Source organism: Juglans regia, chromosome 6 (assembly GCF_001411555.2).
Source record: "Juglans regia cultivar Chandler chromosome 6, Walnut 2.0, whole genome shotgun sequence".
NCBI classification, from domain to species: Eukaryota; Viridiplantae; Streptophyta; class Magnoliopsida; order Fagales; family Juglandaceae; genus Juglans; species Juglans regia.
The window spans coordinates 32,380,042-32,441,619 of record NC_049906.1 but is presented as its reverse complement, the minus strand read 5'-3'; the positions used below and the strand labels follow the sequence as shown (position 1 = coordinate 32,441,619).

General features: G+C 35.4%; 4 protein-coding genes and 1 non-coding gene across 6 annotated transcripts; 2 read left to right on the top strand and 3 right to left on the bottom strand.

Annotated features, from left to right (window-relative positions):
* Positions 1-9,988: 9,988 nt before the first annotated feature.
* Positions 9,989-13,367, top strand: LOC108980349 (galactose mutarotase). The gene is made up of 5 exons (XM_018951241.2): positions 9,989-10,257; positions 10,387-10,436; positions 11,222-11,348; positions 12,434-12,538; positions 12,605-13,367. Exons 1-5 carry the CDS (start codon positions 10,143-10,145, stop codon positions 13,225-13,227), a joined length of 1,020 nt encoding a protein of 339 aa, XP_018806786.2. The 5' UTR covers positions 9,989-10,142; the 3' UTR covers positions 13,228-13,367.
* Positions 13,368-13,551: 184 nt separating this feature from the next.
* Positions 13,552-21,381, bottom strand: LOC108980348 (vacuolar protein sorting-associated protein 26C). 2 transcript variants are annotated; one of them, XM_018951238.2, is made up of 11 exons: positions 21,274-21,381; positions 21,093-21,185; positions 20,811-20,875; positions 18,077-18,131; positions 17,496-17,585; positions 17,284-17,368; positions 17,105-17,200; positions 16,682-16,866; positions 16,486-16,574; positions 13,885-13,984; positions 13,552-13,787 (listed from the first exon to the last, which is right to left on the bottom strand). In XM_018951238.2, exons 1-11 carry the CDS (start codon positions 21,322-21,324, stop codon positions 13,698-13,700), a joined length of 999 nt encoding a protein of 332 aa, XP_018806783.2. In that variant the 5' UTR covers positions 21,325-21,381; the 3' UTR covers positions 13,552-13,697. The 2 variants fall into 2 exon arrangements, with proteins under 2 accessions (XP_018806783.2, XP_018806784.2); XM_018951239.2 differs by having other exon boundaries at positions 13,554-13,791; positions 21,274-21,380.
* Positions 21,382-33,060: 11,679 nt separating this feature from the next.
* On the top strand, positions 33,061-42,820 carry LOC108980347 (ERAD-associated E3 ubiquitin-protein ligase component HRD3A). The gene is made up of 6 exons (XM_018951236.2): positions 33,061-33,702; positions 34,255-34,746; positions 37,388-37,603; positions 40,478-40,801; positions 40,925-41,167; positions 42,388-42,820. The coding sequence occupies exons 1-6, from the start codon at positions 33,139-33,141 to the stop codon at positions 42,607-42,609; spliced, it is 2,061 nt and encodes a 686-aa protein (XP_018806781.2). The 5' UTR covers positions 33,061-33,138; the 3' UTR covers positions 42,610-42,820.
* A 2,585-nt stretch (positions 42,821-45,405) lies between these two features.
* LOC108980345 (protection of telomeres protein 1b-like) lies at positions 45,406-54,048 on the bottom strand. The gene is made up of 10 exons (XM_035691302.1): positions 53,873-54,048; positions 52,843-52,979; positions 52,167-52,356; positions 50,554-50,618; positions 50,334-50,419; positions 49,033-49,314; positions 48,821-48,894; positions 48,670-48,728; positions 46,858-47,010; positions 45,406-45,855 (listed from the first exon to the last, which is right to left on the bottom strand). Exons 1-10 carry the CDS (start codon positions 53,994-53,996, stop codon positions 45,643-45,645), a joined length of 1,383 nt encoding a protein of 460 aa, XP_035547195.1. The 5' UTR covers positions 53,997-54,048; the 3' UTR covers positions 45,406-45,642.
* Positions 53,533-53,632, bottom strand: LOC118348802. The gene has a single exon (XR_004801809.1). It is a non-coding gene; the product is annotated as a small nucleolar RNA snoR113 (small nucleolar RNA).
* Positions 54,049-61,578: the final 7,530 nt, after the last annotated feature.

The following is a 61,578-nucleotide window of genomic DNA, read 5'->3' as shown; positions in this document are numbered from 1 at the left end:
ATGTGACTCATTATAATTTAAAAAAAAATTAAAACACCAATCATTTTTTAATATAGCTGATGTGGAAGGCTCCCACTTCTGTGCATATATATTATATATATCTAAGTTTTACTACACATATATCGAGTGTTAACACACCATTTATAATGAGACTTATTATAACTCAAAAAAAAAAAAAAATCAAAACATCAATCATTTTTTAACATAGCTGGTGTGGAAGCTTCTACTCTTGCGGTGTAATAGGTGCATAAAAAAATGTTTATAAATAGATTATATATATATAAAAGATTAAATTACTGCATAACTAATAATAAAAATATATAAAACCTTTACTTTTCCCAAAACTATTGTGTATTTCTCAAAACAAATAGTTTGCGAGTATTCAACTCAATTAATATTGAAATTCTTTAAAAAGGGAGGAACTGGTCCATTACGTGCATGTGGGTGATGGGACTCTTGTTGGAATTATGAACACACCACTTGGTTGCATGTGCTTGAGTTCTAAGCAATATTTATTCTTTCATGTAGAAAAAAAATCCTTTTTGTTCTTCATAATCGTTCCTATCAAAGTATCTTTATGATTGACGTTAATCAGTCAGACAGTTATTTGAAGGATTGTCATTTACCTCTTAATGAATAAGGATCAGATAATGCCATGACTCATGCCATATGAAACAACTATGTTAGTAGACATATTTCTTTGGTCCGACTTCAATATCTACAAAGTCTAATAAATATCTTTTTATTGTCATCGAGTGTTCGAGAATAAAATTTCAATTAATGTCGGAGGTGTAAAGACCTTCAGCAAGGAGTTTTCTGCACTTTTTAGGTAAATCAAGAGGAAATTTTTCATGTCCGATGGACCCTATAAATTATTTGCATCCAAAATGATTCGAACCTTAAATTTAGAGGGAGTATATCATCAACGCCAAGGTCTTTATCACTTGAGTTAATCAACAAGGATTTATCTTATAAATATTAATACAAGCATTAATAATCATATATCTTTTTGTGGAAAAAGAAAATCTCATATACGGCATTATCATTTTACTTTCATCGTACAATATTTATGATTTTTGAAATGTAATCATTATGAATAATTTCATATCTATAAAGTAAAATGAAAGTAAGATAGGAATATGATATAATCTTAGGTAATGTCGACCTCAAAATGTACTATTTACATTTCTGTTACGAGAAAATCCTATCTAAACACCACCAAACTTTGGCCTTGAATTAGTTTGTCTAAAATAAAATAAAATAAAATTCAAGAGTTTTTTTTTCTAAAGGATAAGATAAAAAGTTAAGACTACAAGGACACTCACAAATAAAATATTTAAGCTGCATTTGAACCGGAGTTGAGTTTTTTTTTTTACTTTAAGTACCCTTTGAGTAATGTTTGAACTTGGCTTAACCCATCTTAATTATTTAGATAAGTTAAATAATATAAAGCCTAATCCTTTTTTAAATATAAGCTCAGACAAAATTAAATCATTTTAAAACTTGTGGTTAAACCATTAAGCAATATGAATACAAGTAAACTTAGTAGATAAAATATAGTATACAAAGAACAGAAAATAATTTGCACAATATTAAAGTGTGTAAGACCCTCTTTGGAACTTGGACTGAATTGTCGCAGTTCAGTAACAACTGAGTTGATATTGGAATTTGTACAATATCAATTCAATTCAGTCTAATTTTAAACTGAGTCTATCATCTAAATTCATCCCAACCCAAAATTTTTTTATACATGAGATCTACAACATTTTTCAACTCAACACCTCTTTACATGCTGGATCCACAACTTTTTCAACTTTTCATAAATACATATAAACTCATCTTAACATCCAAATACAATTAAACTCATTTTAGGTGGACCTCACAAAATTTACTCCACCATTTCAATTCACTACTATTTATAAAAAACTCAACTCATCCCAATTCAACTCAATATCCAAATGTGCCTAAATCTCACTCACTCTTTTAAAAATGTTGAAGGTTTTGAGTTACCCAATTCCTCAAAAAATAAGTATACAAATGAAATCCCTCGAATTCCTAGTAAATCCACGCTAAACTGTCAATTACCCAATTTTTTATTTTTATTTTTTTATATTCTCATACCATAATTTTAGATAGGGTTGGATCTTTCAGTTTTGGGAACAAGATATTTTTAAAAACGTATCTGATTTTTTTTTAAAGAAATCACCTCTGATCCAAACTTCATTTAAATTCCAAGAAAATCTCAAAAATCATTTTTATTTAACCAATTACATCCGTTTTCTTGTGAAAAAATACATAAAACCCAAAAAAAAAAAAAAAAAATCTCTTACAAAAATCTTATTCCTACATATGTTATCAAATAACTTTATTTTTATTTTTTTAAATCCAATAAAAACTAATCAAATAACATTGTGTAGTGCTATAGTCTCGGCCCTTGGATTTTCCTTGTGCTGTAAATACCACTTGAATAAGAGATTAGCTATCGTGTAACCCTAACCGCAATCTAGTAAAATAGGAGATTAGCTGCCTAGCATAGATTGATGATGATGTGAGGCTCAATAGAACCTAGGATCCAAGATATGATCTTGGCATCCTTACTCTCCCATTTAGTCAATTTGTTTGCACTATTAGGGACTGGAATAGTCCCATCAACATGACCCCAGAGTTCTTTACCCTTGACAAGAAGCTGAAAGTAAAATGCCCAAGCAGAATAATTTTTTCCATTGAACCGAATGCACAAGGAATCAGATTTTTTAGATGCCATGAAACTAGATCAAGAGCAAGAAAAGAGAGCTGTTGCCGTGAAATGGAGGACCCCAGGAAAATCAAGAAACTAGAAGCAGCCTCTAGAAAAAACAGAAAACAGAAACCCTAAAGATTTTAGGGTTGGCCGAGGAAGTGCAAAAAAATAGGAAATCAGAGTAGCTCTCATACCATGTCAGATTTTGGTCGAATGCCTCTTTGAGGTGCTTCCTTCTCATCAATAAACTACATCTTTATCTTATCTTATCAACAAATATTTTAACAATATTTTATTCAATTTAACAATTTGAATATGAGACTTAACACCTATGAATCTATGATTATCCTTTGTAATGTATCGCTATATTTTTAATATAAAAATCCGCTTTATATAAATATATATAAGTTTTACTACACATAAATCGGGTGTTAACACACCATTTATAATGTGACTCATTATAATTTAGAAAAAAAAACACCAATATTTTTTAACATAGCTGGTGTAGAAGGCTTCTGTGTTAGGTGTGTAAAAAAAAAAAGCTTATAAATAGATTTTATATATATATATATATATAAGATTAAATTACTACATAACTAATAATAAAAATATATAAAACCTTTACTTTTCCCAAAACTATTGTGTATTTCTCAAAACAAATAGTTTACGAGTATTCAGCTCAATGCATATTGAAATTCTTGAAAAAGGGAGGAACTGGTCGATTAATTGCTTGTGGGTGAAGGGACTCTTGTTGGAATTATGAAGACACCACTTGGTTGCATGTGCTTGAGTTCTAAGCAATATTTATTCTTTTATGTACAAAAAAAATCCTTTTTGTTCTTCATAATCGTTCCTATCAAAGTATCTTTATGATTGACATTAATCAGTCAGGACAGTTATTTAAAGGATTGTCATTTACCTCTTAATAAATAAGGATCAGATAATGCCATGACTCATGCCATATGAAACATCTATGCTAGTCGACATATTTCTTTGGACCGATTTCAATATCTACAAAGTCTAATAAATATATTTTTATTGGCATCGAGTGTTCGAGAATAAAATTTCGATTAATGTCGGAGGTGTAAAGACCTTCAGTAAGGAATTTTCTGCAAGTGCACTTTAGATAAATCAAGAGAAAATTTGTCATGTCCGATGAACCCTAAAAATTGTTTGCATCCAAAATGATTCGAATCTTAAATTTGGAGGGAGTATATCACCAACGCCAAGGTCTTTATCACTTGAGTCAATCCATAAGCATTTATCTAATAAATATAAATACAAGCATTAATAATCATACATCTTTTTGTGGAAAAAAAAAAATCTCATATACGGCATTATCATTTTACTTTCATCGTATAGTATTTATGATTTTTGAAATGTAATCATTATGAATAATTTCATATCTACATAGTAAAATAAAAGTAAGATAGGAGTATGATATAATCGTAGGTAATGTCGACCTCAAAATATACTATTTACATTTCTGATACGAGAAAATCCTATCTAAACACCACCAAACTTTGGCCTTGAATTAGTTTGTCTAAAATAAAATAAAATAAAATAAAGAGTTTTTTTTCTAAAGGATAAGATAAAGAGTTAAGACTACAAGGACACTCACAAATAAAATATTTAAGCTGAATTTGAACCGGAGTTGAGTTTTTTTTTTTTTTACTTTAAGTACCCTTTGAGTAATGTTTGAACTTGACTTAACCCATCTTAATTATTTAGATAAGTTTAATAATATAAAGCCTAATCCTTTTTTTAATATAAGCTCAGATAAAATTAAATCATTTAAAAACTTGTGGTTAAAAGCAATATGAATACAAGTAAACTTAGTAGATAAAATATCGAATACGACGAACAGAAAATAATTTGTACAATATTAAAGTGTTAGTATTTTTAATAATAATGTTTATTCCCGTTTGTTTTTGTTGTCGTTGGTAAACGGGCTTGATTTTATTAAGCCGTTTGGTCTAAGCTTTATTGGTTTTCTTTATTGTTTTTAATCTCATTAATTTATAGACGTTGGGTCATTTATTTTTTGTTTCTTCCCGTTGTCGTCTAGAGTCTCTTCTTAGTCCGATTTTCTATATATATTTGTTGTGTTAGATTTTTTAAGAAAGAAGGAAAAAGTGAGATAAGAAAAATAAGCTTAGAGAGTATATATTTTTAGAGTATTTCCAGATAAGAGAAATGTGTTCTTTTGGTGGAGTTTTGAGCTCAACTACTTGTGCAGAGTTGGTTCGGGCTATACGACGATCAGTTGAGCTGTTGTATTCTGGAGGAGTCAAGTCAAAAAGAGTTCTGCTGCACCGATTAATTTAAGATTCTGTACACCGCAGAGGGCTTGAATCTCCTTAAAGAGAGCGATATTTCCGTGCCTCAGTCCAAACTGGTTTTGTTTGAATGTTAATTTCATTGTAATTTTTATTACATTATTGTATATTTCACTAACAATTTTAAGGAGAAATTCAGATGGAGCCTATAATTGAAAAGTGCACGGAAAGCGATGGACGTCTCAATAAGCCCTTTCAATTTGTTGAATGGTGGTGGGCAGATTCTGGTGCCAATAGGCATATTTGCTATGATAAAGGTATGTTTAAAAGTTATACTCCTTTTAAAGTAGAGAAAAATATTACACTTGGTGATTCTAGTAAAACCAAGGTTGTTGGGAGTGGTGAGGTTGAACTGAAATTTACCTCTGGGTGTATATTGACGCTTAAAGATGTGCTTTATACGCCATATATGAGGACAAATTTGATGTCAAGTTTCTTACTCAACAAAGCTGGTTTTAAACAAACTATTGAATCCGATAATTTTGTTATAACAAAAATGGAGTCTTTGTGGGCAATGGCTACGTTTGTAATGATATGTTTAAATTGAATGTTGAGCATAAAGTATCGAAGGTTTCTATTTACATGCTTTCTTCTTTAGATTTTTGGCATGCACGTTTATGTCATATCAATAGTAGATATGTTGCTATCATGAGTAGTTTAGGATTAATTTCCAAACTGACAAAAGATTTTCAAAAATGTGAAATTTGTAGTCAAGCAAAAATTACAAAACGACCTCATAGAAATGTTGAAAAAAATACCAAATTGTTAGATTTAATTCACACCGATCTTTGTGAATTTGAAGGAATTTTAACTCGTGGAGGAAATAGATATTTTATCACTTTTATTGATGATTTTTCAAAATATACGTATGTTTATTTATTAAAAAATAAAAGTGATGCTTTTGAAAAATTCAAAGAATTTCTCCATGAAGTTGAAAATCAATTTGGTAGAAAAATTAAAAGATTTAGAAGTGATAGAGGCCGAGAGTATGATTCAAATGAGTTTAATACTTTTGTTCAGTCCTTGGGAATTATTCATGAAACTACTGCACCATACTCACCTGCATCTAACGGTGTAGCTGAGAGAAAAAATAGAACATTGATTGAATTGACGAATGATATACTTATTGATTCAGGCGCTCCTTTAAGTTTTTGGGGTGAAACAGTTTTGACTGTTTGTCATGTTTTAAATAGGGTGCCTTACAAAAATTCAAAAACTACACCTTTTGAATTATGGAGAGGGTATAAGCCAAATTTAGGGTATTTTAAAGTTTGGGGTTGTTTGGGTTTTGTAAGGCTAAATGATCCAAAAAGGCCCAAATCGGGTGTTAGAACTACCACTTGTGTCTTTCTTGGATATGCAAAAAATAGCACAGCCTATAGATTTTTTGATGTTGGTAATAAAGTTATTTTTGAATCTGGTGATGCAATTTTTCATGAAGAAAAATTTCCTTTTAAATCAAAAAATAGTGGGGGACAAGAATTTAGAAAAAATATTTTTTCTGAAGTTAGTTCTTCTACTCCTTTAGAAAGTGAAGAAATTTTTGAATTAAGAAGGAGTAAGAGAGCTAGAATTGAAAAAGATTTTGGTCCCGACTATTATATTTACAATATTGAGAAAAATCCAAAGAATTTACAAGAAGCCTTAGCATCACCTGATTTTATGTTTTGGAAAGAGGCTGTGATTGATGAGATGGATTCACTAATTTCTAATAAAACTTGAAAATTAGTTGAATTACCACCGGGTTGCAAATCCATAGGGTGTAAATGGGTCCTTAGAAAAAAATTTAGACCAGATGGAACAGTTGAAAAATTCAACGCCAGGTTAGTTGCAAAATGTTTTAAACAAAGAGCTGACCTTGATTTTTTCGACACTTTTTCTCCAGTTACAAGAATAATATCCATTAGATTATTGATTGCCATTGCAGCAATTTTTAATTTAAGGATTCATCAAATGGATGTTAAAACAGCTTTTTTAAATGTGGACCTAGATGAAGAAATTTATATGGACCAACCCGAAGGTTTTGTAGAGCCTGACCAAGAAAGCAAAGTGTGTAAGTTGACAAAATCTCTATATGGCTTAAAACAGACCCCTAAACAATGGCATGAGAAATTTGACTCTTGCATGATTGAAAATGGCTATAAGTCAAATGGAAGTGATAAATGTATTTATCATAAATCTTGGGAAAATTCACATGTTATTATTAGCCTATATGTTGATGATTTATTGATATTTGGTTCTAATTTGCATATCATAGATGAAACAAAAAGCATGCTTAGTAACCATTTTGATATGAAAGATCTTGGTGAGACTAATTTTATTTTGGGTATGAAAATTACCAAAACATGTGATGGTATTTTCCTTGATCAATCGCATTACGTAGAAAAATTATTGAAAAAATATAATTATGTTGGATGTAAGCATGTTGTTACTCCTTTTGATTCTAGTGTTCATTTATTTTCTATTGAAAATGATGATAATGTGATTAATCAAGAGAAATATGCTAGCATGATTGGGAGTTTACATTATGCGACTGATTGTATTAGACCTGACATCGGTTATGCGGTAGGAGTACTTAGTAGATTTACAACCAAGCCTGGAAGAGACCATTGGTATGCAATAGATCGGATAATGAAATATTTATCCGGTACAAAATATTATGGCTTATTTTATAAAAGGTATCCTGCTGTACTTGAAGGTTTTAGTGATGCTGATTGGAATACCTTGTCAAGTGATTCTCTTTCAACTACTGGTTTTATTTTCACCTTGGGTGGTGGGGCTGTGTGTTGGAAGTCTAAAAAACAAACGATTATTGCTAACTCAACCATGGAAGCTGAGCTTATAGCTTTAGCTTCAGCAAGTGAGGAAGCAAATTGGTTGAGGGATTTATTACATGAAATTCCCTTATGGGAAAAACCATTTCCACCTATTTTAATTCATTGTGATAGTACTGCTACTATTGGTAGAGTACAAAACCGTTACTATAACGGTAAATCCAGATCCATAAGAAGAAAACATAGTACTGTGAGATCTTATTTGACTGATGGTGTTATTAACGTGGATTATGTTAAGTCTTGTGATAATCTTGCAGATCCACTTACAAAGGCCTTGACAAGAGAAAGGGTCTGGAATACATCGAGGGGAATGAGATTAAAACCCATAAATTCATGAGCCATGTATGAGGATACCCAACCTGGGGACCAGAGATCCTGAGAACCGGGTTCAATGGGAAAAACGAATCATATGATGGTCGTAAGAAATGCACTATTTATTTTATTTCTCATTCTCATGATGTGGGTGCATTATCCTGTAATGTTGTGGAGGATGAGTTTTTATTGAAACTCTTAATGAAATTCTGTAGTTCTTATGAGTAGGGTGTAAGAATTACAGGAGCACCCTTGACAGATTTCACCTATGTGAGTGTGAGAGTGGGGCCGCTGCTCTCTATGAGATTTGGGTTTATTCTCAAATACACTTATGAAACCGGGATTAGCACAAGGCCGTAATGTGCTGGCTAAAAAAAAAAAGCTCATGTTAACATCTGGATTATTGTGTGTGAATAATAATTCTTTATTTCCCTTAAGCAGTCATAGTTCAAGTCTGAGACTACTACTGACTCTGGAGTAAAGGTTTTTATTTCACTAAATGAGGGTTCAATGCAGAGCATACCTTCATGATGCATAATAATCTTTCTTTATCTAGAAATATCTCTTATTTTTTTTATTATTAAAAATAGTGGGGGAATATTAAAGTGTGTAAGACCCTCTTTAGAACTTGGACTGAACTGTCTCAGTTCAGTATCAATTGAGTTGATATTGGAATTCAATTCAATCTAATTTTAAACTGAGTCTAATATCCAAACTCATCTCAATCCAAAATTTCTTTATACGTGAGACCCACAACCTTTTTCAACTCAACACCTATTTACACGTGGGATCTACAACTTTTTCAACTTCTCATAAATATATATAAACTCATCTTAACATCTAAATATAATTAAATTTATTTTAGGTGGATCCTATAAAATTCACTCCACTATCTTAACTCACTACTTTTTATAAAAAACTTAATTCATCTCAATTCAGCTCAATATCCAAATGTGCCTAAATCTCACTCACTCTTTTCAAAATGTAGAAGGTTTTGAGTTACCCAATTCCTCAAAAAATAAGTATACAAATGAAATCCCTCGAATTCCTAGTAAGTCCACGCTATACTGTCAATTACCCAATTTTTTATTTTTATTTTTTTATATTCTCATACCATAATTTTAGATAGGGTTGGATCTTGGGAACAAGATATTTTTAAAAACGTATCTGATTTTTTTTTTTAAATAAATCACCTCTGATCCAAACTTCATTTAAATTCCAAGAAAATCTCAAAAATCATTTTTATTTAACCAATTACATCCGTTTTCTTGTGAAAAAAATACATAAAACCCAAAAAAGAAAATCTCTTACAAAATTTTTATTCCTACATATGTTATCAAATAACTTTATTTCTATTTTTTTAAATCCAATAAAAACTAATCTAAAAGATCTTCTCATTCCAAAAATAATTTTTAGGATCCCCCCGTGGATATATTTTTTGAATAAGTAGTTTTATCCTCATTTATTATATAGGGATTTTTTCTTTATTTCTACACCAATAAATTTCTGATTTTCAAATTTCATGAAATTTGGCTAAAAAAGAGAAATAAATAAAAGAATTTATTATATATCAATCATTATTTACTCTCATACTTTATATCTATAATTTTTTTTATAAAATATGAAAATATTTTTTAAAAAATAATAAAAATATAAGACATTTTTCTTAAATAAATTCCGTTTGTCGGGGTCAACAAAGCTGATGTGGAACAGAAGATAAAACCACAACCAAGAAACATAACTGAAGTGATTAAGATGATGTCATTCTGCCACATCCCACGTTTCAACTTTCAACCCTCCTTTTTTATAGAATCCGATTCCTCTTATTATGCTACCGTAATAAAAAAGATTGACATCTCTCCCCAGAATCACACAACTCTCTCCAACTGAGTCCTTTGAAGTCTCAAAGAATTTCCAATGGCAGATCCGAACACGAAGCCAGAGCTCTTTGAACTCAACAATGGAACAATGAGTGTTCTCATTACCAACCTGGGCTGCACCATCACTTCCTTGTCTGTACCTGGCAAAGACGGTATATGTGTTCTGCCATGCATTCTCATCTGTGTTTTTTCTCAGAATCGTTTCTTTCTTCTCTTTTCTTTTTTCTGGGTTTGTGGGAATGTTACTGATTTTGGGTTCTGACTTCCGTGATACTTTGAAGGGAAATTGGCTGATGTTGTTCTTGGATTCGACTCTCTTGAACCATATCTGGTAAAATTCTGTAAACCCTTCTGATTTTCATTTTGTTGTACAGTGGTGATCTAATGATGATGAATTTGGTTGTGGGTGTAATGGTTTCTGCATGATTGGTTTTTTCTCCATTTATTTATTTATTAATTGTGGAAGCCAGCGATCTTCTTAGAGGATGTTCAATTGGATGATGATGAGAATTATTTACACCTTTTCTTCTGCAATTATATAAGCTTATTCATTTTGTTGTATAGTGGTGATCTCATGTTTAATTAAATCTTTCTGGGCATATGATTTTTGAATGGGAATAGGTTCTTTATTTGATTTTTCTGTGGGGAATTTATTTGAACAATTCTTACGAGATGATGATGTGTATTCTACCCACTTTCTCTGCAATGTCATTTGATTCAGTCTCAACTTGCTATAGTATTCATAAAATTATGATTTTTGCTATAGCTATATTCTTCAAGTCATTTGTTTTTGATGAGATGGCACTATCACATTGGTAGTTGTAACCGAGTTTTAAAAAAGTAGGGTAGGCATATCATCATAGTAATTATACTCATCATCCTAATTCTCATCATCACATGATGTGGCATTAGATGATTTGAGACTATTTATTATATTTCACTTGTGAACCTATCATCTAATGCCACATCATAGGATGATGAGAGGATGATGAGAAAAGGGATGATGAATAGATTTTTTCTATCATTATTCTTGTTTTGTTTAACTGTTTCTAATTCCTGGATTATTAAGCATTGGTTTGATCTCATGGTTTCGTGGGTTTGTATTTTTATGATCAGAAAGGTGCTGCGCCCTATTTTGGCTGCATTGTGGGTCGGGTCGCTAACAGAATCAAAGATGGAAAATTTACACTTAATGGGGTTGAATTCTCTTTGCCCATCAACAAGCCTCCAAACAGTCTCCATGGTATGAAAATTGTGAAGCTCTTTCTATTTTTTATCACTCTTTTCTGGGCAGCATGGTATGCAAATTGTGGTTCACTAGTTCTAATTGTCTGCAAGATTGGCACTTATATATAAAAAAAATGTCTGCGAAATTGTCTATTTCATTGCCTCCTAGAAGTAGCCAAAAGTGGTTCTAATTTGTTGTTTGAATGTTGAACGAGTAACAAATAACAAATATATGGTTCTCCAAGTTTAATTCCTCGGTCTGTTCTCTTTCGACATAAATATGAACATTGCCATCTAGCGTGCAGGTGCTTGTTCAAAATGATGGTTCACCTTAGGGTATGAATTTTAGAAAAAAGTGCACTTTGGCGGCCATACAAAGAAGGCCCAAAATCAAGGTGTAGAAGAAAAACATTATCTATCTAACACCACAAAATCATCCAAACCAGTACAAACATGGAATATTGTTTTTCACTTTTTTTAGAAGATCGGGAGACTTGTATTCTTTTTGTTGAATTAAAAAAATCTAGAAAATTGTCTAATTAAAGCTCCTATATTACTATTATAATTGTCCTTTTCACTGTGATGGGCGTACTCTATGATCAATTCTAAGTCTATGTTATTAGTTGTTCGGCATTCATCTTGCTTGAAGCAGCTTGAAGAGATCATCCGTATCAAATTTTCATTATTGCCTGTGGTTATTACCATGATGAGGGTGTTGATAAAAAGTGGATTGCAAACTACTTGAGATTAGATATATAGACTCTGCATTTATCCAGGACCTTTCTGCATTATTAATTTAGCAAAAACAATCAAGTTGTACTTTCCTAAAACAGATTTCCCAGCTCTTTTTTTGTTTCTGGCCAATCTTTGATAGGTTGGCTCGAAGAATAGTCAGGTTCTACACGATAGTTTTATATCACCCTCAAGATACACTAATAAATGATTGCCAGAAACAAAACAAGTCCATGTTTTTATTGTTCATGTTCCCTTGGAATTCTATCTTCAGGTCAACTGAAATTTCACGAGTTCTGTGTTTGTGTAGAATTATGGTGATTTCTGTTTTCTCTCTTCTTCATTATCTTTCTTTTCCCCCTTCTTTAGGAGGGCACAAGGGATTTGATAAAAGGGTGTGGGATCTAGTCGAACATAAAAAAGGCGAGAACCCTTCAGTGACTTTTAAATATCACGCCCATGATGGGGAGGAAGGTATAACTCTCTCTCTCTCTCTCTCTCTCACCTTCTATTTTTATATCTGTTTTTTTCTGGTACTAGGTTACCCAGGTGATGTCTCTGTGACTGCAACCTACAAACTTACTTCAAGCACAACACTGAGACTTGACATGGAAGCTGTGCCAGAGAACAAGCCAACTCCAATAAGCTTAGCTCAACACACTTACTGGAACTTAGCTGGCCACAACTCCGGGAACATACTTGACCACTCAATTCAGATTTGGGCAAACCATATTACTCCTGTGGATCAGAACACAATCCCTACTGGTGAGATCATGCCAGTGAAAGGCACCCCCTTTGATTTCACCTATGAAAAGAGGGTAGGCGAGTCAATCCATGAGGTTGGTATAGGGTATGACCACAACTATGTGCTAGACCATGGGGAAGAGAAATCAGGTTTGAAACATGCCGCCAAAGTGAAGGACCCGTCGAGCTCTAGGGTCCTTAACCTGTGGAGCAACGCTCCTGGGATGCAGTTTTATACAGGAAATTACGTGAATGGAGTCGCCGGTAAAGGAGGTGCTGTTTATGGAAAGCATGCTGGGCTATGTTTGGAGACTCAGGGATTCCCAAATGCCATAAACCAATCGAACTTCCCATCTGTTGTTGTTCAACCCGGTGAGAAGTATAAACACACAATGTTGTTTGAGTTTTCAGTTGAGTGAAGTAATCAATAGTCTTTTTGAGAAGATATCAGAATAAGGTTAACTTTGGTTTGGTTGCTACTAATATGTGCATGAACCTAAATATTATTTTCCCAGTTTATTATTTAATAATATGATGAGATACGTATTTGTTTACTTGATACCAAAAATCTATTTGCTTTGATTGAAAAGTGTTCACTCTTTGGCAGCTACCAATGGTATTTTTGCATTTTGACATTTTTTTTTCTTTTTTTAATCTCCATCTTCTACCCCTATTTTATTTTTTATTTTTATAAGTCCTTCTACCTCTATTTTATACCATGCAAAAGCCACTCTTGATGGTTGATGGAAACTGATACAAATTACGCAGCAGTTGCATAATTCACGATTATAAATATATTTTTTCACGTCAGTTTTTTACATTGGTGAAGCACTCAAAATTTGGAAGATTAAAATTAATAAAAGATATAGCGTCAGAAGTTTAAGGTACTTCATATACACATCTTCATCTTGGTCACTGTTGTCTCCGTCCGAATCAACCTATCTTGTCCGAACCAATTCAAGTGGCAAAGTTTCCATCGCTATCTGAGATGAAAATAAGATTTTAGATACAATTGATTAGAACCCGAAAATACAAAACTGCCATCTTTTTCAGTAATCAGAGAAGATGATGCTTACCCAAAGTCTAGGGCTTGTGGGATCAGATTTTGAATGCAATTTTGATAGCTCTGATTGAAAGCTTATGACTATGCAAGCTTTGAATTCAATTGAAAATGGACTGCAAGATATAATTTTAAATGGAGTTATAGTGCAAATAGTTTCTTTTACGTATTGTCAATAAAAATGACGCTAGCAGCATAAGAAGGAAGGCACATCAGTGAAATAAATCTACTAAAATTAAAAGGTAAGGCAGCTATGGGTTGCCATCAACTGAGAAAGATATTAATAAAATCAACAAACATGGTCACATTTGAAGGTTTAAGATTACAGAGCAACCAGCATCATTAAAGAGGAAATTAGTTCAAATGCTTGTTTTAGGCAAAATCAGTGTTGTGCTTCTATGAGGTGTATATCAAATTGAAGTTCAAGAAGAGCGATTGTTACCAGGCAAAGGCAGACTAAAGACTAATGTCCATATAGGTTTTGCCTCTCAACACTCCTTTTTCTTCAGCAGATAAGTCCAACAAGTCTATCCTTGTCAGATTTTAAGTTGAGACACAACATAATTTAACAACATAAGTTGTCTTTGAGTAATCTTGGATGGGCTATGTTTGAGACCACAAGGTAAAGGGGTGGATCTTGAATCAGATTCTCAAGTTGTTGTTAAATGGTTGTTTAGAAAAGGAAGAATTCCTACGATGCGATGGAGATTTGGGATGAACTTTTTGAGGTTTGTAAGCATTTTTTTTTTTTAACATGGGAGCATGCGTTCTGGGAAGTTAATCGAGTGGCACATTATTTTGTCAAATCAGGCAGGAATACTTTGATTGGCTAGACATTCCAAATAGAGGTGAGGGGTTTTTTGATGACTGAAAAAGCGGGCTTACCTTATTTGAGATGCAAATGATTTTTGACTCGTATAGTGTGGAGTGTACATGTACGTTTCTTTGAGCTATTTGCAATGGTATTGTACTGAGGTATTGCCCACACCCTAAGGTGAGCTGATATATGAGATTTTTTGTTCTTGACAAAAAGTTATCTTTAGTCTATCATGGGTCAGATAAGACTTACTCCTGACTTGTCAAATAAGCAATATCATGGCATCAAATCATGAACTCCAATTTAAGGAAGCACGGTATTGTAGTTATGGATTGTTGTTTCATGTGTAAGAAGCATGGGGAAACCGTGGATCATTTAGCTTTGCATTGTGAGGTGGCAAGGGCTTTGTGGGATGGCATCTTTTGTAGAATTGGTTTGGCTTGGGTGATGCATTTGAGAGTGGTTGATCTTCTTGCATGTTGGAACAGGCTTCATGGTTATGCTTAAGTGGATGTGGCTTGGAAGATGGTTCCTTCGTGTTTTATGTGGTGCATTTGGATGGAAGAGATCAGCAGTGTTTTAATGACAAGAAATATACTTTGGAGCAAATCCAGAACTTTTTTGTGCATTCTTTATTGCTTTGATTTTCTGCTTTAGTGACTAACGGAATCTCTGTTCATGATTTTCTGTTGTCGCTTTCTGTTTCATAGAATGTATCTAGGTGTTTTCTTTTGTATACTTCATGTGTACATGGGCTTCGCCTATACATTCGTTAGTTTCTAATAAAATTACTTCTTACTTACCAAACAAAATCATGTAACACCAAAAAACCAGTTTCAGTCCAACATATAAGCTAATAAGCAACACCGTTATATCATATCCCTTTATTCTATCATTGATTTATATGTTGTTGTAAGATCTGGACAACAGCAAATAAGGATTTCAAAAGTTAGTTTGATGGGTTGCTCGGTAGCTAAAGGAGAAAACAAGTGTGGCGTGTAGGGTTTACAAGAATGCAAGAAAAAAGATCATTTGTAACACACTGAATTGAGTTGGTAATTGCACTCAAAAGCCAATTGTGCATGGAATAACAAGTTACACCAAAGGAAGACTTCAGTTCAGAAACAAATATTATTCTATCATTGATTGATATGTTATTGGAAGATCTGGATAACGACCAATAAGGATTTCAAAAGTCAGTTTGATGGGTTGATTGGTAGCTAAAGGAGAAAAAGAGTGCAGGTTCTAGGTTTTCCAAGAATGCAAGAAAAAAGATAAAATTCCTAACACACTAAGGCCTCGTTTACTTTTACAAAACTTTTCATTTTATCGCATCTCATCTCATGTCATCATTACAACTTTCCCAAATTTACCTATATAAAAAAAAATTTCCAAATTCTCACACAAAATAAAATAAACAATTCAACTTTTTCAAATCCTAAAACAAAAATATTATTAAAAAAAAAAGTTCTAACAATATTTTATTCAACTTTCAACTTTTATCTCAATTCATCTCATCTCATCTACGAAAACAAATGAGGCCTAAGTTGTGTTGGTAATCGCACTTAAAAGCCAATTGTGCGTGGAATAATGAGCTACACCAAGGAAAAAATTTTCTTAAAAAAAATACCCAAGAAAACAAATGCCCTCATTGGGGGCAAATAAGAGATTTGAGTTCCATTGAGTTGAGTTGGTAATCACACCTAAAAGCATGAAACTTTTGGCTTTCACTATTATTTATTCTTAGAAAAAGGGAATCATAAGAGATTTAAGAAGAATAATCTGTAATAGGGAACTCACCCGGGTAAGATTGTTGGACAAGTCAAAAGACGTGGAAGTATTACATAGATAGGCAAAGTCAAATTGTGACAGACATCTCCATCAGCAATCTAATAAATGAAAAGAAATTAAAATGAAAAAAAATTAAAGAGTATGTTATATGGCATGTTAATTGAGTAATAACTTGAGATGTATTAAGAAGATATATCTTGCGTGCCTGTGTAGTCTGAATCAGAGAGGTTTCAGTAACAATTTTCTCCCCAAGAAGAACTGACTCTACTCGAAGCAAGTGAATGTCAATGGAGCAAATGGGAAGTGCGGATGCTTCTACAGTTAGTTCACCAGTGATTGGATCTGATAAAGAAAATTGAGTGGACATCTTTCCTGTCACCCGGAATCCTCCTATTCAGCAAAATTCTCATTAGAAGTGGATCAAGTGACTAAAAGATAGTCAGATACACCGCATTCTATAAAGAGTAGAAAAAAGACGCCACTTTAATAACATGTCTTTATACGAAGTGGTTATAATTTGAAATGATGCAATCTTTGTACAAATAAGAGGGGGAAAAAACCAAGATCCCAGACACAGAGTTTAAAAGAAAAACTGGGGGGGAATGGCAGCGGATGGCGATAAGGACACCTGACTTTAGTTCGGCAAGCAGCGGGTGTCTTTGTGTGTCTTGAGTGATATAAAAGATAACCATCTCAGGAGAAACTGGCCGCTCGAAAAGATCAGCTGAAAACATAAACACAGGTAAAGGAAGGAAGCTTTATGTAACTATCGAGAAGATAATATTAAGAAATATGATCAAACAATACCTGCATCGCTTTCAACTATGAACTCCACTGTTGTAGATATTGTTTTGTGAAGATAACCTCTCATTATATCTACAGAAACTAAATACTATCAAAGGATTTATTAATTATCCAGAATCAAACATGTTATTAGGAGCAAAATGAGAGCCAAATACAATAGTTCTCTCAGCATGAAGATGAACAATAAAGTATTTTCTAAGAAGAAAAATACACACCTGTATGCTGATATTGGCTCCATGGAAGGTTTCATAAAATCTTTCTAAGTTGTCTTCTCCTGGCTGTCTCAGAATCATGGAAAATGGTATCTGCCACGGTACATGAACAATTATAAATTTCAAAGGACACCATAGGAATTTTCTGTTCCCTTAAAATGTAACATAGAGCAAACTCAATTGCAGATAAAAAAGTCCATTTACTATGATTTTACCTCTTTGAAAGAAAAATTGGGGAGAGAGAGAATAAAGTATGAATCAAAGGGGGATCTGTAGACTGGAAAGGAGAAGAAGCGTAGAGATACACACCAACAAACATTTAAGTGAGAAATATTCAAATGTCAACAATGACAAGGCACTTCATGCAACATGAGAAAGACAACCTCCATGGAAGTTCCTATACCATCGAATACCACATTTCAAAATTTCCAAAGACTTAAAATTGCATGCTCATAAAGGTGGTTTTAGAACACTAGAGAAGTTCCACCAGTAGTACTGCAACATAGGTGGAGTTATTTAGGATCATAACATTGTTTCAAAGTAAAAGCATTACTAAAAGAGATTACTCGTTACAGATACACTACCTCTGCTGTACCAGGACCAATCTTTCCAGAAGGTCTAACCTCTATGCTCTTTTTCCTGTTTCCAAGTGAGAAAAACAATTTTTTTTATAAGTACCAAGTGAGAAAAACAATTAATTTACACCAATCTCCAAATCAGACAAAACTAAGGGGTCAGGAAATACGAATTGTAATTTATCTTACCCATGAGAATAAAAAGAACTTAGTGGAGAAAAAAAAAAAGCATTAAAGTTTGCACCTCATTACAGATTTATTGGGTTATTATGTAACAAACGGGTCCTAAATTAGGGCTTAGAATTATTATTTTTATAATAATAATAATAATTATTATTTTAGTAAATATTTTATCAGATCTGTTTTAAAATAGTGATTTTAGTTGATTGGGTTTCTTCCACTATCTTCACCCAGTACATCTCTCTGTTTGATTTCCTAGTTTGAATAGTTTCCTAATTGGAAACCAACTCTCACCAAAAAACCCTCCCATAAATCCTCTCTTTTTCCTAACGCTTTTTCCTCCATCAAACCAGCAGCTCCCATTGCGGCCAAAACCTTCCCATTAGCCACTGCCCATACTCACGGCCAAACCCATTCTCACAGCAAGCCCCACGTCGAAAACAGAAGCCACCATAACACCTTCTCTCCATACCAGACTGCCACCTCACCGGGAACTACCACAGAAGATGCCACTGCCACCGTTGACCACAGAGGACGTCGGAGCACCACCCACGCTGCCCAGAAACCGCCAGACAGCCAAACTCTGTCAAATCCCCACTATTCCATGGGACCCTCCAGTTGCACCACCGTGACCCTCGGCCAGCCACCCAGACCCACTGTTGCAATGGTTCTTCTCTCTCTCGGTCACGAGCTAAGACGTGAGATTGTGGAAGCAGCGCTAAGGGGTAAGTAGCATAATCATAATTATATGTGTGCTGTAATTATTCTGATTGTGCATGAAAAATGTGATGTTTAACTACACTTTTCTACGAGCCAATACAAGGTTAGCCCTTTTCATGAACCTAGATGAATTATGATGATATGTTTGCAAATGAGACTATGTATGCTATGCTGATATGGATTGTTGTTAGATGGATGAGATGAGACGTTATGAAAATCATATGTATGCCATGTAATGTTTAGATCATGTTATGCCATGCCTATGTTATGCTATGTGGTGTAAGACTTATATTAATATGCCATGTATAATGTTATGCCATGCACAAGAGTATGCCATGCACAAGAGTATTCATGAAGTCAAACATGTTCTCATGCATTATGAAAGTTAATAAGAAAAGACATGAATGACAAGTAAGCTTTAAGATTGACCTTAAACTATGGGTGGATGTACAAGCCATGGACTCAAGCGTGGTCCACCACATAAGCTAATATGTTTTGAGGTGACATGGACCCAAGCGTGTTTCACCAAAGGTTATGATATACAGTGCCACGGACTCAAGCATGGTTTACCATATGCTATGAGGTGACACAGACCTAAGCGTGTTTCACCACAGGTTCTAATATGTTATGCGGTGTCACAGACTCAAGCGTGGTTCACCATATGATATGTGATAACACGGACTCAAGTGTGTTTCGCTACATGTTATGATACGTTAGACGGTGCCACGGACTCAAGCGTGGTTTACGATATGCTATGTGATAACATGGATCCAAGCGCGTTTCACTATATATTGTGATACGTTAGACGATGCCACCACCCAAGCGTGGTTTACCCTATGTTATGATATGTTATATACAGTCAACGACAATTGGACAAATGCACGCAATGTTATGATGCCTACTAAGTAAGTGAAAGACAAGAGGAATAGGTTATGTACGAATGATAGGAAATGCATGGAGTCAGTCATTCATGCATCTACGTTACATGTATTGCCATGATTATTTTTTATTCCGCTTATGTTACTAATAAATGATCTATATGTTATGTATATATGCGACGATGTATGTAAGTTTTCAAAATTAAGTCTAATGTTAAACTAAGTTACGTTTACAATATGATGTGCTATTACTGAGTCTTCAACTCATTTGTTTGTTTCTCGATTTTGCTGTCCCAGATGATGATTTTGTGGATACAGAGCAGGAGTGCTAGGAGTAGAATAAATTTCCAGAGACTTAGTGTATGATTTAGACATTTAAGCAGTGTTGGTATCACCTAGAACTAGCTTATGTCATTTCCTTATTTTTCAGCTTTTATGTTATGAAAGACTGTCATGCTAGTCAAGTTTTATGATCCAATAGATGAGGTATTTTATGAGACTAAATCTCTTTACCGGGCATTATGTTATGAATGTACGTAACATTCCTGACCTACATGAAGGGGTGTTACATATTAGCAAACTAAAGAATCCTCTAGCAGCCCAAATGTTGGGTAAAATCACACCAGTTATTGTTGTTTCCATTGATACAGCCAGCCTAGTTATGGTAAATACCAGGCTAGCCAGTTTTCTAATGGAAGCAACAAGCCTTCAGTAAAATTACTGATTTAACATATATTTCAAACTCAAGGGGATGGCTCTGAGTACTAGTACATTACAATTCATAAAGAATCACAATTTCTATTTTCTCACAAGCCACGGCGCAAAAGAGCTGAATGGATTTTAACTGAAATTATGGTTGAATTAACATGAGCCACGGAGAGTTTATCGCAAAGTTAGTGTTCTCAAAAGCATACTGCAATTTGTTTTAGCTCTGGAAACAAGAACAGCCGAGAAAAGTAACTTACAAAATGGGGATGGGCTTGAGAACCCCATAAAAGGACTCGATAACTCCAGCCGATCCACCACGAACCTTTAAGCAAAAAGTGTTACCAAAAAGCAAACGAAAGAATTTCACTAGATAGCACCCAAACGAAGAAGGATAGCAAACAAACACAATTAGCTTACAGCTATTCTAGCCGGCTCGAAATTTTAAAAAGGAAACGAGTCTCAAAATTTTCTATGTATCTTTTCGGTCATTCATTAATAAAATCATTTTCTCCGGATCCAAAAAGAGGCTCGACTCAAACCTGCAAGTTGACGGATCCGTTGAGAGTAAGGCGAATTCCATAGTGAGAAATCGAAGAAGGAGATTTCACAATGATCTTGCCCTCCAGAGGTTCCTGAAATTCCAATAGTCATCTCTCTAGAGATTATATCTACGTATTTAGACAAACCGAGAGAGAGAGAGAGAGAGAGAGAGAGAGTTACAGAAGGGCGATAGATACGACTAGCACGGGAAAGTCTGAGCTCTATAGACATTGAGAGGAAGGGAGGTGTGGGCAATGGTGTAAAACCAGGTAGGATTTGGCTTTTAAGTTCAGGAGGAATTCTACTCTCCCACATATAATTTTTTTATTATTATTATTAATATGGTTTATTTTTCATAAAATGTAAAATATAATATAATAATAAATAAATAGTGACTGATGAATTTGTTTTATTAAATTCAATAATGCAATATATAGGAGAGGTGGGTATTTAATACTGATTTAATAATTATTATAATTCGAAAGAAATTCGACTAATAATTAATATTTAATAAATATTATTAAGATTCAATTTATGTATATTTCCTGGTTTTCCTCCTTTTATCCAAAATCTATTAAATTGGTTTTGGATATCAATCGAGTTATTCTATTATCAAGTCGGTGTGTAAAGTATAAACACATCATCCACATCATTTAAAGAAAAAGATTTGATTTGTTAAATTTAAATTTTAAAATTGATCTTTCAAACTAAATTATAGTGTATAAACATTTTATTTCTTATACTCTACAAATCGGCTTAAGAATAGATTTTTTTATACCAATATCAATATTGTTGCAAGGACTTTCAAGGACGGTTCTAATTATCACGCATAATGCAATTCTATACATATGATTTTGTAAGAAGGGTCACATTCTTTTTTAAAGATGCATTTTCATTATCTTGCCCTCATGTTTTCTCCCCTCTTCCATCGTGAATGTCTGATTCCATCTTTTGTCAAAATAGCGATGTCCGAGCAGGTATCTGAAATCTGAAAAATTTCCCTCATCTCTTCAATCTATGTTCAACGGAGTCGCAATGGTCGTGTCCTCCACCACCGTCACCCTCCTCCACCACTGCCTGCCATCGACCATTGATCCATTGTTGTGTTCATTTTGAGTTTGACTACTGATCCATCGATCTTCTCCTCAACCATTGTCGGCTGTCGAATGCGTAAGAAATCCTTACTGTCACATTCTAATTTCAACTTTCAAACTCTGCATTTTGCGCACTATTTTTTTTGCATTTTGTGCACCCAATCTGAGGATGTAGAAAGCGAAACTAAATTTCAAGAAGAAGAAGAAAACTCCAGCAAGGTTGGTTGATGGTGGTGTGGTGGGTGAAATAGTACCATTAGCTGGTAATATTGATATGGTTGAAAGATATCCATTACCAGAAAGCAAAACTGAAACACGTTCTAATTTTGCAAAGTTGTAAGGTTGTAAGGTTTGTACTAATAAAAAAATTGACAAAGTACCTTAAGAGCATGTAGGAAGAGTTAGTAACGTGGACAACTCATCCCAATGAGGTTTGATAATATTGCAGTAAGTGGCGATGGACATTTGTTCAGTAGTTAAGATGCACATATCTATCTTCCATAAAATAATTACACTAGAGAAAATTGTTGCTTTAAATCCAGCCATTCTTCGCTAGGGCTGTTGGAGTAGATGATTGTTGACAAATAGAATGGAATTAGAATCCATGTGGCATTAGGACGAGTAAGAGTATTGTCAACAAAGCTAAATTTCATGCTATGCATTACGAGGAAAAGTCCTAGAGAGAGACCCTTCCCCTTCTCTCTGAAAAAAATCTTTTCCAAGCCACAACTCGCTTGAGGGGGTGGGAGTTTGGCTCCTTCCCCCTCACTTCCTTCCTTTCTTCTTTTCCAGTTTGCTTTTGTGTGTTGTTTTTTATTTTTGTGTTTTATTAAGTCTAATAAAGGAGGTGATCACAGTCCTCTGTTTATCGTGTTTCCTCTGTTTTCTCCCTCACAAATCCACAAATCCTCTATGGCTGTGTGGTGTGCAATGGTGCTCGTGCGATGGTTGTGTGATGATGCAATGGTGGTCGTGCGATGGTCATCGATGTGTGATAGTGCGATAGCCGTGATGGTCATGCCCTGTGCGATGGGTGCCCGTGCTCGTGTATCCTGGTAGATCCGCCTGGGTGGTTGTGATGGTAATCGATGGGTGGCTGTGCGATGGTCATCGGGTGGCCGTGCGAAGCTTCTCCCTCACGATGTGTTGAGGAAACTCAAGCCAGTGATGAGCCACAGGTAAAGGATCCCGATGAGCCACGGGAGCCTCTGGTTTTTTTCGAGTATGGTGGAGGAAGCTAGAAGTAACTGGTGCTTGTGCAACGGTGGAGGGGAAGTTTGAAACCAAGGTGGAGGTGGCTAATGGTGGGGAACAGGCAAGAGGGATGGTGGTGGGAAGCTGGGTGAGAGGGCAACTAGGTGATGCCCATCTGGGCTATGTTCGTGCGAAAGGGATAGTGGTGGTAGATGGCAGGAAAAGCTGGGAGCGATGGTGGAAGACTGATGCTCGTGCGGGAGGTGGGCGGCGGTCGCAGAGGCAAATGTTCATGCGGAGGTGCACGGGTGAAGGAGAAAGGAAAATAGAGGAAAAAAGAAAAAAAAAGGTTAGGGGCAACGGCTAATAGTTAGAGATGAAACCCTAGTTGTCTTCCCACTGTTTGCAAACATGCTGGGTTTTTGTTTAGAATGAGCCATGTGTTTCTTCAACCCATGTGTTGTTTATTTAGAGTTGGTGTGTTTTGGCTTCTGTAATTCTTTTTTTTTTTTAGTGTTTTTGTTTTTTACCCGAATGAGGTGTTGAGTCGCTAGATTGAACGCAATCAGGGGCAAGAGCTGGTCGAGAATAGCGGGCGATGCTACAGCCGGTGGTCGTACGGCTAACCTGTGTGGAGGTTGATGTCCTTGCGAGAGCTAGGTGCTCGTGCCGTCTGGGCTCGTGAAATCAATGCTTGCGGTGGGCGTGCTGTCTGGGTTCATGCCAGTACTTGTGGTTCTGTTGGTATTGTTGTGTTTTGTAGTATAGTTTTTTGTTCTTTAGTTATTAATAAAGAATAAATAGGCTATTGGAGTCGGTGTCCATAGCAGCAGTGTCCTATACTCCTCCTCCCTAGGAGGATGGAGGGGACTATTCAGTTTTATTTTTACAGAGTGTTTTCTCCATTAAGAGAGAGTTATTGAGAAATTAAGATAATGTCCGTCACAATGTGTGCGGGGATGCCCCAGAGCAGATGCATAGTTTGGCTTATAATCTGGATTTTCTTGTATTGATAAGTCGCAGTTGTAATTTCGATTCATTGAATAAAATGAAGTCTGTTTCTTAATAAATTAAAAAAAAATGAAGCTAAATTTAGTTGATGACATATCCTATGCTCTCACTTCATATCTGGAAACAAAGTGGGGCTATGCTAGGGGAATTATATGCCATGAATTGTGATTCTTCTTTTCTCCCATTTCCATTTCATATAAACTTTTCTTCTTTTCTTTTTTGTTTTCTTTTTTCTATCCTTGAAATAGGCGGAGAGAATCTTTGGTGCAGCAAAAACAAATAAACCAACACAATTTAATTTGAGTCTTAAAAGGATAGAAAATAGGAAAAGTGTATGATTTTTTTTTTATCTTGCTGTCTTCCAATCTATTTCTTTCTCACTTCCTCTTTGTGCTTGATTCCCTACTGAATTAAATTAGGTAGCCCCACCATGATGAATAATGGATGCGACTTTTTTAACATCTAAGTCTTTTTTTTAACAAGCAAATGACAATCTTGTCGATAAAAGGATAAACCTAAGTGTAGAGCAAGTATTCAAATCTATACCGTGCTCCATTTTAACATCCACACATGCACGCTGGACATTTGTATATTTCTTCTTGTTACTTATTTTTTTTTAATTTCCTATTTTGTTTAAATATATCAAGATGGTTCACCAGTCCATTCTTGATGTTAGTTTTGTACTCTAAATATGTATAATTAGTGTACAACTAGATAAAGAAAGGGGAACAAGGCACATCTGCAAGACCTACCAATACTGCTGCAATGCCTGCGAACATTGCTACATTCACTCAAGTATTCTTGTGTTATTCTAAAGTCATGTTATTGGTTTGATTTGTAATTTTGTTATAAATCATTAGTCGATATTATTTAAGGAAATATTAAAACCATTATATCCAGATTGGTTAACGTATAGCTATATGCATGGTTATCATGGAACTATGCCATCTACATATTTTCCACCTTTTGCACTAAGTCCAAATGCTAACCCTTTTTTATGGAGAAATGGGATGATAAATTTCATTTTCAAAGTGGTTATGTTCAAAGGGATTTGTTGAGATTACATTTATGATTTGATATTGTAAATTGCAGGAACCGACAGGAGTCCCGTTTGGACTACAAATTCCATATCTTTTTGGACTGTCAATTCCCTATCCGGGATGTTCAAGTAATTCTAAAGAGGTGACAAACCCACCTCATCTACTAGGAAGTCAGCTTTTTCTTCAAAAAGTAGTACTTATCCAGATACCCCAAATGTGAGAGATGAGTTACTTAAGCAATAGGTAAACCATAACTATTTATGTATTCATGTACATATTAAACAAGCGTAATATATAGTCAAGTTGGGTTGATACCTTCTCTAATATTCCATTTTATGATATCATGTCGAGGTTGATTGTTCTAAAGAGAAACATGTAGATGAGGGCACTACAACTACTTTATTTGTGCATTGATCCAATTCTGCATGCAAATCAAAGCCTTCATAGTGATAGGAGCTAATAAACTCCAAAATGAATCCAATACATGCCCTCTGGTTCTAAAGGCCGACTTTGAAGCTATGGTGTTAATATGGATGGCCAAAAGACTGCGGGCTATCTCTCCAAGGACGAGATACTTCACGGCATTTACCTTCCACCAACTTAATATATCGAAATCTCGTGAAAATGGTAGAAGCTCCACTGCTAAGTATCTGTCTATCTCTGACTGAACCTCTACAAAACTCCAAATGAAAGGGGTCCGCTCCAACCTCTCACCCCAGTCCAATCTACGTCTTTTTCCAACCTCGACTTTTGGAACTTGTCGGGGGTAGGTGTAAGTGCCGCAATACTATCACCCCGTAGGACGGTAAACTCATCAAATAATCTACTAAGGGTTTCTCAAACCCTTGTTGCAATAAGCTCTGTCCATGCTTGCCTGTATTCCAGGCCCAATCCAAATACCATGTCATCCACCTTAAACCGAGGGTGAAAGACAAAAGTTACATATAAAAAAATATTAGCTATAGTAAAATCTCTCAAATACTTGTTGTACTTTGTCCTCATAACTAATGTCATCTCCCGCAGTCTAATGTGACCACTCGCAACCATGTCATCTAATTCTTCTTTTACCCTACATATTTGCTGACAAAATTGATGCGATGTAGGGTACAAAGTTCCAGATAGTGTTATGGTGACCCGTTAAAACTAAATCCTAACCCACTTTTATCATGTCGTGTTCATATTGGGTTAACGGGTCGTGTCACATATTGCCAACCCTAGTCATGTGTCGTCACAGCTCAACCCAAATCCCAGCACCGAACTGCCATTGTGAGCCTCCTTCCAAGTCGAGCCACTACCGTCCGCCATATCCCAAATTAACCTGAGGCCTCTCTCTCGCGCTCCCTCGATGTTCCTCTCGGCCTCAACCCATCCTCCCAGTGCCACCGTGAGCCACCATGATGTCACCCCACACCCACCACCGCGACCCTACCCTTTCCCCTCTCAGATCCATGCCTCTCCCCCTCACCTCTATTTCTCTCCACCACGGCCTCCATCATGCCCTTCCCGAGCCTCCTCCAGCCACGACCTCAGCCACCTCACACCACCAAACTCTAGCTCAGCCCCTACTCCCCTCCACCCACGGCTCTACCGCCACCATCGTTAGCCCCCTCTACCACCACACCACGCTACGGCCACCCAAACAGCCCCTGTTTTAAGGTCACAACCACCACGCCTCAACCGACTCCTCCTTATGTGCGCATAGCCGCTACCGTGGGACCTTGCCGGACAGCAAGCGACGCAACGGGTCTGCCCCAACGCATGATATAATTCTTATTCCTTTCCTTGATATTTTATTTATTATGAAGCTTGATTGTGTTGTGGACTGTGTTGTTTTTGTGAAGTGTGCAATGTTGTGAACTGTGTGACGTAGTTGTGAAGTGATGGGAGTATATGTGAAGTGTGTTACGTCATTGTGGAATGTGATGTTATTTGTGAAGTGTTGGGTGATGGTGTAGTTGTGAAGTGGCGGGATGTCATGTGTGTGATGGGATGTGTGGTTGTATGTTGTGTATGTCATGTGAAGTGACAAATGTTATTGAGTAGTTTGTGTTATGGCTGTAAGTAGTGTGAAGTGGCGGAGTTGTGCAATTGTGATGTAGTGGAGGTTGAGGGAGTAATACTAAGTGATGGGGATTAAGTGTGGAGTTATATTGCGTGAAGAATGGGTGATGGTGTAGTTGTGAAATGGTTGGATGCCATGTGAAGTGATAGGATTACAATGTTATTTGGAAATGATTGTGAGCTATGTGACGTGAAGGGATGTGTAGTTGTGAATGAAGGTATGTTGTGTAAAGTGTCGGGACAAGCTTAGTTAGATGGGTTGTATGAAGTGTCATGTTGTATGGGGTTGAGTTGGAGGTTAGCATTGGAGTATGGAGTTTGTTTACATAAGCGGGCATTAATGGATTATATGTTGATCTTAGGTGATAAAAGGGGTAGGGTACATGTGTAATTTGGTTGGACACATGTGCCGGACAGATTTATTATATGTAATGGATAATCTGTCTTAAGCATGAGTACACAATGTTTAAGTCTCAAGGTTGGTTTAAAGTTGTTTATTATGCTTGGTTAGGATTACGATGAAATGTTGATTGGATTACGCATGAACGAAGGAATGTATGTATGTATTGACTAGGATTGGATTGTATAACTTGGTTGGTCCGAGTTATGCATTACAAGTGATGGTTGGGTAGGAAGAGTATAATGAAGGTGATAGTGTGTCTTAATCTTGAAAGTGAATCATGGAGGCTCACTTTAAAGGATAAGAACATGGAATAGAATGTTGTGTTTGGAAATGTGACCTTAAGTGGGTCCTAAACTATAGGTTGAGAATTTAGGAAACGTGATAAGTGTGTCTAAGTGAATGAAGTCCTAGTGAAGAGAAGTTTATGTATTTTCTAAGTTTAGTTATTTATGCACTTGAAAATGAAATGATGTTAAGGTTATGTACGCATATAGGTTGTCATCTGACACGCACACAAATGAATTGCATGAAATGAATATAACATTGAATCCAGATAAGTATTATGTTCATACTCTTATAGAGTTTTCTAATGATATAAAAATGAAAAGAAATATTTCTCTTTATGATACTTATGAAATGAAGTTTTATGAAAGTATGCTAAGTATAAGTATTTAAAGGTATATGTATGTAAAGACCTTCTTTAATAGTCCTTATTTATGCACCCAAAGTAATAGTTGTATGCATGTGAATGTATGCTATACGTAGTAGCTATTGTCCCTATTTTCATGAAAGGAAATGTTGAGGTTTATGTTTGATACTTTTAAATGATGTTGGAATGATGCAATGAAAGTGTATTTAAATGAGGCTATGAAACAACTTTTAAATGTGCTATGAAATGATGTAAGCTTATGCTTTGAATTGATGTTTACTGATGATGTTTATGCTTATGCTTTTAAATGATGTTTATGTAATGAAATGGACTGATGAAGAATGAATGAATGAAAATTAAAAGGAAATGATTGAAATGAATGAATGTTTTAATGTATAAAAATACTCGGTCATGCCTAAATGAATGATGGTACCAAATGATTGGGCTGATTGCAATGACTGGTAAGTAGTACTAGTAATGCACCCAATGCTACCCCCTGACTGAAAAGAATTTCCAACTTGTAGCCACAGGTGGAATTCGGGTCCAAAAGACCTCTAACCCCAACATATGGGGGCGTAATAGTGTATACCGGCTAGAGGAAAAGTGAAAATAGTTAAATTGAATGTTGTATAATCATTTAACTCTTTATGAAGGATGTATAAGGTGTGGGAAACGTTTTAAGAAATGAAAACATTTTTAAAGAAAAATCTCACCTTGTAATATTTTTAAATGGAATAAATGTTTTATGTAAAGTATGTAGATAAACGATGAATGCATGAATGGAAACTTATGTTAGTATAGTTTATAGTATGAAGTAACATTTACTGAGTATTCAACTCACTTTAGTTTTTATGTATGTCCCTCACTCTCTCAAGGACAAAACAAGGAAGAAGCGTTAGGACAGCTATGACCTAAGGGAAGTATGACAGAAGCCTAGGCAGATTTTTATATAATGCATGAAAGTCATATTTTTGTAAATGACCTTTTAATTTAATTTAATGATTCTGCTGCAAAACTCTCTCTTAGATTTATAAAGTATGTTTTAATTTAAAATATAGAATCTTTTATATCCTGGGAAGGAAATGAAACAAGCTTTAAAAGGGTCAGTAATTCCCGTCTCATTTTCAAAAACTATTTTCTAAAGCCCCACCACAAGGATAGGCGTTACAGTAATGATTATGAATGATCACGATAGATACATTCTCCAAAATAAAAATAAATCCATTGAATTATTCTACCGAGTTCATTTCAATCTACATATCAAACCATTATCTACACATATGTAAAGGTTATTATGAACAAAGTATCAAGACCTAAACAATTAGGAATCATTATTCAATAACTGTTATATCAAAATCAACAAAAAAAATGTATAAAATCCAAGAGCAAAACTCTAAGCTGCGACTATCAATCAAGAACACTAAGAAATATCCAATAACTAATAGAAGTAAAATCAACCCCATGCATGACAGTGTTAAAACAAATTAAAGTGTAAAAAAAAATTACAAACCTTCGGCACAAAGGAAGGGGATAAAGGAACTGCCGGCACAAAGGAGACTCGATTAGGGCTCAGACAGAAGGGGACTATCGCACAAAAGAGATGAAGTTTGGGCTTAGGAGGAAAGGCATGGACGAAGCTTAGGTGGTAGGAAGGAACATGATGAACTTGGGAGAAAAGGGGTATCAGACTCGAGAGGAAGGGGACGAACTCGGGAGGAAGGGGTTTCAAGGAGGAAAAGGGAAGGGGGAAGAGGCTTCAGTCTCCTCAAGCGTTTAGGATTTTCCCATCTAAAACAATTCATTTCAACCATTAAATGAAACGGTTTGTTTTAGCCACACAAGGAGTGCGAAAGGGAGTTGGGTACTGCAAATAGGGTTTTCTTAATACTTTAGTTGTAATTATACTATTTCTACTATTGCTTTGTAACTTACTTTTTATTCACAATTTGCTAAGAAAGAGTACCTTTGCTAAAGAAACTCTAAAACAAACATAGTAAATGGAATGTTATGAGTCCTTCATTGCAAGCGTCGAATGACTAAAAGGTTGATTGCTATATAAGGTTACAAGGAGGAGCACTTTATAAAAAACTAGGTTGAAGTAGTCGTTGATGAACTCCAATTACACATATGTGCTTAGAAATGGGGGAAAACAAAATAGGAGTGCTAAAGCTTGGAAGACAACTAAAAATAAATAGTTATTCTATTCTCAAACTAGTGTATAGAGTACATCATCCATATCACTTAAATAGTAAATGTTGATTTTTAAGATTTAGATTTTAAAATTTATATTTCAAGTTAAATTATGTTATGTAAACATTTTACTAGCTAGCTAAATAATATAATTTTTCAAAAATATAGGATGTGGGTGAAGGTAGAATGAAGGAGTTATATGTTGACACAAAGAGTACCTCTCATAATATCAAAGCCTTTTATTGCAAATAGTCATTACATATCAATCGATGACATGCCTTGTAATTGAAAAGGGAAAGTACAAATTGCCCCCCTAGATTTTCATTTATTTTGACATGTATTGTGATCTGACTATGACTTTCAAGTTTCTATCATTGTTATCCTATTTAATCATTCATCCAAACTAAATAGTCAAATTAAGAAAAACTATATGGATACTTTGAGCAAGATTTGATCTCACCCCCTAAAGCTTTAGTTAAATTTTAGCTAAAAGTACTTTTTTTTGGTTATCAACCTTTTGATGAAGGTTAGAGAATAGAAAAAAAATGATTTAACATAGATGGACATGGATATGGAAAAGTTTATGATTGTACTCAAATTGTAGTCAATGCTTGATGAGTGCACAAAAGTGTACTCTGAACATTACTTCTACGGGTTTAATTGTTAGATTATATGTGTTATTTGGACAGTTTGATTATGTTTTTTCAACTTGAACTTCAATTTCATAGTGTCCAAATCTTGATTCATTTTTAATGATTTTATGTCATGAATGAACTTAAGAACGATTTAGCCCAAGCCTGACATAAATAAGGAAGAAAAACACAATCAACTGAGGAATTTTCTATATCCAAAGCCCAATAGATAGTCTTCAACTCAAGTGGGCTTGATCCAACTCAAAAAGAAAACCTAAAACATGAAGCGCTGAGTAAATGAGTTGAGAGATGGAATTGACAAGAATCCGATCTGGAAGCTTCTTTGAGCAGCCGTCAGTATTATTGTCATATCTCTCTCGTCAGATATCTGATTGAGGCGAATCAAGATGCATTGAAAAGCTAACTCAATGGGATACATTTGTTCAACAAAAAGTATTTTTCTAATTTGAATGTTTATTAAGTGAAAAGTGGCTCGCAATCTGCGCCTGGAAATCTAGAGTATTACCTATGCAGGTTTGTACGTGATGTTCTTTCCTCAGGAGGATGGCTGGTGAAGATAAGAAGGAAGATAGGGTTTGGGAGATGGCAATCTTTCATAAAAGAATTATTTCTTGTTTCGAATGGAGGGCTGATTTTTTGGTGATGCTAGGGATGAACTTGCTTGAATGATGATAATTTTGAATTCTATTGAATTCATGTAATAAACTTTTGTGCTAATACAATTCTTGTATTTGGATAATTTTTTAAACTGATTCTTTTCATAGATTCAGTCATGCATTTTCTATAGAATTGTTAAGGTGCTTGATTATGTCCAAATCTGATTGTCAATCTTATTTGTGTGATTCTCTGCTACAATATTCATAAAAAATAAATAATAATCAATTTGAATATGATAAAAGTGAATGGTACAAAATTCAAATAAATAAAATGGGTTACTAAGTTATTATTTATGGTCTCGATCCATTTATGGTGCATATGGTTGGAGAAGAGGATCATGAACAATAAAGGCTCATTTTGAGAGTGTGATGAGATGAAAATTTATAGTTTATGAATAGTAGTGACATAGTTTGAGTCGAATATTTTTTTAGTTTTGAAAAAAGAGAGAGCAAAAGTTGAATAAAAAAATATTATAAAATTAAAATATTATTTTATAATATTATTTTTGTTTAGAGATTTGAAAAAATTGATTTTTTTAAAAAAATTTGAAAAAATTGTAATGATTAGTTTGTAAAAATTATAATGATTAATTTGAAAATTTTATATTTGAATTATGTTTGAGAAAAGATAAAATGTGATGTGATGAAATAAGATGAGAATTTTAAGATGAAATATATTTCCACTTATAACGTTTTTTATAAGTATCTTATTCCATTTGTCGATTGTAATAAATTTTAACAGCATAAGCTTTCATAATTATTATTATTATTATTATTTTATTTTATTTATTTTATATTTTTAGACAATCATATATAAGTATTCCTATATTATATGTTTACTATTCTCTCATAAAGTTCTTATTTACCTATAAAAATAAAATCAAATGAGTTTCGAAAAAAAAGAAGAAGATGTAATTCAATATCTGACATGGCAAAATGTGATTGGCCAAGTAACGGAAATTGAAGTGGCAACCAAACATATTTATACGTGTGAAATCCACCAGTCCAGAATTTCACGCTCACACACCGTCACCGTCCGGTCCGGCGTCAGTGTCCTAATCTCTTTCTTCTTCCTCCTCCTCGTCGACGAAACGATGCGTATCGCAACTCTGAAGCTCTTACTCTCTCTCCTCGTTCTCTCTCTCTACCCTCTATCTCTCACCGCCCGACCCTACATCCTCATTCTCTCTGAAGATGATCTCAAAGACACTTCAATCTCCTCCGACGACTCGCCCGACCCCACTCGCCTTGACAATCCCGAGTGGGATGAATTTGGCGAGTCCGACTCACCCCATAAGTCCGAGGACGAGCTCGACCCCGGTTCTTGGCGCCCGATCTTCGAACCGGGCTCCTCTTCGGCTGCCGGCTCGTCCGATCCCGTTCCGGAAAACGATGCTCTGTACATCTCAGGTGTTTCGAAGATGTTATTGGCGGCGAGCTCTGGCGACGCGCGGTTGACGGAGGAGGCGGTGGGGGAGATCGAGGCCACCGCGGACGAGGGCAACGCGCACGCGAGGTCGGTGCTAGGATTTCTTTACGGATTGGGGATGATGAGGGAAAAGAACAAGGCCAAGGCTTTTATGTACCATCACTTTGCTTCCGAGGGAGGTAACATGCAGTCCAAGATGGCCCTTGCGTATACCTACTTGCGCCAAGATGTGAGTGCTTCATAGTTATAGAAATTTCGTATTTTCCTTTCAATTTGTGAACTTTTGTGGTTATGCAATTGTGTTCGCATAGGGACTGATTGAAAAAAGAAATTGATAATTTCATGAATGGAAGCCCTAGGCTCAACTTGGTTGCTGGGAAAAGACCTCGAGCTTAGTGGTTCAATATCAAAGATAATACGAGTATTTTTTTTTCTTGTTGTGTTCCCTTTCTTTATTTTATCTCACATGTATCATCTACCAAATTGAGTTATATGGTACATTTATATTTGGATGTGCGGACAACTGGATCTTGAAATTATTTAACAAAAAAAAAAAACTAATTTTTTTTTGATAAGTTGAAAAAAAACTAAATAAACGTTTCAAATCTAGCATATTCCTTTAAAATTAAATTTTGTCTAATTCTAATCATCGTTGAGGAAAATTGTATCCAGTAATGTATGGCAATTATCTCTAGTAATAATGGTTTTGGAGTTCATGTTGTAAGGCTATTCTTCTTGTTAATAATTTTCTACCAACTGTTTTATCTTTGACTATTTGCAGATGCATGAAAAAGCAGTGAAACTTTACGCCGAGTTAGCAGAAGTAGCCGTAAACAGTTTCTTGATTTCAAAATATTCTCCTGTGATTGAACCGATCAGGATCAACAATGGGGCTGAGGAGAATAAGGAGGCCCTAAGAAAGTCCAGAGGGGAGGATGATGAGGAGGTCCAGATTTTGGAATATCAGGCATTGAAAGGGAACGCTGGAGCCATGTACAGGATTGGGCTGTTTTATTACTTTGGGATGAGAGGATTGAGGCGTGATCATGCCAAGGCAATGTCGTGGTTTCTGAAGGCTGTGGAGAAGGGGGAGCCGAGGTCAATGGAACTTCTTGGGGAGATATATGCTCGGGGAGCTGGGGTTGAGAGGAACTACACCAAAGCGCTTGAATGGCTTACCCTTGCATCCAGACTGCAACTTTATTCGGCTTATAATGGGATGGGGTATTTATATATCAAAGGCTATGGAGTTGACAAGAAGAATTACACCAAAGTAAGATTATCTTGGTTTACTGATTTAGGGAACATTTGGATATAGAGTTGAGATACAGAATTCTCAAAACTTCACATAATTTCATTCTCAAACACCATTCAAACATAAAATACTTTTCAATTTCAAATTTTAAAATTTTTCATCTAATCATTACCTAATCATTATCCTAACACAAAAATGAACACAACTTTTACAAACTTCAAAATAACAATAATATTAAAAAATTATATTCAAACAATTTTTTTAACTTTATAATATTTTTATTCAAACTTCTTTTCTCTTATTTCTCAAAATTCTATAAAATATCCAACTCAAACAATTTTACTACTATTCACAGAATTCTAAGATACTCCAAGTGTCCAAACGAGCCCTTATATGCTAAACTTTACATGTTTGTCTATACTCTGATTATGGACTGAGTTGCTTAACTTGCCCCACCTACTCACTTTTTTCTCTACGTTGTTATGTCTCTCTCTTTTCTAACAAATTACTGTTTTCTCTGTCTATTTTATTAAAATCTGAATCGAATTTATTCCCATTGAAGCTTTTTTTTTTTTTTTTTTACAATTATTATTCACATGGTGTATACAGTAGATACATCTGATTAGATCATTTCTTGAAAGCTAAAGTTGGAACAACGTTCGTATGCAAACATCAGTGGTAACGTTCTAAAAGGGGAGATTAAAATTAATTATCAAAAAAAAAAAAAACGTTCTAAAAGGGGAGGCTCAAGCTCCTGCACAGTCTTCTTGTTTCTTGTTTACTCTAAGCTTCTGTTAATCCTCTCTCTCTCTCTCTCTCTCTCTCTCCCAAATATTAGTTTCACTTTGTTGGTTATCAAACCGACCTTTCCAGCACGATAGAAGGTTCATCGCCCGTTGTGGAATTACCTTTTTGAATCTGATGAGGCTAAAGACAGCTTGCCTTAATACACTAGCAATGTCACCCTCAAATAAGAAATGGTCCACAGTTTTTTTTATCCTTATGCACGTACCACATCAATTTATCACTAACACATCACCTCTTTAAATTATCCAGTGTTGGAATTTTCTCTAACACTGCCACCTCAACAAAGGAAGCCGCTCCCAAAGGAGCTTTACTTCATATATTCTTCCATGAGCTTTCGTGGGGAATAACCGTGTGGTGAAGTGATTTCACTTCAAATACCCCTTGCTTGGAGGGTGCCCAACATAACCAATCTTCTCACCCTGCTCGCAATTGAACCAAGCACAAGCGGGCATAGAATGAAAGAAAGAGACTCATCTCCCAATCACGTGTCGATCTAATAAATTCCACTTCCCATTGGTTGGAGCCATCCAAATTTACCGTATTGTTAATTAGTATGACACCATTTTTTTCACCCTTGACAGAGAATAAATTGCTTTTTAATCCATATCATAGTGATTAGCACCACTATATTTGAGCTGAAAGAGCACTTGCTGCACTTTGTTTACTAGTAATTCATGCTATATATTTTTTTAGAAGTACTAATAGTTTGTAATAGTTTTTTTTAATAAATACTAATAGTTCATAATATATCATCTAAAAGAAAAAAATAAATCAAATAAAAAAGCAACAGGTTTTGGAAGGGAAGAATTTTTTGGAAAATCACATAGTTTTGTTAGTTGGTTAATAAAGATAATAAAAGTGAACAAGGTGAGCCTGGTAAAAGCTCTATGGACATACCATGTGTATTAGTACATGGCAATATGCTTGGTGAGGGGGTGTAAATTGCATTTGATGAAAATAAAATTGAACTGGGTGATGGAAAAACTCTTATCTGCTTACATGTCCATTGTTTAGGTGAGGGTGTGTTAAGTTGCATTGGATGAAAGTTTATTTTGATTTACATGTCTATTTGGAGAGCTTGGTGTTTATTTTGTTTTACATGTAAAATAATTGTCTAGTTCATGAGCTACATGGAAGGGGTGGCCAATGTCTGTATGTTTGTGATATAGCATGCATTTCCGTTGATGGGAATGGACATATGTCCTTGGCACCTTATGCTCTTTGATCTAGTTCTCCACGATGTCATCGTCTCTTCACGCATTGATGCGCAAAAAATCTCTGTTGCTTTTCTAATAATTTAGTCAATCTTATGACAGTGCAAAGATGCACAACCCAAATACACAGGAAATGTGCCGGAGATAGCACCCAATTAATGAGAGGATAAAGAATAGAAATTCAAAAGCTCTACTTAGGTAGAAAATCGATAGCTATTAAGAGCAGTCACGTCTGTTCTTGGTGTCTTTTAACCAATATATAACCCTTTTTGTTTCTTTCTTTCCTTCCTCAAACATATATTATATCATATGTTTCTTTCCCCAATAATTTTGAAAGGCTCAACTATGTTGCTTGTTATGAAAAAAATATGCATTTGGATTTTAAAGATGGTCTTTGAGTTTTCTTTCTTTTAACCTTCATTTGGGAGCTGCAAAGTTGTTCTATTACTTCTACTTTAAGCATTTGCTTACCTTTCCTTGACCAATGTTTCATTTCTTTGTCCTCACTGATGTATACTCCCCATCAAAAACTGATGTATACCTATCAAAAAAAAAACTGATGTATACTCAAGTGGTTTTAGGTCTATTGGTAGGGTAATTTCAAATTATATGCCATGAACTAATCCTTTCCATTACAGGCAAAAGAGTACTTTGAGAAGGCTGCTAATAATGATGATGCTGGCGGCCGCTATAACCTAGGAGTAATGTATCTAAAAGGGATTGGGGTAAAGAAGGATTTGAGGATAGCTTCTGAACTGTTTATGCTGTCTGCTAATATGGGTCAACCAAAGGCATTCTACCAGCTGGCAAAGATGTTTCATACTGGTGTGGGGCTTAAGAAAAACCCTATAATGGTAAATTTTGTTTTTTTTTTTCAGTTTGTGTTTATGTTTAAAAAATTTAATAATTTACTTACATTACAACTAAGCTTCTTTTTTTCTTTTTCTTTTTTGTATCGTTTAACAAATATCTCTTTCTGTTTGGTGGTATTCCTGCTCAGAATTGTTAGAAAATCTACTCTTAAAAAATATATTATTAGAAAACCATATGATGAGTTGACATCATTTTGTGTCAAGATTGGTTGTTTGGGGTACCATGATCTTACAAAGTAAGTATAGATTTCAATTACTGGCATTAAAACTAATATCATTTTCCACACAATTGTGATTTGTGAACTACCACCTAACCCTCTCCAAGCAGCGAAAAGGTTCACTATTCTTTTAGGCACGGCCTAAGCCAAACCAACCTGGCTGAAAAAATCACTCCATAAAATACTCGCCAACTTGCAATGGAGTAAAAGGTGATCCACAGATTCCCACTCTACTTACACATGTAGCACCATTCAATTACAAAAACTTATCTTTTTCATAAATTAATCTTTCCTAGAGAAGCTGTCCATGCAAAAAATACTACTTTCAAAGGTATCTTAGTCTTCCAAGGAGATGGATTATAACCATGGGGATAAGGACATTTTAAAAAGAGCAAACCTTGAATATCCCTTGCTTGGAGGGACCCAAAGGAGCTTGTCTCCACCTCATCTCAAATTAATAGAGTTTAGTATATTAAAGAACGCAGTAAAGGCTTCTATCTCCCAGTCATGAGCTGCTCTAAGGAAGCTAACATTCTATTGAGGGAGATTACCAGAAATCTTCAAATGGTCTGCCACAGCAACACCCTTAGCAGGAACAACATTATACACATCTAGGAAAGCTTCCTTGAGGCTGTCCTAGATGTGGATATAATTGCAGCTTGGGGATTTATAGTTGGTTGAGTCATGGGCATACACATCAGAAGGATGGTCCTTTGTGCTTGATGTGGAGTATCTGGCATAGTTTCCAAAACTTGGAGATTGCAAAAGAACTTTGTCAGAGTTTAGAACTTTCATGTATAAATCTTTGTATGAGTGGACTGATTCATAAAAATTCTCACGTTGAGTTCTTTATGGATTCTAATAGTTCTTGCTTAGTTACGCCCCTAGCGTTTATCAATAATACACAATATCTTTACTTATCAAAAAGAGGGCCCTACCACCACACCACACATCATTCCTAAATCCAATTCCAGCTCCATTTTCCACTTCAAATCTAATTTGATTAGAAACCTATTCCCAGCATTTTCATTTGTTCTTCCATAATCCCATCCCATAAGATCCTTGGATTAAAACACAACTCACCCCGCACACACCCATATTTAGAGTCGACAATTGACCTCCACAATGCTTCCATTTCATTCTGATCATGCCAAAGCCACTTCCTCAAGAGTGCACAACTAAACAATAGCAGATTCCGAACTTCTAAACCAACTTCAGAGATTGGAAAACATACTTTAGCTTAGTGGACCAGTGAAATTTGACATCTTTGCCTAACCCACCCCAAAGGAAGTCTCGTTGTAGCTTCTCTTGGTTGTTGGCCATGCTAGATGGAAGTGGAAATAGAAAGACAAAATATGTTGGCAAATTAGGGAGAGTACTCTTAATCAAAGTAACAACTCTAACTATGGTATTCATTCCCTTAAGTTTTAGGTTATTTTCTTGTTAGAGCGAGTCTCATTCTCTTTCCTATTTTAGGAAAAGTAAGAAGTTAAAAGAAAGGAGGGAGGTTTATGTTATTCGTCTGCTGGAATAAGTAATGCTATAAGCTAAGAATTTGGGAAAATAAAAATTGGCTCAAAAAAGTTGAAGACTAATTCCTGAAGGAAGTCATCCTTCAAAAAATTACTCTATGTTGTTACTGATAAATAAATAAATAAATTGCTCCATGTAACTTCTCGTTTTTTAAGAAAATCTTCAATTACTTATAGAAAAATCTCTTTGCAGCATCTGAGGAATATAACTTAAGTCACATGGAAGAACATGCTCGTCTGAGCAAGCTGTAGATTGGCCTTGGAATGCCAGCTGGTTCCTGATCTAAAATCTAAATGCAAACATGAATCGGGTCAATGACAAACCTGCTAATGGATAAGTACTAAAAAGTACTACTTACATACATATTTGAGCTTAGTGGGAAAAAAATAGTTGCATATATATGTAAATACATTTTTAATATATAGGTCGGATTTGGGATTTTAATACTAATTCAATTGGTTGGGTTTGGATAGTGGTAAATGCATGTGGCATGTAGAACAGGAGGGGGGATCGGCGGAAGGAGGGCTCTTAGTTGAAATGGTTGTCTCACTTTTCAGTATGGAACATCTAACCATATCTAATTTTAGTGCTATTTCAAATAGAATGATATAATCATTTTATATGTGATATTGCGAAAGTAACTTGTGAGCTCATTAATTATAAAAATAAAATAAAAAATAAAAAAAAGTAACTTGTGAGCTCCTACTGATAATAAGATATTTGGAGAGACTGACTTCTTTTCATTTTCATAAAGTATACCAAGACTCTCCATGGACAAAATTGGCGCTTCACAAATGTAGTTGTTTCTTATTTTGATAACCAAGAATTCTTTATCAAAAACTTCTTATAAAAAAAGCAAAGCACAAAAGTCTTGTGTAGTTAGAGACAAAAAGTTGATATTTGAGTTGCATTTAAACTCCATATAGTTATTATGGAAGTTATTAAGATGCCTAACACTTATAGATCTACCCATCTACGATTGAGCTGGGAGACAAAAAGTTGATATTTGAGTTGCATGTACATTCCAATTAGTTATAATGGAAGTTGTTAAGATGCCTTACACTTGTAAATCTACCTATCAATAATTTGGCTTATTTGATTTCAGGCAACTGCATTATACAAATTAGTTGCAGAACAGGGACCATGGAGTTCCTTGTCTAGATGGGCCCTTGAATCGTACTTAAAAGGTGATGTGGGTAAGGCATTCCTCTTGTATGCAAGGATGGCTGATCTAGGTTATGAGGTGGCACAGAGTAATGCTGCGTGGATACTTGACAAATATGGCGAGCGTAGCATGTGCATGGGAGAATCTGAGTTCTGCACAGATGGAGAAAGGCATCAACGTGCACATTCTTTGTGGTGGCAAGCTTCTGAGCAGGGTAATGAACATGCAGCGTTGCTGATTGGAGATGCATATTACTTTGGTCGGGTATGTATCACAGGATGAAATAGGCCTCTGCGCGCTCAAGGTTCAGGATGATGATTTTAATTAACGGTCTAGGATCACTCCATGATTCCTTAACGTTCTATCTTTCCCCTCTTCTTTTCTTAGGGTACTGAGAGGGATTATCATCGTGCAGCGACAGCTTACATGCATGCCAAATCCCAAATGAATGCACAAGCCATGTTCAACCTCGGGTACATGCATGAACATGGCCAAGGACTTCCATTGGATCTCCATCTTGCCAAGCGATACTATGATCAAGCCCTAGAGGTTGATCAGACGGCAAAATTGCCAGTTTCACTTGCCCTCACAAGCTTGTGGATACGAAAGAACTATGCAAATAGTTTCCTGGTGAGTTTCCTTGTCTGGTTTACCAGCTTGCATTCTTGAAGCTCTAATTGCAGTAGATTTTGATTTCTAAGATTAGTATAGTGCTCCATTTAAGGGTGGCAAAACATCTCCTAAAATATCTTTACTACTGTGCCCAATACCCCTGGGCCGCCCCATTATGAGATATACTTGGTCCAAATACTGTGATTAATAGAAAAACTCCGCAATTTCTAACTAGAGGATTTCTATGATTATTTTATAACATTTCAAATTCCTTTAACTTGCAATATCATGATAAATTAGGTAGTCTATTTTAGGTGAAGGAATTAGGCCCTCTCTGATAAGAGGAAGGAACATGATAATTTGGTTAAAAATACTTTCATAGGTAATTAGAAAACCCACAACCCGTGGAGATGGTAGCAATTCTAAGCACAACTTTTTGCTAGTGCCCAGTTTACAAAGTTTTGCACTTCCTCTTTCAGATTTGTTCTTTTCTTTTTTCCCTTTGCACATTTTTAACGCTATTATGGTAGTTATAAAAAAAGATTTATTCTGAATGGATTCGAAGACGAGTTGGGCTCCATAAAATGTTGGGCACTGAAGGGGGTTAAGAGCCGGAATTGCCACCACCCACAGACCAGGCAGCCCACAATAGAAACAGAGACGATGATGAAGCAAAAGGAGAGGGGACGAATCTTGGTTTTGCATCTTCCCAGCGGTTAAGGATCTTCAAATCCATTGGTGGTGGCAGAAGGGGGGAGATACTGTCGCCTCAGGAGAGCTCCTGAGGCATGGTGGGGGTGATCATGGCTGCCTCAGTCACTTAGAGCTATTTGCCTCCGTAGATCCATCTCTCTCTCTGTTTTTTTGGGGGAAGGGGGTGATCGGAGGTAATATCGGGTGACGGCGAGGGGGAGGGGGGGAGGGTTCTGTCAGTCGGTTAGGGGTCGGTATGTGGACCACCAATACCAACTGGTTAGTAGGTGTTGGGGTCAGACAGTATGGTCACCCAATGCCAGCTCTATCTGAGATCCTCCTCCCTCTTGGAAAATCAAAGAGGAAAAAAAGTGAGAATTTGTTTTTTTTTTTTAACTGGTTGTCCAATCTTAAGAGTTTACTAATGTTAAACATTGTTTTCTTCTTTGTGCTTGGTACTGTCAATTATAAAAATCAAGAGCATTTATTAGTGATGAATATTTTTGCTGACAATGAATTTTGGGTTTTGTTTCTTGTAAATCTAGGTCCATTTGATTGATTCACTGCCTGAAGTCTATCCTAAAGTAGAAGAATGGGTGGAAGATGTGCTAATGGAGGAAGGAAATGCAACCATACTGACACTTTTCCTTTGTCTCCTTACTGTCCTTTATCTCCGTGAGCGGCATCGTAGGCATGCTGTTCCAGCTGCGGCTGAGGTGGCTGTGCCACAGAACCCTAATGAGCATGGTGCACCTGCACCCATTTAATTCATGTATTCAGAAACTACAGGGTCATTTTGCTGTCTCTGTTAAACGAGGATATGTAGGTATATGTTTTAGGGCACATTGTAGCATAGCGTTAAAGTGATATGAGCTCCGGTGCTTGAATCTATTTTGTTCCGTAGAAACGAGTGCAAAAGGTGTAACAAGATTCATACCGTTCTTTCATATTATGAAGTGGTGATTCTTTTGGAGAGCATCACAAGGCGCAATGTTGCAAGATCTTCACCCTAACTCGAGAATCTATATGCCTCGTTTGATCGTTTATTCCTGAAAATCGTCAAGTCTAAATCACAATTAGAAAAGTCTAATTGTGATTTAGACTTGACGATTTTCAGGAATAAAGGATCAAACGAGGCATATAGATTCTCAAGTTAGGATCTCAGGGTGGAAGCTCTAAGAGTTGCGGGGAATTATATCAACGAGAACAATAAAACCCAAATGCCGATTATAGTAGTATTAGCTTTTCTTCTACTCTTTTTCTCTTATTTTGAGAGTAAAAGAATTCACAATAAAATTAGTAGGGATTGGGGGGTCCAAAATCCGAAAGTGGTGTAGGTGGCGAGAGAAGAAGTTTTCTAACAGGGAATGCATTGAACAATATCATGAAAGACGGTTCATCTAGCGAGACTGTGCTTTGAAAAATTGACATGTGTTTTAAGAGACTCATGGTATTCATGACATTGGGGCTGATTTTCCAATATGTTGTGACGTGGCTATTCTGCATAACAGTAATGATGTCCAAGAAGTCTCCTTCAGGCATTACGTTTTCTTTTCTTTTTTTTAGAGAGAGAGAGAGAGAGGCAACATGTTATTAATGGATTCCAAAAGCTTTGGTTTATGTGATAAGAGCTGGTTTTGGTTAGTTGGGATCATATTTGGCTGATGAGTAATTCTACCTATTAGCTGATAGAATTTAATGAATAACACACCGACATAATAGAATTTAATTTACAATCTCTTTTCTATCTTTACCATGCTAGTTTAGGTGTTCGCCCTTCAGACATGCTTCAACTTAGATCATTAAGTCCCCCGCCGGCCGCTATTAATTTCCCCCAACATAAAAAAAAGGCTATAGATCATCTGAGCATTCCTAATAATGTAAAATGCATTGTACATTGAAATATCATTTGCCAAACTTGGCATCTTGTATTAACCAAGAATGGAAGATAGATGTATTTATTCATTTCTGTCTCTGACTAACCTTTTTCTTGCTGATAGAATACTCTGTGATGAAGTTAGCAGCTCTATTAAGTGATGATGAGATGAGGGGCTCGTCACATACATGGTCTCCTCTCCTCCAATATAGATTAGATTTTTCAGCTTTGGAAGAGAGAGGGATATATATATATATATATATATATATGTCTGTATTTCTAAGGTTTCAAATGGTTCTCCCGGAGGTACTAACATGGGTACGTTGTTCTCTATATATTCATGTGTTAAGATGCAATAATGGTACACAAAAGTACATTAATAATGAAGACCTTAACATAACGGCATGATATGAAATAACTGAACAAGTCAATTAAGAATTGTGTTCGACTTCAACACCAGCACTTGAATTAGTTGAGGACCATGAAATGCCCACTCGCTTTCTTCGGCTATTGGTTGAACAATCTCTAGTCCAAGTCCTGTTAAAACTTATGAATCTTGTTAACACTTGTTTTTCATTCTTTTATAAAAAGAATGTTATACACCTTGCTGCCATGAAATTGAGAGTCATGACGAGCCCCTCATCAGCAGCATATGTCGACATTGTCAACTAAGAGAAAACCACCTGGGAAACATCCAGTCATTCTAGACTCAAGTCCACTAGGAGACCACACTCTGGGAGACAATGTCAAGCTCATTGGTGAGAGACCTCCAGACAAGAAGGGTAAGAAAGATGTTCAGAGAAGGTTTCAAAGGCTGAATTGAATCACACCTTAATTGGCATGACCAATGACAAAAACACTTGCATTGTGGAGAGAAGAGAAGCGGTCACCAAGGTGGAGTGATAGAATCGAGTTATTTGTACTTAAGAAGAAGATCGATGTGGAGGTTATGAAATTAGATCTAGTTGGCATGAATGCAATGCAGCAAGACTATTTCCAAAATCTTCAGAAGGAAATTTACGAGGCTTCAAAGAGTAAGTCTTCATCTACACCTTTATCCCCATCCACACCTTTTGGAGGTGTAGCTGTTTGATCTTGACCTTTCTAGACGTTGTTATTGACATAAATGTAGATCAACACTACAGTTTTTTATTTTATTTTAGTGGATGCCCAGCCACGTGCTAGAAATACATGAGGCTGGGCATCAACTATGTGATTGGTCTGATTGTGTATTGATTATGTGGCTGGGAAATACACTTCAGATGTGATAGTTTTGGGCTGTGTATGGAGGTGCTGCATGTGTTTGGAATGTGCAAGTAGGTGCTATGCTTGGAATGTGTATGGAAGCAACTACTTGACAATGTGTTGAATGTATTTGGAATGTGTATGGAGTCAACTATGTGACTATGTGCTGAATGTGTATGGAGGCAACTATGTAAATTTGTTTGGAATGTGTTGTTGAATCAAATGATTTGGATCAAATGTAAATTTGATAAAAAATAAATAAATATTAAATTAATCATATTTTATTATTATATAGAGAGTAGATGCCTAATCCAATGTGGGAATATGTTTTGGATGGAATATGCAAAAAGCAAAACATGTAATATTAGCCAAAATTTGAGTTTGCCTTTGCCTAATCCAATGAGAATGCTCTAAAGGAACTTATATAAGAACGATGAATAGACATACCCTTGTTACAAGGGAAAACCGCTGATATCAACAAGATTTTGCAGCCTACCGTCTATGATGAGCCAGTCTCTGGTGGGAAAAAAGAAATTAAAATGAAATGCCCTAATATATTTACAGTGATATAAACAGGATAATATAACATATACAAAACAATGCCCAGTTTAGCAGCAGTTCCAAGCATGAAGGAAAAAAAGTAGAGAGAAACAATATCTGACAATGCTTGTAGAACTCCTTACTCCAGCTTGGTGCCAAAGATTCGAAAGTGTCTACTCCCCCAAACATCATTTTTAGACAGGTAGTAAGATTTCAGGCAAAACTGTGCCCAAGGGGGATTTCTCAAAGCATTTTTTACCTCCTTGCCAGTATAACTTACTGTTATTCCAAGCAACTTGTTTAGCTTCCCTGTCAATACATCAACTGAGGGATACCCGCCAAAAAATTTCTCCTATCATAAATGAAGACAACAAAATAAAAAAGAATCCAACCAGTATAGATCAAAGAAAGTAGCATAGGAAACTGATTGACTTAAATTAATTAAATCTAATCCATCCAGTAAGCATATGAAAAAGTATTCATAGTAGAATATTTTTTCATGCAAACTCGTTGGCAAGTAGATTGGAGGCATGCTAGAGAAGTATGTGCAGAAATATTAAGCATTTTTGGGTTTGGGTTGGTCATCCCCCGCAAGTGGAGTTGGTATGCTGATGGAACCCTTGTGGAAGTCATAGAAATTCAAAGGTTTGGAGAACGGTGTCCTTGTGTGTCATTGGGTGCATTTGAAAAGAACATGATGCTTGAATATTCAAATATTGTGAGAGGACAGTATCAAAGTTAAGCCATTTTAGTCAGCACCCTCTATGTTTGGATGAATGCTCACACAAGCTCCCAACTCACTAGCTTTCTAGAATTCCAAATCTATTGCTATATTTCTTTTGCGTGCTAGTAGGGTGTATCCCTTTGTATTCTTCCTGTGTGCTAGGGATGTCTTCTTTTGTGGTTTTGATAAAATTGCATTTCTGATCAAGACCCAACCGTGATCAATTGGACATACCAGAACTGGTAGGAAACAGCTGATTCTTCACCAGACCAGTTGGTCATCAGTCCCAAAGCTTAAGAACCGACATGTATCGGTTTGATCCAAAGTTTGATATCCAACAAATCAGGACCAAATCAAACTACATTATTTTAAATTATTGCTATATTAAAAAATCTCCTTGAGATAAAAGATACTAGCCCTTTCATTTATGAAGAAGAAGAATATATTGATTTTAATTTGGTTTTGTTTAAAAACTGAAGTGGCCAGAATGTATGTCTAGATTTGAGCTGAAACTCATACAGCTAAGCAGAAAATACATGAGCAAGAGGAAGGAATTATTTATTTCGAAGGGACACCAAACTCATGTAAAAGCATATCAGATGAGGCCAAGTTGTTGAATTATGTTCTTACCCCATCTTCACCATACAAAAAAGCATGGATTCTAGCAGTCGGATCCTCCAGGGTCAGCCTGATCCTGTAAGTCCCAAGTGGAGAGCAGAAGTCCTCAGCCTGCCATGGAAGTACTGCTACTACTCGAGCTACACACTTGAATTTAGCTGTTACCTGTAAGACATGTAGTTCACTCAGCAAAAACGAAGATTGAGCCATAAGACCACGTCGTACTTTAAATGCTCAGATGAATGCCAAACTCCAAGACATAAAGTAGCATCCTCACACAGTCATTTGGGAAAGAAAAATAAAAAATAAAAAAGCACCTGCATTTCCATAAAAGTGAGGGTAATTGAAGAGATTGGCAGGAGGGGTGTGAAAAGAAGGTAGGGGTGAGAGAAGACATCTCAAAGATGAATACTTCCTTTTTTTGATGATGAGGAATCCCAGAGACCACGCGACCATGCAATGCAACATCTTTTACCCAGTTAAATCCCAAACCCATGTATCATGTTCCTCACAAGGATTAAGTACATCATTGGTTTTTTAACTGATGGGATGTGACCCTTAAAAATTGTTTGAACCAAAAGGTTAGAACCTTAGACCTAGAGGGAGCATATACCACCAAGCCTAAGGCCCTTACCACTCGAGCCAGCCCCTAGGGCTTCTCAAAGATGAATACTTCTTTCCCCAGTTAATCGCTGGGTCCCAGCCAGTATAAGACCTCTCTCAGTCACAAAATTTGTACTTATATTCCTTTTGACCTTTTAGGATTTAACCACTACAAAGATGCTGTCTGTTTGAGACTGTCCACAGAAAAAGAAATCCATCATTAAGATTTAACATCAAGTTTCCCCAACCAATTATATCTCTTTAATAGTTCATTGGTTCTCCATCCACTTTTTTTTATAAGTAAATCATTCATAAAGATACTAATTTATCAAAGAATGGTTCTCCATCCACTTAAGGGAAATCTAATATTTCTTTAAAGAATCACAAGCACAGAAACCATGCCTTTGATTTAATTGTAATGAAACAATGCTAAGAAGACAAATACTTGCACATTGAATGGACATGCCAATGGCCGGAGAAAGCTGTAATATTAACAGGAGATTCTACTTCCAAGTACATTTGTGATTGGACACAAAAGAAATGGTCATCCATTAAAACCTAAAAACTCTTCCTTTGAAAAACGCTATGAAAAATCAAAATTTTCATAGACACGTACAATAGCACAATAAATTCATTTATGATACTATGCAGGACAAAAATGACTGGTTACCAGTCAAGGATCATTGGGAGTGTCTTTTATTCAATGGGAAGAATTCCCAACTTCGAAATAGACAAAATCGTAGTGGTAGTAGCAGTGGTAATAACGATAACGATAACAATAATGGTTACAGTTATAACAACATAACTCATAAATAAAGGCCTTGGTCTTGGTGGTATGCTCCCTCCCTCCAAGGTCTAAGGTCTAAATACTCTTCAGTGCAACCAAGCTCTAGGAGCCATCGAACTGGAGATTTTCCTCTTGAATTACCTGAGGTGCACTTGCGGGAAACTCCTTGCCGAAAGCCTATGTACCCCCGGGATTAATCGTGATATTGTTTTCGGACACCCGGTGCCAATAAAAAATAAATAAATAAACAACTAAACTAGCACACATAGGCAATGCTCTTGTATATGTCCCGTATACTTAGGCTCTTGTCTATTCTTATGATTAATAAAATTTTGTTTACCAATCAGAAAATAAATAGATAACAAAGAGTTTAGGGGTTATATTTGTAAGCATCAAAAAAACAAAACGGTTTGGGAGGGAACAGATATGGATACCTCTCTATAAGTAAGAACGTCCATGAGTGTAACAAATGGCACATGATCATAATCAACTTCTGCGGGGGGAAAGGATATGCACCATCAAAAAAAGCTTCCAGAACACAAAGGTGATATCATTTATTACCGAAATCCAAAGGCAATGTGAAACCTGTAAGGCGTGCCCACGGAAAGCACCAGTATGGAATCCGTCCAAACTCCAATGATAACCGCTCATCATATAACCTGACAAATAATCACGCCGTGGCTAGCAAAAGTTTGTGCAGTTACCATTTTTCCTCTTTAAACTGAACAAGCATGTCTAAATAAAAAGAGGGAAGACATTATATTATTAATAATGTGTACATTCAAAGCAGTAACCACCTTTGGCGTGTTGATATTAGATGGTCCTCATTCTGCGTACATCGAAGCTTCGTGAAATGTGTCAACACACCAAGCCATAATCCTGAATGCACTTCACAGAGAACGTTCACAAATTTTACCCATTTCCCAACATGCAGCAAGTCAAGGTAATGCTTCTGAATGCCTTGGTGGAAGATCACCCTTAAGATGGTTCCGACAGTGGGAAAAGTACATAACAGATCTCTTGGCAAGGATAGGGGTTCCAATTGTAAAGGAAGAGGGTTATTCTGTTCATCTTCAAGCCTGTGATTCATGGTTAAAAACCTTAATATTCTCTAACATAAAAGCAGAAACAATTCTTATAAGTAATTAAAATTTCATTAAAATGCGCAAAATGCAAAATCCAAGAATACAAGATATTCAAGAGAGCCACCTGTCTAGAGATAGGAAAAGTAACAATAAAATCATCAGAAATTAAGCTCATTAAATTCTATAGGAATTGTCCAAAGGGGACAAGGATCCTACCCATTTCACTTGTCAATTTAATCACTTTTTTATGGATAAAAAGAAGTTCTATTAATACTAACAGAGGAATGGGCAAATCCCAACTACACAAGATGTATACAAGAGAAAACACCTAGTTAAGAGCTAGAAATAGATACAGGGAAATTATGGAAATTGAGCTCATTAAGTCTATAGCAATAGCTCATAGAAACAAATTATTGAAGAAAACACTTCTAAGTTCTTTCAGGGAGCATTCCTTATCTTCAAAGTTCTCTTCATTCCTTTCCCTCTAAATGCTTAATTTGAAGCATATGGGAACCAATCTTCCAAATTGCCACAATGTGCAATATGCCATAGGGTGCTCTGCAACTGGCAAGAAGATCGATCACCCTCACATGCATAACCCATGTAAGTCCAACTCTGCTAAAAGAATCAATCCACATAGCCCCGGCAACCTCACAATAGAGTATCAAATGATCAACTATTTCTCCACTTTCCACACACACAACACGAGTCAATAACTATTACCCGATGCTTCCTTTGCTTGTCCGTGGTCAAGATCTTCAATAAAAAACCAATGAATGCAAAGAAGGCAACCTTAAGAGGCACTTTACTCCTTCAAATATCCCTCCACAGAAAAGAATTATTAACTTGACTAGTGATGATGTCATAAAATGAACGTACAAAGAATTTCACTATCCTAGAGGGAGTCCAAAGGACCTAATGGAATTACGCTAAATAGAGTGTCAATTGCAATATGTCTGCTTTACAATAAAAAATATTGAACATAAGTAGTGACAATCAACTAATCAACTCACTTTGTAGGTCTAATTGGTGGAGCATCAGTTCCATCCCAAAGATACGTCATCCATTCATCTTTAGCAACCTCACTGATATGAACTATCTTAGGCACAGTAAATTGAACCGATATAACTTCATCAAGTTAGACCATTGGATAGATAAATAAATAATAAAATATAGTAATCCTTTTCATTAAATCAAATACACAAATAGTACCCACAATAAAATTTGAATTACCTTGCATGCCAAATTAACCCGTTGCCCTTCCTTGATTTCTCTCAAAAACAAGAAGTCAGTCGACCCTACAAAGAAAATCCATGGTTTAAAGTTTGCATCAGAATGCAAATGCATAGTTGAACTCCAGCATCAAAACAGAAAGGAGGGGACAAAGAAGTTGATAGACGTATTAAGAAGTGTAAGTATCAGGGAAACAAAGTTCTAGTGCTTGCTTTTCTGTTTGTGCGTAAATCCATTACCCTCTTCGAAATTCGTAGCAACATCCAAAAGTTAATATTTTTATACATAATCCAAAAAAATGATCTCCAAGATTGAGAAGAAGCCTTGTGTAAGAAAATACGATTATATAATATTTTCTTTAGTGGAGTATTCTTTAATATACGGATTATAAATTCAATTTCTTCAAAAACTTGCTCACAGTTAGGTATGTCAGAGAGCTGTTATAAACTGCCAATGAAGTCATGTATGCAGTTGCACTCAAAAATACTAGCAAGCAAAGGGAATGATACATAGCAGGACATCGGTGTCACAGTCATTTTTTCCTTTTGCTTAGCATGCACCCGCTAAATTTATTTTTACTTATTTATTTACCACTAAATATATTAACTTGGACATTCATAAGAAAAGAAAGCATTTAAAGTGAGATGACATGAAAACCTTACCCTGTTTTCTCTCTCTTCTTGATACGGAAATTTTTGGAATTAGAAAATGATCATAATTTTTTTTATAAGATAAAAAATTATCATAATGATCATAGTACTTATAAAAAATGATCATGATAACTTTTCCTTCCAACTCATTAACCCTCTGATTTCGGTGGAATAAAGATGGCCAAAAGTGGGATTTTATCTCACCAAAACCCTTTCCTTCCCCACCAACCTTTTAACTTTCCCGTGAACTCCCTCCAATGCCCTCATACCATTCATCCAATTGCATGAGTGAGGAGAGAAAATGGGGAGGGATGGAGTGGTTCCTAGTTGGATGAGTGAGAGAGAGAGAGAGAGAGAGAGAGAGAGAGAGAGGATTGCAATGTGTTCCCCTTTTCATAAATTATAAATGCTAAAAATGAAGCAAAGAAAATTCATAAAATTTGGTTACCCCCCCCCCCTCCTTCGAGTCTTAATCCTCAAAACATCTAAAACAAAAAAGAAAACTAACAAGCATTCATATCTCGTATTTAATAATTTCAAAGGAACATTCACAAAGTTTTCAGTTTCCATTACTAATAAAAAAAGGGCTTCGGTTTCCATGCAAGTAACCTGCATCACAGTAGCCAAAGCAATAACTCTTGATGGGTATTTATGTACGGATTCAAACAATACATAACTTCAGCATAGCAATACCTTTGATAATCACTTCAAAGAGAGAGCAAATATAAACGGGGGATGAAGTCATTGCTTAACGATATCAATTTAGGAGACGTTTGGATTTGAAGATGATTTGAGATGAGCTGAGATGAGTTGAGATGGATTGTGAATAGTAATGAGATGAGTTGTGAATAGTAGTGAGATTTATGAGTTAAAGTTGCTGAATAGTAGTGAGATGAGTTGAGATGAGCTGAGATGAGCTGAAATCACTTACGAATCCAAACGAGTCCTTAATGTTAAGAATACCTTCGTCAAGCTGAAAATTTACAAACCATTTTCTTAGGCCTTCTATGAACTTATTGTCCAGCTCTCTTGGGCGAAATTTTGAAGAAACTTGATATGGAAGTAAGTTTTCACTTTCTTTCGCTTCATATAGAGCAAAAGAAGAAAACCTCTTATTGAAAACAGCATTCACTTCCCAACCATGGGTTTTCATCTGCAAAATAGCACATCCCAACTTTTACCACTTCAGAATATTAATCCCCATCAAATATAAGGAAAATGCTACCTTAATAATACTATAGGCAATATAGAGGACAAAGTCAAGTTAGAAAATAAAAATTTGTGGATACATTAGCATCTCAACTCCATTTCTTTCAGAAGGAAGCTCCCCCACTGACCATAAATACCATAAAAAAGCATGTGAAGAGTAATGTTATCCAAAGCTAAACCAAGATACACATAAAAAGTCTGTCTCACTTCATCATAAGAAACTCGCCAACAAATTTCGCGGTTTAACCTGTTGAACATTTTCATACACAAATAAAAACAGCTAATCAAACCAGAAAATATATACTATGAAAAACTGGGGCATGTCCAAAACTTTTATATAAACCAGATAACTCCGAGAAAAAAAAAATCATTGAATAAGAAAAGCATCACGGAAATCATATTTTTTAAGGAATATGCAATCTGGATGTACCACAACATGAGAAAGCTGAATTATGTCGCCAGCTGATGCGATGTGAGGGAGCTTTTCCATGCTTTCATCAAAAACATTAACTGAAATCCCATCTTTTGGATGTGATTCATCAATTATTCTTAATGTACAACAGCAATCTGCAAACAAATAATAATTACAAAGACCAGTGGAGAACAATCAAAGCACACACAGAAACATACCTTTCAAGTAAATATTTCCCAAGTGACAAGATTACAAAACTTAACAGATGTTGGATCTGCAAACTTGACTTTAGTATTTAGTATAAAATGCAAGCAATGCAGTTTAGAACCAACTGGATATCAAAGGTTACACCATACCCAATTAAAATGTACTGCAAGGAGCAAGAGTGCATTGATTTCCCCAGACAGAATAATTTTCCTCTAAGACCGCTGAAGAACATTTATTTTGTTTGAAGATTTGCATAAGGAGGTTGAGTGAAAATTTGCTACCCACGTCAATGATATGATTAGAAGATATTCATAAATCTTCCACAACTCTCATTTGGTAATTTTGCTTTACTCAAATATAAGAGTTCCGTGACTTAAAAAAAAAAAAAAGAGTTTCGTGTCTTTATGAGATCTGATAACAAAAAAAGCCACATTCTAAGACGCATATCCAAAAAAGAACCAAGAATATGAAACGATGTTTTCATTTCCAACATTGTATGAAATGGCTCAGAACAGAAACCTTACAGCACTTTTCATCACTCTACTACCAACCAACCAAAGTGATAGCAGCCGTGAGTCCGGCCTTTGTGTCATCATCGCCAGAAAAGTCATCAATGGTCCAATGTTAGCTTTTTCATTTCCGTAAACTCAAAATTTCAAAGAAATTTACTTTTTAAAAGGAATGTGAAACGCTTAACTAATTTAACTTATGTGAAACTAAAATTAGAACCACAAATTTTGAGAAAGAGACTATATTAGCAGCACATTTTTGAGACAGAACAACAATCATGATATTCCAGGAAATGTAGAACTGCTAGAAGCAAATAAGAGGGAGAGAGTACCAGTTCCCTTGGTTTGCCTTGGAGCACTGAACTCAATGATCACGCCGATGAGGTTAACCCGCTGATTGATGGAAGCAATGGCGTCTCTTATCTTCAAGAACTTGTAGTCATCGCCACCCCCCATTTTCCAAAACCCTTTGGTAGGGTTTCTGCTTCTCTCTGATGGGCATATGATACCCGGCATTTATATAGCAGAGTGACTTATGCTCGGCATTGGACTGGAGGGCGCTTTGGCCTTGATTTGGATGGGATGAGATGAGATGGTTTTAGATAAGTTGAATAAAATATTATTAAAATATTTGTTTTTAATATTATTATTATTTTAAATTTTGAAAAAATTGAATTATTTATTATATTTTATATAAAAATTTAATAAAATTATAATAATAAAAATGAGATAAGATAGGTCGAGAGTGTTTATGGAGTTCCACTTATATTTAATTCAATAATGATGCTATCTTCTCTATTTTGCTCATTCGTTTTGATTGTGTATTTAATTTTTTTTTAAATATTTTTTACTTACTAATTAAGAAAATGACTAATAATGTATTGATATTTTTTTATATTTTTAAAAAATATTAAAAATATACAAATTTAAAAAATGAATTTTGTAAAGGTGTACATCTAACCGTGGAGGCACCCTAACAGCACTCTATTTAGGTTGTGTGAGCTGAGTTAAGTTTTCTATAAATAATAATGAGTTTAAATGATGGAATAACTTATGTGAGATCCACCTAAAATGAGTTTAGATGTTAAAATAAATTTATAAGTATTTCTCAATTTAAAAGTTATAACCAAAAACAATGTCGTTTTTCAAAAATGTTCCCAATTCTCTTTTTCATTTTCTACTGGCTAAATTGCTGTCTTGGTCCAAGTTGATCTAGGTTTAGTTATAATTGTTATCTCATTTGTATCTTATAATTTGATTTGTACGTAGAAAGAAGCTTTTTTACCTAATCACTCACGTTATATTGTATAAAAATAAGAAAAATTATATTTGGCAGCCTTATTCCACACACTTGTTTTTATTTTTAATCTTTTTATTTATTTTTCTTTCAATAAATATGTGGTGTAAGACTGTTGAGTAAAATAACTCTAACAATAAATTGCCGATTACAAAATGAGAGTAGAATCCTTGCCGTTATGAAAATAAAATAGTCAATGATCTTGTTGGGAGGGTATGCTACCAAATTGGTTTTAGGTGGCTGCCCATTGTCTACCAATTGCACTCTTTTGTGCTTGCCAATACTAATAGTCAATGATTTTTTAGATAGTAGATTTACATTTAGATGTTGAGATGAGTTAAGTTGAGTTTTAAATAGTAAACTTTTGTGGATTCTATTGAGATAGATTTAACTTTTTTAGATTGAGATGAGTTTGACTTTTGGGTCGTTCTATAGCCACCAACAATTGCTCCCGCTTGACATGCCATGGCACAGTGGCATTTTCCAATAATAAAAAAAAGGCATTTCCCTCATTTATTTCCCTTTTAAGATAAACAAGTGTAGCACAATTGTGGAAGTTAGATGTCGTGAAATATCCTCTATTTTGGATTAATTAATTCCTTTCAAGCGTTTGTCTATGAGAGTTTAGCAGGGGATTGTTGTCTATATGACGATGGACTGTAATTTTTATACATATATGATATATGCTTGAAATATGGCCCACTTGGAGTCCATGAAAAGCAAAAAGAATATTGAATAAAAAATAATTGGATATTGTGATTAGATAATGATAATGTATTATATGTTTTGTCTTTTGTCTTTTGCTGAAGTGCATAGTTAAGTTCAAAATACATGGTAACGATATATCATATTGTTATAGGTGGTATTTTTTTTTTTTTCTTTTTACTTGTTCTTTCATATATAATGCATCTCCATTATTTTCAAACGTGCTAACAATTTGTAGACAATTCAAACGTTGGATGGACAATGGATACCAACATAAAACATTCATATAATGAGTGTGATAAGGTAAGAATTGATAAGGAAATTGAATGTAATGAAACTATTGAAGAACCTACGGTTGGAATTAAATTTTCATCTATAGAAGAAGTTCAGTCTCACTATATGAAGTATGGTAAGCAGAAGGGATTTGGGATGTGCAAAAGGAATTCAAGACAGGAAGACGTTGGGAATGTAAGATAGTTTTGCTTGGCATGTGCACGAGGGGACACATCAAAGAGTAAGGTTGTCAATGTTATAAAACAAAGACAAACATAGGGGTGTATGATTAGGATTAACGCGATATTGAATGAAAAAGATGGATATACCACATTTAATTTTTTAGGATTTTTTTTAGATGATAGTAGTGGCTTTTTGTTCATTTAGGCGCAATGGAAATGATTGCATCAATCATACAGGGATAATGATCCGAGAAATTAATCATAAATGATGCAGTTTTGGTGATTGGAAGACGCCATACTTTTGGAAGATAGTTGGTTCATTTTGTATATTTGCTCCATTTTTCTAGTTGCTCCATATTTTATAATGAAACTACAGTTTTCTGGAAGGGACCAATTTTCTGGTTGCTCCATATTTTGTAATTAAACTACATTTTTCTGGTTGATTAATGAAGGGAGGGACTAATGCAAAATGCAAAATTGCTTTATATATTACATTTTCTTTTCTAGCTTGTTTCAAACAAATTACTTGTAGAGGTCCTTGATGTGGTCCTAGTTCTTGTGTAGATAAATAAGTTGGCTGTCAAATTGTTATTTTCTCGAGAGAACACCTACATAGAACTTCCATTGTTTATCTTTTAAAATCAATTTTGGAAGTTGAAGATAAATTGCAAACCGTATTTATTTGTTCATTTAAATTGTGTAGAAAAATGGTGGAACAATTATGGAAAGCATATTCCTAACATGATAATCGAGTATATTAAACAAATGAACTGGAAAATGCTTAAAATAGTGCAAATGAACATACCAACAAGCTTAACTTTACAACCTAGTGTTTCTTCAAATTCTCCTCTATAAGTAATCTACCAGACATTCCTTACAAGCTAAAATGTAAAATTGCTTTATATATTATATCTTCTTTTCTCAGTATTTTCCAAAAAGCATGTCTAAACAAAGTACTCACGACATTGAAATTACTTAAACTATACTGACCCCCTCAAACTTTCTCTTGCACCTCTCAGTCTCTATTTCTAGTCGATGTCGAGTTGTTTGGATATCCATTGCTAGTTGTATCTTTTGAATTTCAGTTTTTAAACAGTTGATTATCTTCTCGCCATATGATGGTATTTTTGGGTTATACAAAAAAAAAGAGCCGCAAGAATGTCTAGCCTGCAAAATCAACCAACACATATTAGCAAACAAAGATTACTAATCACTTCTTAGCAAACAAGAGTTAATAACATACTTCAAAGTTTTGACAACTGAAAAATCGGCGTCCCTCATTGTCCTTCGTATGCGTGGTTCATCGATATGCTTTAATACTACAAAAGTATATTTGATATTCAATTTGACAAGAGTTTCTTGAGTATAAGATATTTCTAGTGCTACTATGTGCTTCAGACATTGTGTCAATATTATCAATCTCTATTTCTAGACTGCCAAATGATTGATTAGTGGCCTTATATATATATATATATATGAATGTATGTAGGAACAACTGCTAAATTTAAGAACCAGTCAATCGATTATATATATAAATTCATTTAATACATTTTAAATAGTTTTTGTGCAAGCCACAATCAATTATATAACTAATAATGAAAATTTTTAAGAAAACACATGACCAATAATAATATATAATTAATCAAAAAGAATGTCCATAAGGTTCGAAATTGAAGCAATTGGACAGAGAAAAAGGAGATCTAGGGGTCTCCTAATAAAGTGTATATTTTCTCACCAATTTAAAGTTTTATTCAAGATTCTCAGTTGAGTTTATGACATACAAGTGGCCAGCACACAACATTAATGTTAATTTAATTGTGCAATTAGAAGTAAATATTAAAATAACGAACACAACATATATATATATATATATCATCATCATCATCATCATCTTCAATCAACAAGGCATACACATGAGAGCTAGCAAAAGAGGAAGTAACCATGTCAGTTCCTGGACTAACGAAATAGAATAAAGGTGGATATATACGTAGCAGCAAAGTTTTTGAATTCAGAGTATAGAAAAAATTCATATGTAATTTCAATACTTCTCAAAATTAATTGAATATGCACATACATGGATAAAAATTAATGGACATATATATATGCAAAATTTATGCACTCTATCATAATCGCCGACGTTGATAAAGTTAGAATGATTTGGAAATGTGAAACATGGTAAGCAATTTGTGCAAATTGCAAGACCATATTCATGAATTCAAACCTGAAGAAAGCAACAAGTAGTCCATGCATGTTCAGTACACCATGAATTTAAATTGCAAGACCTTAATTCACTCTACTTCTCAAAATTAATTGAATATGCACATACATGTATAGAAATTAATGGATATATATATAGGCGCAAAATTTATGCACTCTGTCATAATCGTCGACGTTGATAAAGTTAGAATGATTTGGAAATATGAAACATGGTCAGCAATTTGTCAAATTGCAAGACCATATTCATGAATTCAAAGCTAAAGAAAGCAACTAGTACTCCATGCATGTTCAATACTCCATGAATTCAAATTGCAAGACCTTAATTCACTCTACTTTCCTATCAAGGGTAGAAATAATAGACCAGGGAAAATGACCCATAGAAGTGGATCGATCATTCATGGGAAGCATACCTACTTAAAAAAAAAAATCAAAGCTGAAGCAGATTAGACTCAAGCTATATAAATTAGTTTTGTTATGCGTTGCCAACAAAAAAAAAACACAAATTATTTTTAAAAAAAGAAGATAAAAACAAATGGAAAGCAACGGCATGAAGCATTATTTTTTCCAAATTTTGGGAATAATTTGAGAAAATAGAATGTCTTACTTGTGTCGGCGTGACAATGGAGGCTTCGATTTTAGGTGAGGGGCTTCGGTGGTCTTAGGGTTTGGCATTGTTGATGGAGGCGACGTAATGGTTTGGCTAGATAAAATGGAGGCGACTGGTGGTTTTCCATTGTTGATGGAGGCGATGGAAATAAGGGAGAGACGTTTTCGGGAGAGAATGAGGCTTAAAGAAGACAAAAATGAGGGAGAAGGAATAACAGATCTAGCAACTGGTGGTTTGTCATTGTTGATGGAGGCGACGGATTTTCAAGGGAGAGGGAGGCTTGACGAAGACAAACACAAGGAAAAATGGAGCAGATCTACTTTTTCGCTTGAAAAAGATGATTTTTTTTAATCTATTAAGTCATGCCACATGGGATGCCACGTCAAGCAGGATGGTCAAGCGGGAAGGGCAAGCGGTGAGCGTAGTTTTTTCCTTAACTTTTTAGGTTAAAGTGTATGAAGTAAGTTGAGATAAATTTAACTTTTTATGGAAAGTTGAAAAAGTAGTGGGTCTTATCAATAATTGGTTTGAGATGAGTTTGGTTCAACAATCAAACACAACCTAAAATATGGTGATCTGGGTATTTTACGTAAACATGATATGGAGAAGACTTATGATTATGTTAATTAGGACTTCATACAATACTTACTTGGGAGGTGTGGATTTAAGGAGATATGGTGCGGATTTAAAGAGATATGGTGCTATTGGATTAGATATTGCATATCTAGAGTGAGGTTCTCAATTTCGATGAATGGTAGTCTAGTTAGCTTCTTCAATAGCTCTCGCAGACTAAGGCAATGTGATCCTCTGTCTAAGCTTCTTTTTGTCATTGTTGTGGAGTTGTTTAATGGAAGAGACGCGCTGCGGAGCGGTCCGACTATTAAACTGAGAATAACAGCTCTCCATTCACACGATGACACGTATACAAAAACACAACAAACCCATTAGACCTCGCCACACATAATCACAAGCAATTCACAGAATCAGTTTTCAATCTTACTCACGATTTCTTTTCTTCGTCTTCGTGCACTTCCAACCCGCATCCTTGCTGTGCCACCAAGCCCACCGCCCACCGACCAAGACTTTCAAGGTTCCACCACCACCATCTCATTCTTTTCACCCTGGAGAACAGAGACACCCCCAGATAGAGAGAGAGAGAGATTCAGCAAAACAGAAACAAAATTAGGATTTTTTCTAATTACGTTACTCATCCCCCCGATTCTTCCAACTTAGATTTTTCTACTACTAACCCAAAATACTCCAAGACAAACAGTTCTTTATTATCCCATTGCCACTATCTCTTTCTCATTCTCCAAAAGTAATAAACTCCGAGACATAGATGGAGATAATTGGATCAAATTGATAAGTCAGAGATTGGGAATTTAAGCTATGGACTTAGACAGTGGCAACAAGCGTGTGTTCCAACGGCTGGGTGGGGTCGTTCCCACGGCGGTGCAAATAGTAGAACGGTTAGGAAGCTGAAGAGAGTATCCAAGATTTGTAAATTTTGGGTTCAGGGGAGTTGTGGCTACAATGAGCAGTGTAGGTTCTTACATTCTTGGAGCTTGGGAGAGGGTTTTTTGATGCTAACGCAGCTCGAGGGGCATCAAAAGGTGCAGTCTGGGTCGAGCGCCGTGCGGGATGGCAGTGGTGTTAAGATCTTAAGCTCGTCAGGGATGGAGTGGAAGAAGTTCAAAGGGAGGCATATGAGTGAGGAAGAAGGGGTGTAATGGATTCTCTGATCGGGTGTATGCAGATGTAGAATAAATATAATAAATCGCTTACATGTCATCGTGTGAATGGAGGGCTGTTTTTCTCAATTTAATGGACGGACCTTTTCCCATGATTTCTCTGAATGGAATGATATATGCTATGGTTGCATGTGACTTTATGATCGGGTTTTCGGTTGGTGACACCAATTGAGGTACTCTTAACATTTTTCATTTATCATTTGCAAATGATATTTTGACATTTTGTGACGCAAACCAAAATCAGATTCGTTCTTTAAAAGACATTCTTACTTTGCTTTGAAGTTGTGTCTGATTGAAAATGAACTTATTCAATCGGAGTTGGTTCCATTGGGAAACGTTTGCAATCTCCAAACGTTGACCAACACTCTTGGATGCAAATGTCTTATCCTTTCTCATGAGATAACTTAGCCTTTTGTTGGGGCCTTTTTCATGGCTAAATCTATTTGAAATGAGATAATAGAGAAAATTGAACATAGATTGACTGGTTGAAAGAGATTATAGTTGTCAAAAGGTGGTAAGACCACACTAATCAAGAGCACTCTATCCAACTTACCAACTTATTTCTTATATTTGTTCCCAATTCCATTGAGTGTGGCTATACAAATTGAGAAACTCCATTGTGATTTCCTTTGGAGTGAATTAGAGGATGAGTTCGAGTTCCACCTGTCCAAGTGGGATAAGGCATACTCTCCAATCTCTATTGGTGTGCTAGGAATTAAAAATTGGAGGGTATTCAATTGGACTCTTTTTGAAAAATGTATGTGGCGGTATAACATGGAGAGTGAACCTTTATGGAAGTTGGTGATTTATTTCAAGTACGGGGTACGTAGGGGTGAAGCACTAGGAAAGTATAAGGGGTTTATGGAGTAGGAGTTGGGAAGCACATTAGAAGAGGTTGGAGGGTTTTTGCTCAACACACTAGAATTGTGATGGGAGATGGATCTAGAATAAGATGCTGATATGATTTATGGTGTGGAGATAGAGCCCTTAAAGATACATTTCCTAC

Coding starts and splice junctions, on each gene's coding strand:
- LOC108980349 (XM_018951241.2), top strand. CDS start 10,143: ATGGCAGATCCGAACACGAAGCCAGAGCTCTTTGAACTCAACAATGGA. Junction 11,349..12,433: donor GCCTCCAAACAGTCTCCATG/GTATGAAAATTG, acceptor CCCCTTCTTTAG/GAGGGCACAAGGGATTTGAT. Junction 12,539..12,604: donor CGCCCATGATGGGGAGGAAG/GTATAACTCTCT, acceptor TTCTGGTACTAG/GTTACCCAGGTGATGTCTCT.
- LOC108980348 (XM_018951238.2), bottom strand. CDS start 21,324: ATGTCTATAGAGCTCAGACTTTCCCGTGCTAGTCGTATCTATCGCCCT. Junction 17,586..18,076: donor TTGGTCCTGGTACAGCAGAG/GTAGTGTATCTG, acceptor GTACCGTGGCAG/ATACCATTTTCCATGATTCT. Junction 17,369..17,495: donor GAGCCAATATCAGCATACAG/GTGTGTATTTTT, acceptor ATCCTTTGATAG/TATTTAGTTTCTGTAGATAT.
- LOC108980347 (XM_018951236.2), top strand. CDS start 33,139: ATGCGTATCGCAACTCTGAAGCTCTTACTCTCTCTCCTCGTTCTCTCT. Junction 33,703..34,254: donor ATACCTACTTGCGCCAAGAT/GTGAGTGCTTCA, acceptor GACTATTTGCAG/ATGCATGAAAAAGCAGTGAA. Junction 34,747..37,387: donor ACAAGAAGAATTACACCAAA/GTAAGATTATCT, acceptor TTTCCATTACAG/GCAAAAGAGTACTTTGAGAA.
- LOC108980345 (XM_035691302.1), bottom strand. CDS start 53,996: ATGGGGGGTGGCGATGACTACAAGTTCTTGAAGATAAGAGACGCCATT. Junction 50,619..52,166: donor AAATTTTCAGCTTGACGAAG/GTATTCTTAACA, acceptor TTTTCTTTGTAG/GGTCGACTGACTTCTTGTTT. Junction 50,420..50,553: donor GGGTTAATTTGGCATGCAAG/GTAATTCAAATT, acceptor ACTGTGCCTAAG/ATAGTTCATATCAGTGAGGT.